Source organism: Ochotona curzoniae, unplaced genomic scaffold (genome assembly GCF_017591425.1).
Source record: "Ochotona curzoniae isolate NIBS_2020 unplaced genomic scaffold, NIBS_Ocur_1.0 contig_1071, whole genome shotgun sequence".
NCBI lineage: Eukaryota > Metazoa > Chordata > Mammalia > Lagomorpha > Ochotonidae > Ochotona > Ochotona curzoniae.
In genome coordinates this window covers 24,218,010-24,290,098 of record NW_024464939.1, presented here as the reverse complement: position 1 = coordinate 24,290,098, position 72,089 = coordinate 24,218,010, and positions in this window count along the sequence as shown.

The window sequence follows — 72,089 nt, the reverse complement described above, 5'->3', positions numbered from 1 at the left end:
TTTGGCTGTTTTGTTCTGGGAGCTAGGGAGAGCAGATGAATTTTGTTTTTCCTGAGGCCTGCATGGTGGCATATCAGGCTAGTTGTCTGCCTACCAAACAAGCATCCCATATGGGCACTGGTTTGTGTTTCAGACGTTTTATATTCAACCCAGCTCCTTCCTACTGGCCTGGAAGAGCAGCAGAGGGTGGTCTAAGGCCTTGGGCCCGTATAAACACCTGGAGGCATGGAAGATGCCCCTGGATTGCGAGCTTCAGCTCTGGCTGTTGTGGCCATTTGAGGCATGAACCTGCAGGTAGAAGATATGTCTCTCTCTCTCTCTCTCTCTCTCTCTCTCTTTCTCTCTGTAACATTGACTTTTAAGGAAAAATAATTATAATCTAAAAAAAATGCTTTTGTTCAGCATTCCAAAGATATTGTACTAAGAATATGCTCATTTCTCCAAGTGTGGGTTTAAGCACAATTTGCTTTTCTTGGACAAATGCAATTCCTAGTCCACTTGCATGCTGTCAGCCACCTCCCTCTCTGCAGGATATTTTATTGCTAAGCACATTCTAGTGATTTATTAGTTAGTCTTCCATTAAAGGTTGAAAACGTGTTCCTTTCTCCATGTTTATGAATGATAAAGACAGAGCTATAGATTTGTTAAGTATCTTCTCTAAGGTCACTCCACAAGTTTGAAGGACAGAGCTTGGATTAGCACAAGTGCTCCCTGACTCGCCCCACCTGGGAGGTGTGCTGGGCCTCACTGCTTCCCTGCAGGACAACATAACATGCCGTCAGGGGCAGATGTTGCCTGTCACCCTGACCATTCATCATGCCTAGAAGAAGGTACAAAGAGAGATTTTTAAAAATAGCTCCTATGCAGGTAGCTAACTTCGCTTTGCTGAACTAAAAGCTTAGAAATCAATATCGGGGTAGTGATCACGTTTCTATCCTTTTTGTTGTTGTTTTTAGTCACTCATCATTCCTCTGAGCCACAGTACCCTGCCAGGTACTCAAAGAATGAATATAAGGATTGTTTTGTTTGCCTAAGCAATTAGGAAAAAGAGACAGTGAGGAGGAAAAACCCACCTGCCGGGTTCTAGAAGCAGGGGATGGAACTGAGATTTACATGGCTCATGTCTTTCACCTTCTCAACCCTGTCTCTACTTCTCCACGCTTTCCCCTTTTAAAAGAGCAATTTATCATACGTGATTGGGAGATAACTTTAAATGTCACCAGAAAAAATATAGCATATAAGTAAACTAGAAGATATTAGCTATTCCAACTCCTTTATTATACAAGAGAGTCAACTGAAAAGTTGGGAGAATTCCTGAGGACAGGCAGCATCAGGCCTGTAGCAAAGGCCCAATACCTACAGCTTACACTTACCCCGTCCCCAGGTGCATTAACATTATTAGTAACTCGTTGAGTAAACTCTCCTTATGGTTTTGCCTTGAAAACACGCATGGTCAAAAGGATTGGCAGCGAAATTTAATCTAATTTAAAATAGTAACATGATTTTACTTGAATTTTAAAATGTTGATTTGAGGGAGAAAGAGTGAATGTATATCTGCTGGTTCACTCTCTGAAATATCTACAATGGCTAGACTGACAGGATGCAAGTCAGGAGCTGGGGATTCTAGCTAGGTCTCCCACAAGGGGGCAGGTGGGATCCATCCTGGTGTAACTTGAGCCATCCTAGCAAAGGCATTGCAGGAAGCTGGAATGAGGGGCCATAGCCTGGTCTAGAACCCAGGCAATCCTGAATGAGATATGGTCAGCTTAATTCACCTCTAACTACTAGTATAAATCACCACCGTGACAACTTCATTTAAAAATAGAGAATAACCTGAGAGAATGAAATAAACTGTATCTTGGCTTAAGATATCAGTCATATTTATGATGATTTCAAGATTAGGGGAAATGTCTTAATGAAATCCAGGGTAAAAGGGAACTTAGCATAATTTACAGGAAGCCTGGAATGCCTTAAACCCTTCCAGTTTGTCAAAGTACTCCACATCTAAGTATAAAGATTTTTCAATTATAAAAATTTACTGCACCTATATCAGAGAGATAAATTTAGGCATATTGCCATTCCATTGCATGCAGGTGCATGCTATCTCAAACTGAAATCAACAATGGAAGCAATGATTATCCACATAGCATTTTACACGTTCTTTAGAAACTAAAAGAGAAAACACATTTAGCTTTATCTCTTGGACAATTGGAGGACTACAGTGAGTTGGTAAGCACAGAAAGCTGTTGTAGTTAAACAGAGGGGACTGGGCCATGTGCCTGGGGACTAGAAGGATGGGATATGTCTGAAGTAGTAGAAAGGTTTTGCCTTGTGCCTCTGTTACTGTGGAGTCAAAGGGGGAGAAAATTAGGGAAGTTGAAGTGATGAAAGACTTGTAGAAATTAAAAACTAACAGATTTTTCCAAATTTAACTACTGAACGGAAGTTGAAATGCAGACTGACATCATCAGTTGCATCATGACACCCTCTTGAGAGAACAGGCTAGAGAGCATCGTCCAGCCCAGGGAGAAGAGCAACAGAACAAAACAATGAGTTTGTGAGCAGGCAGAAGACCAAAGGAGTCCTTTCTTCTTACAGAAAAGTATTAACAAAGTTGTGGGGGTACTATAAAACATACATAAGAGAAGGAATTAAGAGATACATTTATTTGGGTCCTTTTTAAATTTATACCTGGAAAGGATTTTACAAAAGTTCTTGAAATTCATGCTGGTTGAAAAACTATTTAGGTTTTTTTTTTCCTAAATATTTATTTATTTTTATTTCAAAGTCAGATATACAGAGAGAAGGAGAAACAGAGGAAGATCTTCCATTCAATGATTCACTTCCCAAGTGACTCAACAGCCAGAGCAGAGCCGATTCGAAGCCAGGAAGTTCTTCCAGATCTTCCATGTGGGTGCTGGGTCCCAAGGCTTTGGGCCGTCCTCCACTGCTTTCCCAGGCCAGAAGCAGGGAGCTGGATGGGAAGCAGGGCTGCCATGATTAGAACCAGTGCCCATATGGGATCCCGGTACATTCAAGGTGAGGACTTTAGCCATTAGGCCACCGTACTGGGCCTGTATTTAGGTTTTTAATCTTCAAAATATTACAAGAAATTAAGGAAGAAAAATACATTAAATGAATGTATAGCATTTCAGCAACACCAAAGACAATTTTTGTAGATAAGAGGAGAAAATAAAGGAAGGACGTAATATTTAAGAAAAAAATAATTGCAGATTCCTTTTATAACTGTTCTAAAATAAACAAAAACAAAACTTTGGAAATGCCACTTGCAATCAGCATCTGGGGCAGCCAAGGCCAGCTCTCTGCCACTAGCTCACCACCACCTCAAGTAGCAGACATTGTGCTGGGAACTGGAAAAGACAGCAGAACTGGAGTAAGAAGTGGGACTAGACCACTGCAACCACAGCACGATTGACACTGGCTGGTGTAGAATCACATGAACCACACTGACCTAGAATGAGGAGAGGGTTCTGGCAGGTCCCTGTGCTAGAGGACCACACTCCTCCCCACTTCCCCCCTTCTCCCATGAAGTACCTGGGCCAGTGGGGAGAAACAGCCATCTTGAAGGTGGCCCAGACCTGCCAGAAACAACTACTGGTGTGAGGTAAGTGAAGGTCACATGGATACAGCAGCTGTGGTGTGTGCCCGGTTTTCTGTGGGCACACATGATCAGACAGTCCTGTCAAAAGTATGAATCCATGTTTCCCATTCAATTTGAGTTGGGACTGGTGGCCTGGCATCTTGGACAGTGAGGCATGCACACACTCCCACCTTTCTACAGTCCCCGAGAGGAGGCCTGGCAGTACAAGCTGCTAAGCAAAGCACTCAGAACTAGCTGCTGCTGAGACTGTCACTGCTCTGCACAGATGGTGCATACTCGCAGGGCTGTCGGGAGTTTCAGCACCCTGTGACTGTGGCGATCTTGCACACAGATTGGGGATTCTGTGAGTGCTAAGTTAGTGTGTAGTGTGTTGCTGGATCTCTGGGCACAGTGAGAATCGCATAGGTATCTGTGTGGTGCATGTGCTGGCACTGGTCAGGGTTATACTCACCATGGGCTAATCTTGAGAAATGAGGCTGTTACTCCACTAACATTGCCTTCCCTATGCTGACAAAAGAGGAGATATAGCACATCCAATATGAGTGTTATGCTGAACTCTAACTACACACACTTGAGCATTGAACAGAGTATGTTATCCACACCCAAACTACCTTCAGAGATCCAATAATGAAGCAATTACTCAACCAAGCTACAGCAGCACAAGCCAAAGATAGAACCATCAGGAAAGAACCAAATTAATTATCTATAAAAACATCTCATAGACCAAGAAAAATAATAACAACCCAAAGTTATTACAAAGAAATAATTAAAATTATAGAATAGGCCAAATTGAAACAAAGAAAACACAAAATACAAAAGAGGGAAATTCATCTGGAATTACTACAAACAACTATATACCAACAAATTTGAAAATCTAGAAGAAATGTATAGATTTCTGGATAATTACCTTTTATTTAAATTGAGTTGTGATGACAGAGAAGAACCTAAATAGACCAATAACTATGATGGAGATTGAATCAGCAACAAAGACTGCTAGCAAAGAAAAGCATGAGACCAGATGGCTTCCATACAGAATTCTACAGAACTTTTCAAGAAAAACTGATTCCAATTCTTCTTAAACTATTCAAAGCAATTGAAAGAGATGGAATCTTTCCAAATTTCTTCTGAGACCAGTGTCACCTTAATTCCAAAATAAGCAAAGGACACAACAAAGAAAGAGAAGCACAGACCAATATCCCCTATTCACAACAAACAACTAGCTAATGGAATCAAATAACGTATCAGAAGGTCATTCTTCTGGACCAAGCAGGACTTATCTCTGGAATACAGGATGATTCAACACGTGCAAATCAATAAATGTGATACATCGTGTAAATGCTGAAGAATAAAGACCAAATGATTACCTCAATAGATACAAAGAAAGCATTTCACAAAATAGATTCTTTCATGAGAAAAACTTTAAGCAACTTGGGTATAGAAAAAACATTCCTAAGCACAATCACGGCATTATATGAAAAACTCATAGAATCGCATTGAATGAGGAAATGTTAGAAGTATTTCCACCAGAATCCAGAACTAGACAAATATGCCTACTCTCACCACTGTTATTTAGTATAGTCCTGGAAGTTTTAGCCATGGTCATTAGGGTAAGACAAATAAATACAAGGGTACAAATTAGAAAAGATTAACTCAAGCTATCCTTGGCCTAGGGAATGGTGCCAGTGGGGGCATGTGTGGACCTGGGGCTGTGCACCCAGGTAGGTGGATCAAGCCTGGGGATTCCCACACATCTTGGTCCTAGGTAGGATGTTGGGGGGCAGGGTGAGAACCCTAGGTTAACATGCTGGTGTGGTGTGCTGGTAGGTCAGGCTTGGGGAAAACTATGAATGTGCTTGAGTTTTGGTAGGGTGGAGAGGTAGGTAGCCCAGTCCAGCACATGGGCCAGCTTGCCACCCACCAGAAGACTGGATTTGGGAAGAGTAGGCAGGGGAACCCAGGCACAAGGACTATGGATTGCTCAGGGAAGGGGCTATGAGGATGTATGGGAAGAACGCGGAGGGAGTGTATTGCAAGTGAGGAAATCACTTCTGAGGGACTTCCATTGACAAGGCCACTGTACTTGCAGGTAAGCCAGGAGGCTGAGACCAAGCAGGTTGGAGCAGGGGCTAATGCATATGCCCATGTGGGAGACCTGAGCTAGGCTAGATAGCATTTAGCACTGTCAACCACCACACACCAGTGCACATTAAAGCTAGTTCTGGGGGCCTATCTGGTAGGACTAGATCACAGTACTTGCCAGTGAATGCCAAAAGAAGGGATGGGAAATGTTAGGCTGGAACATGAAACTAACCAGCAAATGAAAGAACCAAATCTGCGGACAGAGTTTGCAGGGGATATGTGGTCCCACCTCTGTGGAACTGCAATAACTGAAGGTTTGTTCAAGAGCTGGGGATGGTAACAGGCTGAGCTAGGCATGACTATGGAACCCCAAGACATCCATGGGTACTTGGGTTGGCGACAGGCTGGGCAGGTCCAGGTTGCAGCATCCATAGGTACAGCCAAGAATAGGATGTGGAGCAGGTTGGACTGCAACATCCACCAGCTCACACAAAGGCCAAGACAGAGGGGGCAGACTGTTTTGACACCTGTTGATACATGTGAGATCTGGGTCTGGGAGTGGACCTGTTGGGGGAACTTGGGGGACTTCCTCAGTGGGCATAACACCACTGGAGAGTATGTGATTCAGATCTTGGTATGGGTCAAGCTGGTCAAGGCACCTCCACTTGTCAGCAAGTGTGTTGGCTGGTTCTAGGGGGGTGAACCAGGTAGGACCAAGCCAAACCATAGCATACTGGCACATGCAAGAGCCAGACTGAGTACAGGCCATGCTGGGTTAGGCTATTTCATCTACATGCTTGCATGAGAGCCACAGATGGGGAAAGAAAGGATAGGGCCAGGCTGCAGCACCCATGCATGAGATAGGCCCCAAGGAAGGGGCCCAGGCAGGCCAGGCTGTAGCATCTGATGATAAAACACTAGAAGAGGGATGGGCTATGCCAAGCTGGGTCAGAGCAGCCACTGGCATGCACAGAATCTGTGGTTCACAGCAGGCCTGGTAAGGGAGATAAGGAGACACTTTGGCTGGGTGTGGTTCCTACTGGTGAATGCAAGAGTCCCGAATGGGAGCAGAGAACTGAGCAGGACATGACTGCAGCATACTTTGGGATGAGTGTGGACTGGGCCTGAAGTATGCCAGACTGGGCTAGACTGTAGCACCTGGTGGTGCTTGTGAGAGCCAGGGCAGTTTTTGGATGGGCTGAGATGAGTCTCAGCACATACTGAACTGTGACAAGAGCAGGGTCAGTGGGTGGAGCAGGCATGTCTGGGCTGTAGCACCCAACATTAAAAACAAGAATAAAGAGTATGAGCTGATCAGTCAAAATCGCTGTTCTTGCCAGGATAGAAGGTAGGCCAAGTCAGCCTAGGCAAAGCACCTTCAGGCATGTGGGGGAGATCTGCCACTGAGAGCTGAGCTGATAGAGTTGCTTAGGGAACTCCTCTGTCATAATGCATCCCTGCAAGTGAATTCAAGAAACAAGGCTGGGAGCAACCCAGACCAGGCCAGGGCACAGCAAATCCTACCGAGGCATTCTGATAGTGGCAAATCCTATCAAGATACACTGCAGAAATCACCTGAAAAGTGCAAGATCTGGGGTTGGGAGTGAGTTTAGTAGAGCCAACTGGGCACATGTCTGATGGGCTGCAATTCCCACTGGTGAGCATGAGAACCAGGGCAGGTGCTCAGGCCTGGCTGGACAGGCAGTAGCACCAGCTAACTTAAGTGTGGCCTGATAGTCGGATCAGTTGAGCTAGGCTGCAGCACCCATTGGTTTATACAAAACCGAATGGGATGCAGGACACACCAGACCAGTGTGCTGCACATACCATCATGTGCAGGAACCAGCACTGGGGCAGGGATGGTGAAAGTTTTGAGGGGTCGCTCTGACCGGGTTACAGTTCCCACTGGTATACATGAGGGCCAAGTATGTGGTGGGCAGGGTTGGGCTAGGCCACACCATCCACTGGTTTGTGTAAGAGATGGGATTAGAAACAGAACTGACCTAGTAACTGCAACCACCAGTGTGTGTGTACACTAATATGGGAGATGGACTGAGCCAAACTTTGTACTGACTAGCACACATGGAAGTCAGGTCTGGGGTCACCTCATATGATAGGGTCACCTGGGTACCCTCCTCCTCAATTGAATTTCTGGACTCAGAACTCCAGCCATGGGGAGAATTGCAGGATCTTTGGTCTGAGCATGGAGTGCATGTGTCAGAATGCACCTTCTCAGTTGCTGAAGACAGCACAGTGGACAGCATGCTGGGGACATTACAACCAGTACAATGATGTCTGCAGAGCATGTCTTGTACCATGGAGGGCAGAACAAATTGGACAATTCTCATGGTCAGTCTTGAAGAGTGAGTTTTTTTAGAGTGTAGAGACTCTTTAAGGTGGACTATGTCAGTCAATAGACCTTTGAAAGCTTTCCTCAACCTTGGAACAACGAAATCAACAAAGTATCAGAACTATCGAAATCACTTAAGCAGTACCCTCTCGGAACATGCTCCACATCGGGGACCCAGGATGACACTGGGTCTTCCATCCCTGCATATTGATCTAGTTAGGATTCTGGGCTAAGTTTCTACCCTTCTCTCCCGTCTCCCTTCCCCCAAACACAATAAGAAGAAAAAGAAAATTTTTTCTTCTCATCCACTTTCCCCCATTCTTCAACCCTTCTTAACCCCCTTCCCACCAGAATCAGTGTTCTACATGGGCGTGTATCTTTCTCAGCTATGTAAACGTCATCAAGAGCATTTTTTTAATGTCCACTGAAACTCCTAAGAGTTGTATAAAGTTGAAGCATATAAAATAAGCAGGAGGCTAAACCCTTGTGCCTTACAAGCACAGGAATCCCAGGCTGCTCCACTTCTCATCCAGCTTCCTGCTAGTGGCCTGTGAAAGCACTAGAGGATGGTCCAAAGTGTTGGGACTCTGCACCCACGTGGGAGACCTTTAAAAATTCCTGGCTTTGGATCCCTTACTTGGGGATTGAATCAGTGGATGGAAGACCTTTCTCTCTGTATCTTATTCTCTCTGTATATCTGCCTTTCCAGCAAATATAAATAAGTCTTAAAAAAAAAAAAAAAAAAGGAAGAAGCAGCAGCAGCACCAGGCTCAAGTCTGGCCATTGAACTGCTGGGGAATGAACCAGCAGGTGGAGAATTTTTCCCTCTGTCTCTCCTTGTCTCTGTAATCTGCCTTTCCAATAAAAATAAATATTTTTTAAAAGATATACTGTAGGACAGTTGTAATCAAAACAGCCTAGCATTGGCAGAAAGACAGAAAAGAACAGTGGAGCAAAACAGAAATCCTAGAAATGAACCCACACATCTACAGCCAAGTAACTTTTGATCAACAAACCAGTCAGTCCAGAGAGAAATGATTCTGAGTAAATTGGATCTGCATGTGTGAAAGTACGATACACAATCCCTATCTTACACCTTATATAAAAATGAATTCTAAATCTAAATCTGTGGCCTGTTACCATCAAATTACTGCAGAAAAACTTCAAAAACCTCTGCAAGACATAGGTGAGGCAATGGATGTACAGGAGCTGAAGAAACTCATCAACAAAATAAAAATTCCAGTTAAGAACTAGGTAAAGGACATGAACAGGGCATTAACAGACAAAATTCAAATGGCCAACAGACATTTGAAAAAATACTCAAGATCATTATTTATTAGGGAGATGCAAGTGAAAATCACAATGAAGTTTCACCTCATCCCAGTTAGAATTGCTATCATACAGAAATCAGAAAATAGTAAATGCTTAGTGAGAATGCAGGAAAAAAGATACCCTAATCCACTGTTGGTGGGAATGTACTTATTCACTTATTAAGGATGACAGTAGGGAGATTCCTCAGATATCTGGAAGTGCAGTTGAGCAGCCAGGGCTCAAACGAATGCCAGTAAGGGATGACAGTGCTGCAAGCAGTGGCCTTACCTGACACATCACAGCTCTGGCTCATCATTATGTGCACAAGCAGAGTATTTCCAGGAGCAGACATAAATAAAGAACTATACAACACTTAATAACAAGTATAACTATAGTTAGTTTTATTTTTGCTTATATGTATTTCCTGGTATTCTGCAATGCACATGAATTCAAACAAGAACAAATCTTTTTGTTTAATGAGGAAATATGAACGAAGACTCTGCCATATCGGAGTGAGAGACTTGATGAAGAGAACAAAGATTGATTACTGCCATGATGGCATTTGCTTCTTCTTACAAGAAAATAAATATGTTGTTGTTTTTTAAACTCAGGACACCAAAAATGTAAGTAGACTCTGTCCTCCTATAAGTCCATTTTTGCCCCCTAACCTCATCTTCCCCAGTCTCATGTAGGGGGGCCACTAGGACACTTTCTTTAAGCAACCAGGAAAAACACACAGTGACTCTGATATAGTTCCAATGCCATGTCCTGGTGCCATTTTGTTGCACAAGCTGACCTGTGAGACACCAGAGTGGAACTGGTGTGAGCCACTATGGAGAGGCCCGTTTCCTCAAATAATAAGTCAGTGCTGTGGAAAACGCACTGCCTACAACGCCTCAGCATTTTCTAGCCTGGAAGATGCCACAGTGACTATGTCTTAGGGGAGAACTCATGCAGAGGAGACTCACCTTCTGAATCTCCACAGGAGCTCCAATATCCTCCTCCTGTGACACTAAGAGCAGTCCTTTGCTCATTTGTGATTTCACCACCAGTATGTGTATGTGTGTGAGTGTCTGTGAGAGTGTGTGTGTGTGAGTGTGTGTGTGTGTGAGAGTATGTGTGAGAGTGTGTGTGAGTGTGAGAGTGTGTGTGAGTGTGTGAGTGTGTGAGAGTATGTGTGAGAGTGTGTGTGAGTGTGAGAGTGTGTGTGAGTGTGTGAGTGTGTGTATGTGAGTGTGTGTGTGAGTGTGTGTGTGTGCACATGAACATACTTGTTTTCTCAGGTTGGGGAGAACTGATGCAAGCAGAATATAAAAGCTTCAACATTGCATAGCCTCTCTACTGCTCAGAAGGTAGAAGAACTCACCTATAAACCTCAGTTACATGAGCTGGAGACATGTTCGCCAGCTGTTCAAGAGCTCACTAACCTATTTCTGACCCAGAAGAGGAACTGTGAGTGTTGCCAGTAACAATATATTCATCTCTCGCCACACTTTCAAAGCTGTTGTCCATTAAAAACAAAAAAGAAAGCATTCTCAAACACCTTTTTTTCTAACTCCTGTGAGTTGTTTTCTCACTTGAATGAAGTTGCATAAACATTTCTACAAGAGGCTTAAGGGAAGACTAAAAGCTGTCTGTAAGGTTAGCATCTACTGCAATGCCACCCAGAAAATGATTCTTTTCCCACAATCTAGACACCGCATCTGCACCTGCAGAAATGCAGAAAAGTACCCTGCTGATAGGCATTCATCTCTTCAAAGACGTTGCAGTATCATTTCCAAGAAGGAAGTAATCATTTACAACACAGAGAAGACTAAAGTATGTATTAATTAAAAGTGCCAGGTGCATGTTAAACTGTCTGTTGGATATTTAAACAGCTAGTGACAAAATATATAAGACAATGATTTAAGGATTCCTCTTGCCATAGCACACTATAAAAACACTAGCTACCAAGTCAACATTATAAGGAAATAACGCAAAGCATGCAGGGGTCTCTTTGCAACCTTCACTATTTCATTACTGTCTTCAAATTCTGCACCTCCCATTACAAAGAGAACAAGACCAAGTGATTCAGGTGTTGCTTGTGTGGGGTTTGTATGTGCGTGTGCTCACACTTATGTTGCCGCCTGACCTAAAAGACAATTTTATCTAAGTTATAGATCATTAAGCTGAAAAAAAAGTTTGCCTGTTACTGCTGTTTTACCATCTTGCTCCATCTTGTCTCATTAGCAGGAACTGATTGAGCATGAAGGTGTTCTCTGGCTGTCAGTAGATAAAGTAGGTGCTCTTGGCTTTCATCTGTTCTGAATTCTCCTTGTCTCATTATCTACCCAAGGTCGGCTTCTCTGACACGGCGGCTGCTTGCTTAGCACTCCAGCCTGGCAATTACTTGCCAGGCTACCTTAGCCACAAGATTTCTCATCTGTGCATTCAGTCAGGCATAAGTACCAAAGTCCTATATCAGGTTCCCAGCTCACCCTCTCTCTTAACTCCATTCTTCAATGCTATGGGATCAAAAATCAGTGTGGCCAGTTCAGAGTGGCATCCTATCACCTCTAAAGCCCCATCTACTATGGCATTCTAATCAAGCTTCAGTCCCATGTAAACATGAAGTAGTGCCCTATCTAATTTAATCTGGGACAAGTTGTTAAATCACAGACTAGAAACTTACAGATCCCATCCTTAAACTTCCCTGCCTCACTTCATTGTAAGGAATACATTTACTAAGCACTACAATCCCCAATTCTGAAATTCATCTTCCTTTCCTGCCAAACAGCCTGCACTTTGAGATACTGTCTGGGGCAGCTGAGTAAAGAGAAAATGGTCTAGACTCAGGCTCACAAGAGTGTAGTTCCAAGAACAGCTCTTGCAGGTGCGGTCACCTAGGGAGTTACTTCATTTAAAATCTATACAAGGAAAATAAGGAAACAGATCTCTGACACGATCCATTTAAGGGTAAGACTAGTTGGGGGATCACACTTTCACTTGAAAACTCAGCTGTTGGCACGGTATACAGAGGTCTGCTGGGCAGTCTTTTGTTTAAAATGTCAGGATTCCTCTCAAATTAGAAACAAATCCACTGGGAGAACTCACGTCCTTTTCCAGGTTGAAAAAGACAGTATGCAGGTGCACACACATCTTTGTGAGGGAGTAGTGGCCAAATCATCTAGGAAACTTGCAGATAACCAGTAAGAGCACAACTAGGTATGAGCTGTCTGCAGGTGGAATAGTCTGGTTACCAGAAAAAGTCCGTCCATCTGTCTTTTTTTCTAGCACAATTCACTAATCCTTATTTCCATATTTGATGTGTACTTACAGAATGTTTCTTGCCCAAGAAGAGATGCTTAACCACTGCACTTCTTGCACTCTATAAACTCCCAAATCCTAAACTCTGCTCAAAACTCAACTGGCTCCCACAGGGACATCTATTCTGTGTTCATCCAAAAACAACTAAAACAAGGGAATTTGAACTATTTCCTGATTTTCACTCAGCAATATCTGCAATGCTTTAGGCCAGAAAAACAGCTCTCAAGAACTCTTGTTCAATAAATATACATGGCAAGGAGAGTGAATATCCCCCCAAATTAGAATTTCTATATAGTAGTACAGGGGGTCAGGACCTTATGGGTTTCTAAAGTCCTGCAAGGATCTTAAGGCACATACCTTTATCCTTAGCCAATGTCTTTTGGATGTTCAACAGTTGATTCTATAAAAATGTGCAGGAATATTTGAACCAATATCCAATAAATTCAAAAATATAACTTTAAAATTGAGCCTTTTTAATATTGTGTTTCCTCAGAGTTTTCCTTTGTTAATCTAATAGGCATCCCAACTTATTTCATAAAGATTTTAAAACTTCCCAAAGATTTAAAATTCTTCTTTATGTCATAGGGATTATTTCACATGTTAGAAACAATGTCTGCTGGTTTATAGACACCAAGAGATGTAACCAATGATGTAGTGTAGTGTAGCGGTTAAGCCACCAGTAACAATTCGGGCATCCCATTTGGGTGAGGGTTAAAGCATTGGCTGCTGCACTGATGACCCAGCTCCCTGCTAACAGCCTGAGGAAGCAGTGGAAGAGAGCGAGGTACTTGAGCTCCAGCCACTGATGTGGGAGCCCTGATTGGAGTTCCAGGTTCCTGACTTCAGCCTGGCTGAGCCGAGGATGATGCAGTCATTTGAGGAGTGAACTAGTGGATGTAAGCTTCTCTCTATCTCTCTCTCCCTCTCTACCTAAGCCTGCATTTCAAATAAATATAGTCTTGAAAAGCAATGAAAAAAAGCTGAGAGAAAAATCCCTGTTTTTTTTTTTTTACATTGGTGCAATTGTTTTCTTGTTGTGCCCTTTGGTTTCTTAGGTAACTACCAGATATACAATGTATGAGGCAAGATCCACTGCCATCATACCCAGAAATGAGGAGCTTAACTGATGGGTAGAACCATTTATTACATCACCAAAGTGAAAAAAAGAAAAAGGATGCATTCCCACATCAAAAGCAAAAGCTAAGCAAAAGGGTCTTTGATGGGAGAGTAACTGAAACTCAATCTCTCTCATGCACATGTGCACAATTATTTTGGAGCATGACTGCCTTCTCAGAAACTGAGTTTTATCTGTAAATTGTGAACAGTTGTAGATAATACATAACAAGTGTTTATGCCAAGAAATATGTTAAATATTTGAAAGTATTAACTTTTACTTCTGCCAGTAATCTAGTGAAGCAGATGCCATTCTTATTCCCATTTTCCAGATTAAATAAGATTTGGTGATTTATAACACATGAAACAGATGATAAGAAACACAAAAGGGCCTAGTGTAAGGAATTTTTAGAAAGTCAAAGCCGACAAATATTTACCAGATTATATAAACTGTCCATCGCTAGAAGCTACTAAGATGAGACCAAAAATCTTTACACGGCCTACTTCGTATTTCTTCATTTTTCTTGTGTGCTGATTTCCTTTTTGTTTTCCTTTCACTGTTTCGTTTATTGTAAATAAAAGAAGCAAATGAAGAAATGTATATAGTGTAGAGTGTCTGGAATAAAGAAATTTAGATAAAGGCAATCATAGTAACTACATTCAGTCACCCGTGGAAAGGTTAGAAGAGTGGTGGGAGCATACTGTGATTCGTTTAAAGGCCACAGCACAATGGTGTTGTTGTGGCTGGTAGCTCAGCGTCCATGAGTTGAAGGCTCAGTCTCTGATGTGACAGAGCCATGAAGCAGTGGGAACTTTAGCAAGTGGGGCTTCCTGGAAGGGGTTAGCTCACCCGGGCCACTGCCTTCCTGGAACCCAGCTAGTTCTCACAGGGCAGGCTCTTGCAGAGTCCAGCACAAGCACTGTCTTTCTGCGTGTTGTCATCACCCTTCCTGTTTCTTCTGCTTCTCAGCCACCCGGCAAAGAACACCAGAGACCTTCAGCAAAACTGAAGAAAGGGGCTACCCAATCTGTCCTTTCATTCTCCAAAACTATGTGTTACTTACAACTATTTTCTTCATAAAGTTCCTAGACTTCAGTATTTTGTTAGAGCAACAGCAACTGGGCTAATACAGGACTCACATTACTGCTTTGAGACTCTTTTTCTCAAACATTTTTCCAGTGTTTATCTGAACGAAAGACTTTTTTTTCCCTCTTTCAAGCTGGAAATAAAGATACAGTGGACACACAATGTTCTCTAGATTTCTATGTGCTGTGGCTTCTACACTCTCAGTGTGCCCTTTAATGAGTGAGGCAGCACCTCATGGTCTTGGTTAGAAAGCCCAAAGAAAATCTATTATCATAAAACATCACCCAGCAGTCTTATCATATCAGTTGACAGTATCACTTTAGTTAACGTTGAGTTAGTGTTTCTATTATAAACCCCATTTACTGAAGGGTGGGAGGACAAGAAAAAAGAGATGGGCTCATATGTCAACTGTGAGAAATGACATGAGGCTGGACTCAGGTTGCAAAACAAGGTAAAATCCTTAAACCATAACACCTAATGGAAGAATTCATTTATGGTCCATATGTATATTATCAAAATGGGGTAACACAAACATAATCTAAAGTTAATACAGTGCTAATGAGCTTGCCTATTAATATGACCCTCTCTCTATTGTTGAGAAAAGACAGATAGGAATATAAGGTGTATTAGCATGTCACAGGGAAGACAATAAACTAGGAATGTGAACAGCTAAGTTCTACCCCTGTTTTTCACATTTATTAGCCACAGCATGACTAAGTTACTATAAAATGTACATGAAGTGATGTTATTTTCCTCATTCCATAGAGTGCTCCCTGATGGTGCCTAAACAGGTCCTCCGAGGACAACATACTGAAACAGGAAACCGTAGAACAAATGAAGAGCAATAGCAAAGCTCTCACAGTAAAAGTCACCCGAAATTGTTTGGATACAGCCATAGCTCGCCAGTGAGGGGATTTGTTACATATCCATCGGTTGTGTTTCACCACAGTGTTCTTGCTCAAACCTCTCCTGGCTCTGCTGTCAGTGCAGCAATGGGAGAATTACCCAGGCAAGGTCAGAAAGAAGACCAGAGATTGCACGAATTAACCCTTTGCCAATTAGCAAACCCTTAAAAGAGATCACAATGCTTCCAGATTACAAGGTACCTCAAGTTTCACTTAAAAAGTTGAATCACATCAATGATGAAAATATCGCTTGTGATCCTACATATATTTATCTGATACATATTATTTCTATTTGTATGTAACATAAACACATGCCATTTCATATATTTTACATCACTTTATAATATTTACATGTAAAACCATACATGTAAATTTACATGTGTGAGGTGCATCTTCCTTTTACTCACACTCACAGTCCTGTTGATACGGAATAGGCAGGGAGCTCGTAGTGAAGGAAGGAGCTGAGACGCACCCAGCCACCTCTGTGCTGCAACCCAGGGCCTCTGAAATACCAGCAGATTTCATGTACTTCTAGGACACTCACTTTCCCATGATGCACCTGAGCTCCCTACATGGCAAAAGATGCCGTGATGAACATATTTAGGCTGAGCTCCAAGTAGGGATATCATGAAATCTTCCCAGAGAACACCACATACATTTGGACCCACTCCGTGTGTCCCTTCAAGTAGAGTATCACCCTCTATCTGATAAAGGGGAGGGACAAATCAGGTGTTCTCCCTCTTGAAGTTGCCCACATTCACCTCTGAATGTGTCCTACCCCCTTTCCTGCACCCAGTGTCTCTGCTTTGAATTCTTCCCTTGAGCCAACACAAGAAATTGGAAAGAAGACAGCTGAGGCATTCACACTTACAGACCCCACAACATTGGCAGCTTGTCAATTCATACATGAGAAATGTCAATTCATACATGAGAAAAACATGTTGTCACAAAAATGTATTTACCCACTTATGATTTTATTATATATCCATCTTTGTGTGCCTAAAATTTGAAAAGTAATAGATAATAAAACATTTGATAGGTCCTGAATAGAGAATAGAAATCAAGATTAAAGTAATCCACATGTTACTGGACTAAGATATCTTGATGGCTACCTCATATATAATTTCATCATATCATTTAAAGATTTAAGAAAAAACTTAGCCTTCAGTTACATTTTCTGTGTGACCTTTTAAAGATAGTTTCAATAGGATTTTATATGAAAAATAAGAAAATTCATTCATGTAATATATAGCAATAGATTAGTGTTAGCTTGAAATGCAACTCTTGGAGAGAAGTTTTGTAATATTTGTTCTTCTTTATTTAAAAGTCAGAGTCATTGAGAGAAGGAGAGACAGAGGAAGAGATCTCCCATCCGCTGATTACTCTGCAAGTAGCTGCAATCACCATGGGGAGCCGATCCATACCAGGAACCAGGATCCTGGTACAGTTCTACCTCACGGGTGACAGGGACTACTCCGTGGGCCGTATTTGGTTGCCTTCCCCAAGCCATTCTCAGGGAAACAGGAAGGAAATGGAGCAGCTAGGTCATGAACTTGTGCCCATATGGGGTACTGCTATTGCAGGCAGTAGCCTTACAGTTATGCTACAATGTCATCCACTCAGAGAGAAAGTTTATGTGTGAATTTTCATGGGAAAATAGGTAAGTGATACAGGCAAGGAAAAATTAAGTTCAGAATGAAATGTGACTAGGAGCACTTAGAGGACAGTAGCAAAGGTAAGATAAGGTAATTGCCTAAGGAGGGAAAAAGCACTGATGAATAAACATAGACATTTGTCAAGAAATGCCTTCTTGACTAATGCCAACAGAATTGACAGACACGGAATGTGGGCATTCACAGTGATTACCATGGCACTCCTGCAGCTGATCAAGAAAGGCACTCGGGAGGGGGGGGGACAGAATTGTTCAGGTCTACCACCTGGTTCTGCTGCTAATTTACTTTGTAACTTAGTGACTTAGATTCTCTGGGCTCCAGGCCTATCAAGGATAACATGAGACAATTTTATACATATAAAGTCCTTGGCAGTCTGTGGGCCTATGACACAGCTGTGACATCATCCTTACAGGAAGATGCGAACGTTTGGAGTATGGGAGATGCCTAGAAGGTGCACAGACGGGGGTACTAAATATATATATACATATGGAATTTTAGCTGTGCTGAAAGCTTGAGTGGTGTATTGTAAACACAACAAAATTGTTCTGTGTCCTTGACTTCTAAGGTATTGAACAGCAAGGTTCTGGATTGCAATTAAATACCTGTAAAACAATTTTAAAGGGGGAAAGGAGCCTAAGAGTGGGTGACTAAGTCATTATACTTCTTTATACTTTTTCTGTTGTAACAGCATATGCTATACCCTCCAGCCCACATCAGTTCTGGCTTTCAAAGATGCAATGCATTCAGGGGAAAGAGCCATGGCCTTCCACTGAAAATTACTGAATACAATCTGTTTATCAGTCATTTAAACTGCTTGGCACTAAAACTCCTCACCCGTAAAATGGAAATAATAATCATAAAATAACAAGAAAATGATGCATGAGTAAAATCAAAAGATAAATCCTATGTGAAATCTGCGTCGCCAGCTTTTAATTCTACAGAAATTTCAAATGTGAAATATACTACCCTCAAATACCTACCCATACAGTTTTATTACAAATCCAGGTCTCTTATCCTAATAAAAATATTGTTTCTTTAAATGTTTATCTTCTACTATGGTTTGAAAATGACTTGTGTCCCTGAACTCATGCAGCATCTTATGCCCAAAGTTTTATATTAATGATGTTAAGAGAATACAAACTTAATGAAACCATGATGAGGTCCCAAATTGGACCAAAAATGGGTGGCTTGGAGGCTCTTGCGTCCCTGCAGAAACGCCAGTGTAGACAGCCAAGCTCAAATCAAGTCACCTTTACAGGAGTAGGAGTTGCAAAACCCAGGTGAGAGCCCACAGTGCTTCATTTCATAATTATAAGAAAAGCAGCTCTCTATAAGCATAAAGTAAATATCAGTATCTAAAGGAAGACATAGACTCCAGTATGTTAGCAGGGAACTTAATCACCCCATTTTCAAAACTGGGCAGATCACCTGGATAAAAATTAAGAAAGAAATAGAGTAGTTAAATTGCACCGTAGATGAATCCAACCTAGCAAATACCTACAGAGCTTTCCAGCTAACAGCTGTTGAATATACATTCTTTCCTATAGCACACTGAACATTTTTCAGGATAAACTCCATTGCAGATCACAAAGCATGTCTCAATAATGTCACATGATAGAAATAATGCTGAGTGTATTTTCTAATCATAAGAAAAACCTTCGAAACTACACAAACACATGAAAACAAAACAGCTTATTCCTGAACAATCAAGTAAGCAAGAAGAAATTAAGCAGGATATTTTAAAACTTCTTGAAATGAATAAAAATATGTGTACAGCATATTAAAATTTATGGAACACAGAAAAAAGGTATTACTGACATTTTTATAAGTCAATGCCTATGCCAAAACAGCAGAAAAGAAGCATCTCAAATAAAACACATCACTGCACCTCAAAGAACTAGAAAAGCGAGAACAAATCAAATCCAAAATTGGTAAAAGGAAAGAAACAATAAAATTTAAAGCACAAATAAATGACCCTGAAACTAAAAATTATACAAAAAGTAATTCAGGGAAATGAAGAGATGGTCATCTAAAAAGATTTTTAAAAACTGCATTCTTCTGAGCTAGATTAGCTGAGAAGATAAGAGAGATAATACAAATTCATAGAATTGGAAATGAAAATGCAAACCCTACAATTGACACCACAGAAATAACAAAGGATGGTAAGAGATTATTAGGAACAATCATATGACAATGAATTCAATAACCTAGAAAGAACTGACAAATTCTTACACACATATACTTCAAAATGAGTCACTAAGAAATAAAATGAATAACAATATTAAACCCAAATCTAACCTAGCAGCACATTAAAAACATAAATCATATAATCAATTGGGATTTATCCCAAGGACGAAAACAGATTCAAAATATAAAAATTAATAAATATGATACAACACATCAACAAGATGAAAGACAAAAATCCCATGACCATCTCAACAAATTCCAAAAAAGGATGTGATACCGCTCCAATATCCCTTCATGATTAAAATTTTTCACCAATTGAAGTGTAAAATCAAGTATGAAAAGGAGCATACCTTAACATGATAGAAGCCACATATATAATAATTCAACAGCTAATACCATGTTGAATAAGGAAAAGCTGAAGATTTTCTACAATCAGAAATAAGAGGAGAATCTTCAGTTTCACCACTTTTATGCAACAAAGTACAGCAAGTCCTATCTAGAAAAATTAAGGGAAAGACATAAAGGATATCCAGATCAAAAACAAGATGAGAATGCTCAGTTTCACTGTATGCAGCACAGTATTACAAGTTTTATCTAAAAAGTTAACTAGAGAAAAATATAAAGAATATCTAAATTAAAAGGAGGAAATCAAATTGTCACCACCTACAGATATGATGAACTTGCATACAGAAAACTCCCACAGACCCACCAAGAGCTGTTCAAACTAACAAACTCCAGATACAAATTCAAATAAGCAAAACACAGTAGTATTGTTACAAACCACTAGTGATTCACCTTAAAAAGAAATCAGACAGGTTGGTCGACCCAAATAGCCTAGTGGCTAGATCTATGCCTTGCATGCCCCAGAATCCCACATAGGCTCCTGTTTGTGTCCTGCTTGCTGTACTTTCCATGCAGCTTCCTGATCATGGCCTGAGAAAAACAGTAGAGGACGGCCCAAATCCTTGGGATCCTGCACCCACGTGGGAGATCTGGAAGAGGCTCTAGGCTCCTGGCTTTGGATCAGCTCAGCTCTAGCCACTGTGGCCACTTGAGGAGTGAACCAGCGGATGGGAGATCTTTCTCTTTGTTTCTTTTTCTTTTTGTAAATCTGTCTTTCCAATAAACATTAATAAATGTTAAAAAAAAAGAAAAAGAAATCAGTAAATGCTCTTATTTCTAATAGCAACAAAAATAATTTAAATACCTGGAAACAAAGTCAATGAAAGAGGTGAACTATCTTTACAATGAGAACTAAAAATCTGATGAAAAATTCACCGGGGACACAGATAGGAGGAATGGAATCTGTGATCACAGGCAGGAAAAGTGAGGATCATTCAAATGTCCATACTACACCAACTTTTGAATATATATCCAAAGGGAGTGAAATCTGTGTGTTGAAAAGACAGATACACTCCTATGTTTACTATGCAGCACTATTCACAACAGCCAATCAATTGAAACAAAATAACCATTCAAACACAAATGAGTGGATTAAACACAGTATGGCACAACGACACAATGAGATATTACTCATCCATATAAAAAACGGATTCTTGTCATCTGCAATGATATGAATAGAGCTAGAAGTAATCACACTAGATGAAATAAATCAAACACAAAAACAAAAACATCAAGCGATGTCTCCCATATGTGGATTCTAAAGTAGGCGATCTCATATTTGTTAAAACAACAGTGATATTTGCCAGCAATTAGGAAGGATGTATGCAGCAGTACATGAGCGAAGGTTGACTGGTTGGCACTAGTTTACTCCTACACAGGAGTTTGAAATTCCAGAGTATTACTGATGACTTATGATAATTTTAGCTAATGTAAATATTTTTTTAAATCCTAGAAGATAAAATTTTGCATGCTTTCACTAAAATTAATGTTAAATTCTTGAAATAATGGCTATATTTGCCTTAACTGGATATTTTTATGATATATATATATATATATTCACATAATACTCCATATATATACATGATCCTTATGTCTGCTAAAATTTTTAAAGGTTTGGTTATTTATTTGAAAGGTAAAGTTACAGAGAAATAACTTCCATCCACTGGTTCATTCCTCAAATGGCCACAAGTTCTAAAACTGAACCAGTCCGAAGCCTGGAACCATAAACTGTTTCTGGGTCTCCCAGGAGGGTGCTGGAGCTGAAGGACTTGGACCATTTTCCACTGCTTTCCCAGGCACATTGATAGGGAGCTGAATCAGCAGCAGAGCAGCTGCGACTTCAACTGGTCCTCATATGAGAATGAGATACTGGCATCACAGTCCACTTGCTATACCACAGTACTGGCACATGTTTGCTAAACTCTTAGAAAAATGTAAAAATACAATCAAAATAATTACCATCCTCCAAAAAGAATCCCAACAACAAAGGTGGAGTTTTCCCAATCTTTTTAAGTCTATTTTGGTATCAGGATTAAGCACTGGGCAATGGTACAAGAGAGAAAATTATACAGGCAAGTTATTAGCTGTGTAGTTAAGTGGGAAACACCTGCCTTTCTCACTTACCAGAAGCTAGAATATAGTCCAAGTGTTACAAAGAGCATACATCCGTTTGAGAAGCATAGTTCTTTATGGAAAGAAGAAACCACCTGGACTTGTGAGTTCTCAGCCTACCGGCTTGAATTTCTACCTCTCTCTCTCTCTCTCTCTCTCTCTCTCTCTCTCTCTCTCTCTCTCTTTCAATAGCTTATAAATATCTTCACCATAGAGATATTTAAGATATTTAGAGTAATATCTTGTATACTCACCTGGCAGGGAAAATACCATGATCATAAAAGTAAATGTCACTAAGAAGCTACTGCTGTGTTGGTTCTCACATAAAACAAATCCATGCTTTTCAATATCATTTCTCCTCTGTGCAACAAGGTCAAAACTACTGTATTTGTGTTGACAATCATGCCAGAATTAAGAACATAAATGATGTAAAATGTTGCATATATTATTACAAATATAAATGTGACAAATCAGAATTGCTCCTGGGGACACTGGTGAAGTCCCTTACCCACAAGTTCACCAGAACCTGTAGCAAGCAGTGGCCAGAACGTTACTCATGCTTTGTTTGCTGCTAGAACCACATCTTTTTTTCATCTCTATCTGGAGATGTTCTCACTGCCAGGGAGCTTACTTCCTCTACCTGAGGTGCAAGCAAAAAGAGAAAAACAAATGCTATGCTGAAAAGCTGCTCCCCATCAAAGAAAATGGAGCAAGCGGGAAAATGTGCTGTCTCTGGTGCCTTCATCATAGAATGCAAGGGAGGATTCCCACACTGCTTTTCAGAGATGTCCCAGGCCTCATCTACACTAGTTTCATCCAGCTGTCATGAACAAGGAACACATGTTTTACTCCATGTTTTCTTTTGCTGGTCACACTTGCTACTATTTTTTTCTTCTGTATCTTCTGTAAACTGCTCCAGAATAAAACATGTAGCTTCATCTTTTTTTCAGGTTTGCTTTTAATGAAGTCTAAACCAAGTGACCTCAATTCTCCTCTCACCACAAAGATTTCTGGACATGGAAAAGAGAGAAGAAAAAAATCTACAGATGAACACATCATAAAAATTAGTTACATAGATTTACTTTCAGGTTATTCATATGGAAAAAAAGAAATCTCAATGTTTCCTAAATCAGAGATCTCACTGAAATTTCCTAACCTGCAAGAATTCCAAGCAAAAGCTTGCTCATACTATCAAGGATTTTCACAAAAGTCTGTGTTGTAGGGAGGGAAAATCTTTAACTCATACTTACTTACTTAACAAATGTTTTAGTGCCAACAAATCAACCAACATGCAACGTTTCTTCAAGGTTGTCATACTCTCACCCAATGTAATTGTAAATCATCACATGAGGTTATTTCTCTTTAACTCCCCTTCCAGCCAAGAAAGAATCAAGAAACCTTTTTCTCTTGTTTATCTGAAATCAATGTGAAAATATATTTTAGAAAAATCGAAACCTGACTTTGAGTTTACTGCATTTATATGATTGCTTGAATAAGCGCTTGAGAGTTTTGCATTGCAATGATTTTTTTCATTTCTTTTTAGTAGAAATATAGTCCTTACTTGTATGGGAATTCAGTGAGTAACAAAAATGTAATATCGTCTTAAACATCTTGCCTGGTGGCAACTCTGCTTCTAATTGTAGAATTACATGATCCTCTTCTGGGAAATTTCCCTGAACAAAAAACTCCCAAGTTTTCCAACACAGACCACAAAATTCTTGTTTATTTTTAATCTTCCATTAATATAAAAACCCAGACCTGGAACTCGCTAGAGGGAGTGGCACAAGTAGCTGCAAGAAAAAGTTGTGTACCAACTGCAATAAGTAAAATCGCATTGTAGACCTGTGGGTGACAGAGCTTTGAAACCTGTCCCAAGGAGAAGACTCTGCTAACCAGAAGTGCAATGACCAAGAGCAAAAGAAGAGACAAATGCACAATGAATATTACTGAAAACTCCCCTGCAAAGGACCAAAAATCCTATGCCGATCTTGGAGTTAACTGAGGAAGACATCGAGAAAATGGGGGACACAGAATTCAGAAAACTCATTTTAAAGATTCTGATCAAAAATGAGAAGCACATACAAGAGTTCAAAGAATTTAAGGAAGCAAAAAAGCAAAATAGGCTGATATATCAGAAATTAAGAACACAATAGAACAAATTAAAAGTACAATGGAGAGTCTCCAAAATAGAGTGAAGCAAGCAGAAGAAAGAATCTCAGAATTGGAAGATATTTCCTGTCACCAGGGGGAAGCAAACAAAAAGCTGGAAACAGCTGGATCAGGCCAAAAAAAAATATTCAAGAATACTATTGAGAGGCCAAATATAAGAGTTATGGGAGTCCCAGAAGGTGCAGAAAGAGAAACTGGTTTTACAAATATATTTAATGAAATAATAAAGGAAAATTTCCCTAATCTGGAGAAAGAATTGGGAAACAACATCAAGGAGAGGCACAGAACTCCCACAGGCCTGATCAAAAGTGATCTTCACCAAGACATATGATCATCAAGCTCTCTTCAATTGAACATAAGGAAAAGATCCTGAAATGTGCATGTGAAAAAAATCAGTTGACATATAAAGGAATGCCAATTAAACTCACAGGAGAGCTCTCACAGCAAACTCTATAGGCAAGAAGAGAATGGAATGACATATTCCAGATTCTAAAAGAAACAAGCAAAAATTGTCAGCCCAGGATAACATATCCAGCAAAGCTTTCTTTTGTTTTTGAAAACGAAATCAAAATCTTCCACGATAAAGAAAAAATAAAAGAATATGACTCTTCCCAAACTGCCCTACCAATGAGACTTCAAGATATTCTCTTGATAGAGAAGAGGAATAGCACCAAACAAAATCAAAGGCAAACGGGAAAAACATCTCAGGAAAATGACAACAGAAGAGTAAACCAATGAACAACCCATTCCTAAAATGACAGGACCAAAGTACCAGCCTTACATATTAACCCTGAACGTAAATATCTTAAGCTCAATCAAATGTTACAGATTTGTAGACTGCATTGAAAAACAAAACCTATCTAATTGTTGTCTAGAAGAGACACATTTCACAAAAAAAAAAATCAGTGGAAACTGTATCTCATGGATTTTGATGCTTTTCTTTTTGTTAGTTTCATCTCTTCAAAACACTTTCTTCTGATTAAATTCTTCAGTGACTCATAGATCATACAGTAGCATCATTTTCTTCAAGAAGGTTCTTGATTTTCGTTTCTTCAGCTACATGTTAATCATTTAGTAGCATGATATTTAACTTCATGGTATTGTTAATTTCTTTTTTCTTTCTGTTGTTGCTTTTGTTTTGTGGCTTTTCATTTAAAGGGAAGTATAGTAGTTGTGTAATGGAGACTGTCATATCTAGTAACATGTTATTTAACTTCATGGCATTGTAAATTTCTATTTTTCTTCCTATTGTTGATTTTGTATTGTGATTTTTCATTTAAGGGGATGTACAGTAATTGTGAAATGGAGACTAACATATCCAGATGTGAGGATACAATGTAGTCTGCATCTCCACTTCCAGACAAAGATGGACTTACAATGAAACTGTTCACTATATCTTGACAATAGGATACTGGACTCTCTGTCATTGTCCATGCCCGCAATGATGGACATGTGATTGTGTATGAAGAATTGTACTTTAGTAATGATGAGTGGGAGATGGGTAATTGGGGAAGGGATATGGGATATCCCAGGAGCCTATGGAACTGTATCATAAAATGACAATAATAATAAATAAAAAGATTAATAAATAATATCATCAAACTACTTTTTAATAAATTGGCACAATTGCTTTAGTGCCAAAAATATGAGTACCAAGTACATTACATTCTTTGATCACTTTCAGTTGTTTCCCTGCTTCCAATCAAAATGGAGCAATAAGACAGTAAAGCCTAAATATAGTTTTCTCAACTAAAACACTCAGGCAAAATCAATGAACCATGGCAATGGACCACAAGCAGTGAAGTATAGTGTTTTTTCAAAGATGGAGAACAAATGAGATGAAAATTATTCTTCCAAATACTGGGAGAAGCATCTGGGGACAGAAAGAAATAAATTTCAGGCAGAGATCAAAAGTCCCGTGATCTGAGGCAGAGCTGGGTGTCCAGAGTTGTCAAAGAAGTTAGAGTTCACATGGCAGATGACCAGAAAGTTAATGATTCTACAAAGAGAAAGTGCCAGATCTGCCTACAATGAGTGCAAGTCAGAGAACGCATGTGAGGAAAGCCTTAAGGGAATAGGGGCAACAATGCTTGGAGCAAACCCAGGCTGGGAAATAGTGCCTATTCCCAACAGCCAGTATGAGACACCTCATATTTTGGGAGCCATCTGTTACAACACTAAGAAGGGTCATGGATCAGTAGTGTGGAAAATTAACCCTAGACTAAATACAGTTCTGGTCTCATCTCACTCAACAGAGCTTAAATGCATGACTGAATGTTTCAAATGTTCCAAGTATCTAGTTACATACTAAACAAAGTTCAATAATAATCACAGAAATACAAAAATATCTAACATTCAACCAGACAAAATTCAGAATGTCTGGTAACCAATCAAAAGTCACCAAACAAGTAAAAAATAGAAAAATACACACATAATGAAGAGAAAAATCAGTTAATTAAAACTGACCAACAATTGGCACAAATTGCTGTATTAGTAAATAAATAAGATGTTAAAGACAATTATGACGGCACTCCATGTGTTCAAGTGACTAGAGGAATATTTAATATATTAAAAAGAGATATGAAAGAAACAAGGAAGATCCAACTAATTTTTCAGAGATGAAATTGGAAGTAATTGAGCGAATAGACATGCTGGTTGGCGTGATTTGCAGATACTATGAAAGAAGAGATTGTTGAACTCACAATCGTAGCAGTTCCTACCTGAAACAAGAAATAGAGAAAAAAATGAATAAAAAGAATATTGGTGAACTACTGGATAATTTTAAGCAGCAAATACATGTGCCATTAGGGGCAGGCATTTGTTCCAGCAGTGATTAAATTGCCACTCAGATTGCCTAAATTCTGTGTCATCTGGTTTGAGTCCCAGCTATTCTGTTTCCAATCCATCTTCCTGCTAATAGGCATCTGGGGAAAGCAGTAGATAATGACTCAAGTCTTTGGATCCCTGCATCCCATGTGACAGATTTGAATGAGTAAGTTCTGTGATTCTAGCTTTGGCCTGGTGCGGCCTCAGCTATTTGGGAATTTAGGAATTGAACTAGCAGATAACTTTTTCTTTGGCTCTTTCTCCCGAATATTTCTCTGCCTTTTATGTAAAATGAAAATAAATCTAAAAATTTTAAAAGCAATACACATGCAAATGGAGCCACAGAAAGAAAAGTGAAAGGTGGAAATAAAAAAAAAAAATCTTAAAGAAGGATCCGGTGTGGTGGTTAAATCCTTGCCTCACACATGTTGGCATCTCGTACATGCTCCAGTTGGGTCCTGGGTAATTCACCTCCCATCCAGCTCTTTGCTTGTGGCCTGGGGAAGCAGTAAGGTATGTCCCAAAGCCTTAGGACCCTGCACCCGCATAGCAGACTTGGAAGAAGCTCCTGACTGCTGGTTTCAGATCAACTCAGCTCCAGCCTTTGATGCCACTTGGGTAGTGAACTAGCAGACTAATCTCTCCTTCTCTCTGTAAATCTGCCTTTCCAAGAAAAATAAATAAATCTTGATGTAATAAAATGACCAATTTTTTCAAGTTTTCTGACTGTAATCTTATAGATCTAAGACACTCAAATACTCCAAGCACAAAAAGCCTGAAGAAAATTATGCCATGACATATAATAACCAAATAAATGTATGAATTCAATGTGACTCCTACTCATTTCACAATTTTTATTTATACTTACTAGAGTTGCAGGAAGAGAGTCCTTTCTGCTAGTTCTCTCCACCAAATATATCCAGTGAGGAAATCCAGAACCAAGAACTCAATCCATACAGGGGTTCAATTACAGAAACCATCATGCATTGCTTCCCAGGGTGATATGGGCAGAAATAGAGCTAGAACTGGAACTCAGGTACTCTGATACAAGGTAAAGGTCTCCAAAGCAGATTGTTTTTTTAAAGATTTACATATTTTATTTGAAAGGCAGAGTGACAAGAAGGGAGAGCCAGAGGGAGGGAAACAGAGATCTTCCATTCCCAGGTTCACTCGTGGTTAAAGCCAGGAGACAGGAACTCCATTTACATCACACCAATGGGTACCAGAGGCCAATGCCCATTAGCTGTCATCCACTGCCTCCCACGTGCATTGGTAGAAAGCTAGATTAGAAGTGTGAGTAGCTCAGACTCGAACTAACACTCAGTATGGAATATAGGGATCCCAGGGTGGGGTTTAATTTGCTCTACCACAATAGCCATCCTTTAGCTTTTAAAGATGACATCAAACACCTACTCCACAAGAGGTTTTTTTGGTAAAATTTCACAACCTAAATTTGAAACTTGTAGGAAATGCAACTGATCTGCAATGGTTAACAGGAAAACATAAAAAAGAAACAATGTTTGAAGATTTACCACTTAATTTCAAGTGTTATTCTAATGCTGTAAGAATCAATACAGCCCAATGTTGATGTAAGAGTGTGTGTGTGTGTGTGTGTGTGTGTGTAAACGACCTTCAAAATTATCTTGGAAATGCGTATTTTTATACCAAAATAAGCTTAGTTTTTAACTATATTTCTAAAAGAAGATTTATTTAATTATTGAAAGGCAAGAGGGAGAGAGAGACAGCGATATTTTCCAACCCAAAATGACCACAACAACTGGAGTTGTACTGTTCAAAAGCCAGGGGCCAGAAGCCTCTGCTGGGCTTCCTGTGTGTGTGCAGGGGCCCAAGACCTTGGACCATCCTCCACTGGTTTTCTAGGTATGTAGGCAGGGAGCTAGAATGCAAGTAGAGCAGTTGGGACTCAAATGAACACCTATAAGGAATGATGACATAATGGACAGCGGCTTGATCCACTAAGCCCCAATGCTACTTCCTTAATTCTGCTTCCTAATGAACTTTTGAAAGTATGCTTATACATTATTAAAGCACAATAAAGATAACAAATAGACTCAAATTAATTCTCGAAAAAATAATGACATTATTAAATGGCAAAACACTTCCTTTAATGTATCTATTCCATGATACAGTTCCATAGGCTCTAGTATTTCCCATATCCCCTTCACAACCCCCCCAAATTGTTTCTCCCACAGTATTACAATAGTATAGTTCTTCACAATCAGTCATAAGTCCATCATTCTACTATTTAGGTATAACTTGATCTTATAGGCATGGACAATGGCAGAGTCTGGCATCCTATTGTGACAATAAATTCAACAGTTTCATTGGGAGTCCATCTTTAATCTGGGAGTAGAGATGCATACTGCATTGTATTTTCACATCTGGATATGTTAGTCTCCATTATACACTTACTATACATCCCCTTAAATGAAAAGCCATAGAGCCCAGCGCAGTAGCCTAGTGGCTAAAGTCCTTACCTTGAACACACTGGGATCCCTTACGGGCACCAGTTCTAATTCCAGAGGCCCCACTTCTCATCCAGCTTCATGCTTGTGGCCTGGGAAAGCAGTCAAGGACGGCCCCAAGCCTTGGGACCCTGTACCTCTGTGGAAGACATGGAGGACGCTCCAGGCTCCTGACTTCAGATGGGCTCAGCTCCAGCCAGTGTGGACACTTGGGAATTATTGGATCGAAGCTCTTCCTATCTGATTCTCCTCCTCTCTGTATATCTGACTTTTCAATAAAAAATAAGTAAATAAATAGCCATAAAACAAAATCAACAACAGAAAGAAAAAACAGAAAATACATAACAGCATGAAGTTAAATAACATGTTACTAAATGACCATGTGTCAGTGAAAAAATTAAAAAGAAAATCAGAGCCCTTCCAGAAGCAAATGATGTTACTATATGACCTAGGAATCAGTGAAAATATTAATAAGAAAAACAGAAGCTTTTTTTTGAATGAGTAAAACTAAAAATATCAAACCTGTTAAAGATGTAGCAAAAATAGTATTGAAAGGCATAAAGGTCTCTACTTGGCCTCTAATTATTCTTAACAAACATATTTTTCTAAAAATTATACTTGTTATTTCAGAGTTAGAGAGGGGGAGTTATCCTACAGAGAGAGAGAGATTTTTCCATCTACTGTTCACTCCCAAAATGGCTCCCAGGACCAGGAAAGCCAAGAGCCAGAAGTTTCTGGGTCTCCCACTTGCATGCAGGGGCCCGTGCAATTGGAACATTCCCACTGCTTTCCCAGGCACACCAGCCAGAAGCTGGATCAGAAGTGGAACAGGTGGGACTTGAAACCATGTAGGATGCTGTCAACTCAGCTGGTCTCTTAACCTATTATGCTGGCTCCTAACAAATAACTTTGAAATAATCATATATCTGTATTTTAAAACTAAGGAAAAACAATAAATAAATAAATAAAAACTGAAGAACTTTTGCCCTTACCTCACCTCATATAAGGGAATGTACAGTAATTCTGTAATGGAGACTATCATATCCAAAAGCATGTTATTTAACTTGATGGCATCATAAATTTCTATTTTTCTTCCTCTTATTGATTTTGTATTGTGGCTTTTCATTTAAGGGGATGTATAGTAACTGTATAACGGAAACTGTCATGTCCAGATGTGAGGATACAATGCAGTATGCATTTCTACTTCCAGACCAAGGTGGACTCCCAATGAAACTGTTTACTATATCTTGATGCTAGGATGCTGGACTCTCTGCCATTGTCCACGCCTGCAATGATGGACATATGACTGTTTATGATGAACCATGCTATAGTAATAATACAAAGGAACTCAGTGCAAGGGAGGGAAATTGGGGAGGTGGAATGGGAAGTCCCACGGCGTATTAAACTATCATAAAATGATAATAATAATAATAATAATAATAAGTAAAAAATAAATAAATAAAATGAATTATCATTAAAAATGAATACAAATTCTTTTTAAATGAACCAAGGGGCAAAATTCAAAGATTTAAGTTATCAAATGTCTAGAAGAAAACACTTGAGAAATTGGGGCAAATACTTCCTAGTATACAAAAAGAAACCCAGTATTCTTAACAAAAAAATTGATATATTGGGCTCCATTAAAACTAAAATCTATTACTTAAAACACCGCAAAGAAAAATGAAACTGTTAAATATATCTTGACACTAAAATACTCGACTTTCTACTAATCTCTATACCTACAATGTCATGATACACTTAAATAGTACAATGATGGACTTGTGGTTTGCAGAGCGACTAAACTACTGTTACAGTATAGGGGAAAACGGAGGAAGGTAAGGGGGTGAGTAGAAGGGAAATCCCTGAGCCTCAGGAACTGTACCATGAAAAATAAAGAATTAAAAAAAAAAGATAGTTTACATTACATTGAAGACTTGGAAGATACTCCTGGCTTCTGGCTTCAGTCTGGCCCAGCCCTGAGTGTTACAGCCGTTTGGGGAGTGTACCAGCAAATAAAAGATATTTCCTTATCTCTATTTCTCTCTCTGACTCTCTCTGTCTCTTCTCTTTCTGACACTTGCTTTTCAAATAAATAAATAAAATCTAAAAGAAAAGAAAAAGAAAGATAAGTAATAAAAAGAAATCAAGAAGGACATTTAGAAAATGAAAAGATAATCCTTGCTCACGTATTTGAAGAAAAATGATGTCATCATAATGTATATACTACCTGAGGCAATCTGCAGATTCAATGCAATGGCATTCTTTATAAAACAGAAAAAAAATTCCTAAAACTCATATGGACTCACACAGGACCCAGAATAGCCAAGGCAATGTTCAGCAAAGAAATATCTAAAAGTCAGCCCTGGTTGCTGTGGCCATCTGGGGAATGAATTAGCCAAAGGAAGGCCTTTTTCTCTGTCTCTCCCTCTGTCTCTCCTTGCTTCTCTGTTTGTCTCTTCTTCGCCTTCTATCTCTGACTTATGCATACACAAATATTTTTTAAATGTTTTGTATTTATGTTATATCTAATACTAGACAGATTTGCAGCAATTGGCATAGACATGCAGCAATTACCTAGATTATTCCTCTCTCTCACTTTTTCCCCTCTTAAATTCTTAATAGTGTTCTTCTGTAAATATCATTTACATTTAAGATGTAACACAAGGCTGTGAAATGTTGTCATGGCAACCATGACAGTAGAAAAAAAAGATCAGCAAGATTTGAAGATTTAGAAAGTGGTTTGTATTTTTGGTTTTTGGTTTTATTTTAATTTTATTTTTTTTCAAATACAATAGCTTTCTTAGCAGTCGATTATGCCATATGGTAAACTATGTGATAATATTCTAAGCTTACACGTAGAATTCTGCAACATGTGATCAACTGCTAGTTCATGCACTTCAAGTGAGTACAAATTCCACACACTATTCCCAGGGATGGTTTGATGTCAACACTTTACCCCCTGCAAAGAAACAAACAATACTCATTTACAGGGTAAGAACTCACAAACAAAAATTCACAGGATAGGACAGACTTTCACCAAGTCATTGAACTTAAACAATGGAGAAACATGTTTTGTAGGCCGCAGTCCTCTCTGTGAAGCCTTTGGCTGATTGTCTATCTGAAACTTAACTAGCTTGAAATTCGCATGTTGCACTTACTCCATCATTCCAAACCCAGTAAGTCTTCCCAAAGCAAGCAGTTTCTCTGTCCTACTTCGTCAAACGCTCAAGCAGTTTTTGTGGCAAAGGAAAAAAAAAAAAAAGCAGTATCTGATTTGCATCAGAAAGAGCATTATTACTTTTTCATGTACCTGCAAGCTGCCCAGGGTAACTGTGCTTCAGGCCTGGAACACTGGAGCCCAGGCTGGGACATTGTACTACCTCAACAAGTCCTTCTGTGGCAACGGCAAGAGGGTGAACCCAACTACCTAAACGCAGTTCAGGCTTCTGCTTCTGTTACATTTTCTTGCCTCTGCTTGGACATCGTATGTTACAGAATTGGCTAAGCATCAAAGGAAAGTAGCTTGCTCCTCCCATTACAGGCTGATGGAATCAACATTTGGTTAACAACAGTTTATTACAGCAGCCACTTTGGTTCTCAGTAATCTCCATCCTGGCGTATACATAATGCACTCACCCTGCTGTACCCCCACAGGTCACGTCAGACTCAAAATCCAAGCCCTCAAGACCTGTCTGCACCCAGATAGGATACAGATCCTTTCAATTTAGTGATCTATGAACTAAAGATAAACTTTTGTGTTCCCTTCACACACACACAGTTGTACAACTTGGATGAGAAATACACAATAAATATTCCTTTATAAAATAGAAAGTAAATAACAATCAGTGATCTAAAAGTGACAGGAATTTTAAAACACATTTAGAAAAAAAAAGTCAAATCTTCAAATACTAGGAAACCTGAAGCATAATGTACTAGTTTATTCTTGTAGTGATAACTATATAAGATATGACCTGTAGTGCGTATGGTCAGATAACAATACTGAATAACACCTCTGCGCTCACTGCAGAAGGGACGTGAGCCTTTTTTCCCAGAACGCTCAATACTTCACACTTATCATCTAAGCTAAGACAAGGTGACTGACTTCCAGTAATGTAGAACCTAAGAGACAACAGAATCACGACCACTGCTGTTATTAAGACCTGCACTCCACTCCTTAAAAATCACTCTCATTTCTATGTTTACAGATTTTGTTGCTTCCCAGAGTTCCTGACTCAACCACCACCATTGGACTATATCACATGAGGGCAATTGAAAATAAGCCCTGGGCCCAGTGCCATGGCCTAGTGGCTAAAGTCCTCATCTTGCACACACCAAGATCCCATATGGGCACCTGTTGTAATCCCAGCTGCCCCACTTCCCATTCAGCTCCCTGCTTGTGGCCTGGGAAAGCAGTAGAGAATGGCCCAAGATTTGGGTTTGTGCACTCGCGTGGGAGACTCAGAGGAGGCTTTGGGCTCCTGGCTTTGGATGGGCTCAGCTCCGGCTGTTGTGGCTACTTGGGGAGTGAATCATCAGATGGAAGATCTTCCTCTCTATCTCTCCTCCTCTCTGTATATCTAACTTTGTAATAAAAATAAATAATTCTTAAAAAAAAAGAAAAAAGAAAGGCAAAGTGATATTCAAGGCAAATCCCTTGGTGGAAAACCACCCACATTACATTAATCTGGTTTGTGTCCTCATTGAAAATCATCAACAATTAACACCAGAAGAAATAGCTAACACCCATTGATACTTCAATTGTTAGAGCCAAAAATGAAAATAGAACAAACTAAAGAATTAAAGCAGAACAAACTGCATTCCGTGGATATTAAAACTCTTACACACAGTTCTGCTGTAAACAAGGGCAGAGCTTTCATTTTCTAAAAATATTTGTTTATTCATTTTAAAAGCACAGTGAGAGAGACAGAGATCTGCCATCCACTGCTTCATTCCCAAATGCCACAACACATGGGCTGGGGGTGGGGTAATCCAGTCCAAAATCTTCAGGTCTCCTCTGTGGTTATGAGGACCCAAATACTTGACCCATCACTTGTGGACTCCCAGAGGGAGCGCCAATGGAAAACTGGAATTGGAAGCAGAATAACTCAAATCCAGGCATTCCAAAGCAGAACACAGGCATGCCAAACAGCGCCTTCACCACTGCACCAATATACACTCTAAGCAGATTTTCGAAGGAAATTTTAAACAAGTGGGGTCTGGATGAGTACAGTTTTCCAAGCATGATCCTGTATACAAAGCACAATCAATGAATACCAACAGAACGTGCACTCATGAGGCGCCACCTTCACAGCAACTGTTTTCCAGCTTTGCCCAAAGCATTTTCTCATTGACATACAGAAGAGCCAAAGAATAATCGCATCTGCCTTTTCTGCTTGAGAACAGTGGTGTAAGATTTAGTGGAAACTTTCCCAGGGAAACTTTCCCCAGAGAATTGTTTTCAACCACAGCAAACGCTCCTGAAATGTTATAAACAAGAGAATGCTTATGGCAGCTCCAAGAGGAAGTCCTGGGACAGCGTTTCAGTGTTGCGATTTGGTTCCTTCGAACTTCTTTGTTTCTTCTATGTTTCTTAATATTAAAAAGTAGTGGAAGGGCACCCATCTTCCCTCATTCATGGCTGATACATCAAACTCTTCGTTCTCTGAATCATTTGGAGATGGAGTACTTGGTGCATAGTCAGTGCTTACCAGACTAGGCTGCGCACAATCGGGGTGGTATGATCATAGATTTTCACTGCTTACAAAAGCATCCTAAACTTCTTAGAACTAATATAGAGAAGCAAGGCTTCTATATTTTCTTTTTCTCTCTTAATTTCACTTTTCCCACAAATATTTTGAAGTCACCTGGTAAAAATCTAGACTGTATGGTCTTTGGATGCCTGTTTGACAAGTTTAAGTTATTTCAAAAAGAGTAACAAAAATCATATTATTTGCATTTCAGGAAGATTTCCACTGGACACAAAGGAAGGGACCTGAAAAGATCCCCCAAATCAGAAGAACTAGAGAGCATTCAGTGAGCTTTTAAAGCATTTTTTAAAAGCAGCATAAAATATCTCATAAATTATAAAAAATATTTAAAGATAACAAGGCATCAGCAATCAGCCAATCACTGACACATTTACTTTAATGGAATATGAAAATATGGAAGAAAATAATTCATTCCCTCGCCATCCAATTTAAGGAGAAAAAGACTACAAGTATAAATGAATCCCGATTTGTAATTTTCTCAAACTTCAATGCCTTCATGCTCAAAAGCTACCTCTATTTACTAGTTATCCGCATTTGATTTTTTTTTTTAGAGATAAATAAAGCAGTTCCCAAGGCTTGGGACAGCATGTGTCTCAAATAACTAGGTTGTTGGTGGTGCTGATCTTGCCAAAACCTGCTGGCTGTTAAGTCTGAGGGTGACATGAACCTATTTTGAATTGTAAGCTGCCAAAGTAGGTATTATTTTTTTAAAAGATTTATTTATTTTTATTGCAAAATAGATATACAGAGAGAAGCAGAGACAGAAACGAAGATCTTCTGTCCAATGATCACTCCCCAAGTGACCATGATGGTCGGTGCTTGCGCCCATCTAAAGCAAGGAAGCCTCCTCCAGGTCTCCCACACTTGTGCAGGGTCCCAAAGCTTTGGGCTGTCCTTGACTGCTTCCCAGGCCACAGGCAGGGAGCTGGATGGAAAGTGGAGCGGCCGGGATTAGAGCCGGTGCCCATATGGGATCTTGGCATGTTCAAGGTGAGGACTTTAGTCACTAGGCTACGGCACCAGGCCCAGTAGGTAGTATTGTTGATGTGGGACCAGTGAAATGCACTGAGCTGGAATGAGTTCATATTCAGCTCAGTGCATGCATAGCTCAGTGTTGTTGCTCCATTCTTACAGCCTCTGACACACTATACAAAATGGCACCTGATGCACCATTGCTATAGTTTTGGATCTGCTAGCCATTAGGTCTGGGGATTACCCAGAATATTTTGGGTGAAACCTCTAGGATGCCATGCCAGTACAGTGTGCTAAGCCAGAAATAAGTTCACTCCTAGCTTAGTGCATGCACAGTCCCATCCCAAAGCCTTTGCCTACCTACACAAAATGGTACTCAATGTGGCTCTGGTGAGGGGTCTGGGCTGTGAAATCCGCCCTGTTCCTGCACTGCCTGTTTGGTGTACATTGCTCTGTCTCTGCTTCCGGTAGAATCAAAGACATCAGCAGAATGGGTAGTTCTTTGCCTGAGTTCACCTCCTGAACTCCTGGTGAACTCTCCTCTCCCCCTGCAGCTGCCAGTGGAGCTTCGATCACTTCTCACTGACTGCCACTGGGATAAGCGGTCACTGCAATACTGCACTGTTGTCTCCACTGCTTCCCTATGCCCGTCAGTCTCCATGTGTCCCTCTGCCATCAGCCTTTCTTCTATTTCCCAGAATGTGCTTTCTCTGCCTCACCCTGGCTGGTGATTCTCCACCAACTGAAATGTGTCCTTAGCCTATTCTTCCATCTTGATTCTCTTTGAGATTGTCAGATCTTTAATTTGCTCTTTCTCCTCATAAATAACCACAAAACTGGGATAGGCAAAGAGCCAAAAGCCAGAAGCTTCTTCTGAGTCGCCCACATGGGTCCAGGAGCCCAATCACTTGGGCCGTTTTCACTGCTTTCTCAAGTGCTTTGGCCAGGAGCTAGATCTGAAGTAAAGTTTCTGGATCTCAGCTAAGTGTCCATAAAAGATACTTGTATCTTTGCCTACCACAAATGCAGCCCCATGGAACATTTCTTTAGTAAGGCACCAAAGCTCAACATAGAAAAAGAAAAATTAATATGTTAAATTTCTGAACTATGAAGGCACTCTTAAGTAATAATAATAGCAACCAAGTCTAGGAGATAATGCCTATAAAATACACATCGGATAAACAACTATATCCAGGTTATTCAGAGAACTCTCATGCCTCAATAAAAGAAAAACAAAAAGTCAAATTTTAAAGAATTAATAAGTGTTTGGAGACTAGGGCATGGTACAGTAACCTAGTGGCTAAAGTTCTCACGTTAATGCACCGGATCCCATATAGGTAGCAGTTCTAATCCAGGCTGCTCCACTTCCCATCCAACGCCCTGATTTTAGCCTGGGAAAAGCAATAGAGGATAGCCCAAAGCGTTGGGATACTTGACCTATGTGGGAGACCTGACCTATGTGGGAGTCCTGGAAGAAGCTCCTGGTTTCTGGCTTTGGATTGGCTCAGCTTTAGCCATTGCAGCCATTTAGAAAGTAAATCAGTGGATGGAACATTTCCACCCCCCCCTTCTCTATGTATTTCTGCCTTTCCTAAATAAATAAATAAATAAAATTTTTCAAAAATGGAAACAAAAAAAAAAACAAATGAATGACAAATAAAAACATTTTAAAAATATGCTCAGCATTAGGAAAAGACTGCCACGAAGGAGCAGGAGATGGTTCACTTAGCAGGTCTGGGCCTCTCAAGCCCTGTACATCTCTCTCTCTCTCTCTCTCTCTCTCTCTCTCACACACACACACACACACACACACACACTTCTGTCTTTAGAATTGGCCCTTGTAATATTTTGCCTGATAAGTATGTTGTCGCATGCCTGAGGCCTTTGTTAATGCTACCATCGTTCTGTCCAGATAAATGTATCCTAAATTTTTTGCTTGGTAATCAGCTGCTGTTCAGCTGATGATGGATTCAGACAGACTATAAGAGGGCTACATGACTGATCCCCAGCACTCCTTGAGGTGAGCATCTCACATTAGAAACCCTTCACATGACTTATACATCATTACTGGGAAAATCTTACATTTCACACATGACCTCGCTGGAAGGTGACACCTGTAAGCTGTACCTGGTTTCTTCTCGACTTTACGTCATAGCCTTTTCCCTTAATCTGTTTCCTTTCATTGGTATAAATCATAGTCTTACATGTAATAGCTTTGATGAGTCCTGCAAGTCCTTGCAGTAAATCATTGAGCCTGAGGACAAAACTGTGTGGCTCTCTAATGCGATAAGATAATACTGCACTCTAATTTGAATGTCCGGAATGAAAAAGGTTGGTAACAAAATTTGACCAGGATTGAAAGCACGGCACCTGCAATTTTCACATAATTTTAGCAAAATACAAAAGGGTCTGCAGAGCTTTTTAGAAAAGAATTTGCCAGTTTCTTGCAAAGTTATATAAAATTATCATATGACCACTACCCCTACCCCTAGGGTAGAACACATGTACATTTGAACACATGTATGCCAATATTTCTATCAGATTTATGCATAATTGACAAACAATTCAAATAGTCAACACCTGATAAAACTAATTATATCCATCCGCAGAGTATGATTTAGCAATTTAAAAATAGCAAACTAAAAATACATGCAACAGCATGGAGGAGTTTCAAATGCATTATACCATGTGAAAGGAACAAGACACGGGAAACATGATTCCATTCATATGACACTTGGGAGAAGGCAGAACTATCAAGAGAGAAATCAGACCCAAATTCACTGAGGCTAGCGCCGAGAGCAGGAAACCGCAAAGGAAAACAGCAAATGTGGAATGACTGTTGGGACTGCACATACGTGCCCAAAACAAAAACCACTGAGTCTAAAAACTATGCAATAGGAAACAGATGTGACAAAAGAGGTTTCCTGATTTTAATCCACTAAACAATCTTGCCAAGGGAGCTGAGGTATTATTTAAGTATGATGTTCAAGGGTTGAAGTCATTGTCTAAATTCTGGATGTCTAACACAATTCAAAACACATTTAATGAATGCCAAAAGTCTGCCCTAAAACATGGACACTGTTCTGTCAAAAAACAATCATTGATTAATATAACCCCTGCACCCTTATTGGGCATGTCAGTGGTTCTTAGTATTGCACCATTATAAATAATGTTAGGATAATATCCTTAAGTGTTTTCCCCACTTTTCTTAAATTAATTTGCATAGCCTTTATTTTGTGATCTTTATACTTTAATGTTTTTATTGGAGAATGTCTTACATTTCTCCTTTTTTCTAGTTTTCTACTTAATCAGATAAGAAATGAACTCTTCAATTTCAGTGGAATTCATTAAATACATATCTAAATATGTTTGCCCTCTATTTAAAATCTTTTAATTTGAAATTATCTCTCTATCCAGATCTGTGAGTTAGACAGTGGCTGTCACTCAGTAAGGGCCTATACAGGATATCTAGGCTAAATTAATGGATATCAGACCCAGAAGAGCTGGGCCCTCTTCCTACCATCTCACTTCCTTCCTCGCAGAAATGGGAAAAAGAAACAGAAAACTTAGAAATAATGATCACTTCCACTTCTCCCTAATCCTAGATTCTTCCCACCCTGATTGACTGTGCAACATTATCTAAAATTAAAATAAAAGAAAAGCTAATGGAAAGCAGAGTTGAAAATCACTTTATTCTAGTGCACAAAATTTAAAATCCATGTAGAAAATTTTTAGCAGTCATGTTTTCTATGAACTTTCTAAAGACTCCTTGGATGCTTCAAATTAAAATATTTTTGTCCTAAATAAACTTATCTTTTAAATCCGTTTTTCCAAAAACCTTTCAAAAATGTTGTGTTTATTCATTCATTTGAAGGAGGGAGAGAGAGAAAGAGAGGAACACTGCCATCTAATTAGCTCCCTAAATGCTTCTTATAGCTGGACCTGTGCCATGACTGAATTTGAGAGCCAGGAATCTATCCCAGGTCTCCTAGAAGGATGCTAAGGACCCAGATACATTACCCATTATTGAAATCACCTTCAGAGGAAGCTAGACTCAAAAGCACAGCTAGGACCAAACCGAGGAATCTGATGTGGGAAGGTAGGTAAGCAACCCAATTGACCTCTTAGCTACTAGGCCAAATGCTTGACCCCCACAAACTTTTTGAAGTACTCTCTGCATGAAAAAACTCTGAAATCTTTTCCGTCACCCTTATTCCAGCCTTGTTTATGCTGTGATTTCTCACCTATTAAAAACTGCTGCATTTGGCTGTTGTTCTAGCAGCTGGCTTCCTCCTGCTCTTTTTATTCTCTTGTTTGCTTTATAAATTAGCAACAAAAATGCATTCCTCATTTTTTATTTCTGTCATGAGGCAGGGAGCTGGGCAGAAGCTGGTTTACAAATGAATCTTTCTAGATGCCCCAAACACAGGAACTTGAAAGGAACTGTAGAATCTGCTTTTAAGATGAAGCACCTGCTGGGATTGAACCTGCTGGGTTCCTACGCTGTAAATAAATACAAAACTAGTAGTTATTTCACCAGGATTTTAACTACAGGCTCATTTACTTCAGTGGAATTCTAAGTGAGACTCATTTTTGAAATGGCTGGTGAAGAGAGACTTCAAACTTTGTATTGTGAGCAAATGGAATAGCCTCCCAAGGCCATCCGCCATCTGCCAGCTATGTGTCTAAATTGCTACAGTCAAATCCCACTCGAGTGAACAACATTAACCAAAAGACTCACTTTGCTGAATCACTTTCAAGTCCTGAAAAGTGGTCCTTGTTGACATTCAGTGCAGTATATGAGAGAAAGCCATCATTTTAGAGAAACGATGACCTACTTTGAGTAATTTGAAAAAAATGATAAAATCATTGTTAATAATTCTTGTTAACAATTTCAGTTTATTATTCATAGCATCTTGTTGAATCTCAACACAATCCTTTGAGTGAAGTGCGTGCATGGCCTAGTTTTGCAGATGGCAACAGTAAAATAACTCAATTTACCTAAACTCCCACAGGTAGAAAATGGCAGAAGTAGAACATAAAACCTATTCTTCCCAAAACCCCAAACAATCCTCAGAATCAGTTGTTCCCCAGATCAGAAGTGGATAATGTGCTATGCGGGCATTCTCTGGGGAACTGGTTAAAAATAGAAACCCTGGGGCTGGCCATGGTGTAAGAAGACTAAGCTTCCACCTGTGGTACTAGCCTCTATTATGGGTATCGGTTGGCATTTTGACTGTTCCGCTTCTGATCCAGAGCTCTGCTTACAACCTGGGAAAACAGTAGAAGGTGGCTCAAGTCTTTGGGCCCTTGCATCCACGTGAAAAACCTGGAAGAAGATCCTGGCTCCTGGCTTTAGATCTGCCTTGTTCTAGCTGTTACAGCCATTTGGGGAGTGAACCAGAGGATGGAAGACCTGTCTCTTCTCTAAACCTCTCTCTCTCTCCCTTTTCTGTATCCTTGCCTTTCCAGTAAGAATAAAATAAACCTTTAAAAATTAAACACACATATGAATAAAATGTATAACATAGACTCTCAAACTTACTTAGCACATCTTTTCTTGCTGCACATGGAACAGTTACATGCTCAAAATAGCTATCAGAAGCTGTTGTAGATATTGTACTGACACAGTGGCCCAGAATTAATGTTACCAACTGCTTCATATCATATATTTAGACAGAATCTGTTGCCTTACTGTTATATTGTTTCTGCTGTTCTTACGGTTTAAGCATTTTTAATATCAAGAATCCTTATGTTTGTAAATGTCACTATTGGTCCAGGATTTAAATCCTTAGTCACTAAAACTGAGACCACACAATTATTTTCGTGACAACAGCAGAGGCGATGATGAGGGCATCACAGACAATGAGGGAAGCCACTCACAGCCTCAACTTCCTTTGGTCTGTGTGATCCGCAAGAGATTGAAATTCAAGCATTACAACTCTCTCCACTGTTTCAGTTACACATCAACAAGTAGGCTTATTGTCTTTCACTTCTGGTTAACACAGTTATAGCTTTTTAAAAATTTTTCATTTGATTTAAAAAACAGAGGTATAGGGAGAGAAAGATATTCCATCCACTGATTCACTACCCAAATTATTTTTTTATTTTAATTTTTGTTTTTATTTATTTTTTAAGATTTATTTTATTTTTATTGAGAAGTCAGATATACAGAGAAGAGGAGAGACAGAGATAAAGAACTTCTGTTCATTGATTCACTCCCCAAGCAGCCTCAAGGGTTGGAGCTGCACCAGTCTGAAGCCAGAAGTCAGGTGCCTCCTCCAGGTCTCCCACATGGGTGCAGGATCCCAAGGCTTTGGGCATCCTCAACTGCTTTCCAAGACACAAGCTGGATGGGAAGCAGGGATGCCGGGATACAAACCAGTGCCCATATGGGATGCTGGCACATGCAAGGTGAGGACTTGAGCTGCTAGGCTATTGCATACCCCCCCCCCCGCCCAAATGGTTACAACAGGGCTAGTCTAGACCTCAACTAAGAGCCAAGAACTCAATCCATGCTTCCTATGTGGATGGCTGTGACTCAAGCAGTTGAACTATCATCACTGCTTACCATGGCAGGAAGCTGAAAGGGGAAGGAGAACAAGATTTGCATTGAGGCGCAGAGGTCCTGGACATAGGAATAGATAGTGGCATCCAAACCACTGAGCTGAATGCTCATCCCCCAAGGGAACTGTGAACTAATGATGGAAACAATCGTACTTATGAAAAATAAATTTGTAACTGAGATGACACAGGAAGAAATGCTGATATAAGAAAAGAATTGATCTCTAATAAACTTGGGAAAATATGGCTAAAAGACACTATGATTAATGCTCACTCAAGACTGATCATAATAAAGCACTTACTGGAATGGTAAAAGCATAAGGCTTAGCAATGAGGACAACAGACCAATGCTTTCAGGGTATGGGGTCACTAAGTCTGATTTCCACTTTAAATCTTAGTATAAATCTGAATGAAGATTACAAACAGATTTCACTAACCTAAAAGGAATGACTATTACCATATAATATAAAATACGTGTAAAAATGGCATAAAAATTTCATGCACTCAAAGAATGCAAGCTGGTGTTAGGATACATTCAAAAACTCAAACCATACTGTCAGGTTTCTTCCTCCATCACATTGCAAAGGACTCTAGAAAGACCACAGGTTGAGAGCCTTGAATCTGGACAACTACCACGAAAGGAGCTGATCTCAGCAGGCATCAATCCGACTCCTCAAAACGAGGGAATTCAAAGGAAGCTGCCTTGGTTTGGAAGATGGCACACAGACCAAAGTCACTTATGTCCATGTACATGGGAAAGTTATCTGTGCTTTGCTCTGCAAGCAGATGAGAGAAAGTGGAGAAGGAAGTTTTTAAGAAAGACAAACCACTCCCGCAGGAAAGCTCAAGTTCTAATTAATTAGATACCCAAAGGTACAAGTATAGTGAAAATGAGAGGAAAGGGAGCTACATCTCCTGGAAAACAAGTTTACCTTTCTGCTTTCTCCTCTGCCTCCTCCATGAAACACCAGTTATAGATCATAAAGGAGGCTTTGTTAGTTTGCACATAGCAGGTACTCTCAGAAATAACTGGGGGTAAAAATAAAATTGTAAAAGACAGAACCCAGAACTGCAGAACCCAGTTGGGAGAAATACTTATAACTAACAATGAAAACTTTTGAGGATTTTAATGTTGAAATGTAAGCACTTTATATCTAGTCTCTGGGCATTACTCTCATTCCTCTAACACAGTTTCACTTATTAATATCAAAGGAGTCACTGGAGATGGGAAAGGCGGGTATCATGCATTTGGCATGTCTGAAACTAGAAAGGGAGATGAGTGAGTGGCAGTGACCATTCAAACTGGGCAGCAAACTGTGCCTTCTTCTTGCTGGGCTAAACAGCATACATCCCCTAAGGTCAAGCAACCGCAGTCACAAGCTTGAATGATTAATAAGGATGTACAAGATGTCAGAACTACAGTCCCCGAACTGCCCAAGATACAGATAAATTGGAATCTGACAAAAACAAATTGTGTTTAATAATCCTTAAAAACGTGATCCCTGAGGCGTTCTGCACTGCTTCGATTGCCTCTTGTCCGACTTCTTTTATCTTAATTTACAGTTGACAAAGACTAGCAAGAAAAAAAATGTTTGAACTTAAGTAACAAAATCAGTTACAAAACCACTTCTTTTATCACATATTTAATGTGCTTCCCCACCACTTTTTTATATATAGCTTTCTAATCTCTCTATTTGGGGGAAGACACATAAAATATCATTTAACTTTCAGCTGAGAAAGCGTCTTACAGAGCCAACTCTGGCCTCTGTGACATGGAGTAAATTTTCTTGTGGATTTTCTTGCTTAAGTGAAAGACATGGGATGTAGAAATCAGCCTCACATAGATCAGGGAAATAAAATGCCTTCTGATACCTCAAAACAAAAACCTCCCAAGACTAGCCAAGGCAAATTATAAAGCAAGAGAGAAATTACATTGCTGCACAATTTTATATTCTTCCAAATTTTTATTTGCCATTTCTCCTTGAAAAGATCTTCAAAGCTTTCCATCAATTCACATTCAATGATATTCACATTAAATGATAATCCTTTCTTGGATTATCCAAATGTTTTCTTCCCTCAGGAATCGATGTGGAACGGGATAGAGCTGTAGCACAGTAGGTTAAGCCCAGGGTTTCCAGTTTGAGTTCTGACTGCTCCACTTCCAATTCTACTCTGCTAATATCTGAGAGAGCAACAGAAGATGGCATGAGTGCTTGGGCCCCTGCCACCCATATGGGAAAACTCCAAATAGCTCTGTGTTTCTTGCTCCAACCTGATCCAACAACTATCTATTGTGGACATTTGAGGAGTGAATCAGCCCATGGAAGATCTCTCTGTCTCTCAGTATTGGAGGATTAGCACTGTGGTACAGGGATGAAAGCAGTTATCCACCTGGGATGTTGCAACCCGTCTTGGAGTGCTGATTTGAATCCCAGCTGCTCTGTTTCTGACCAGCTGCCTACTCTCGCACTTGGGAAGACACTGGAAGACAACTCACATGCTTGGAGCACTGCCACCCCATAGGACACGTAGGTGGAGTTCCTAGCTCCTGAAGCTGACCGCTGACCTAGCCCTGGCTGTTGTGGACATATGGGAATGAAATGGCAGGTGACAGTACTCTGTCTCTCTTTGTCACTCTACTTTTCAAATAAGTAAATAAGTCTTAAAAAACAAATGTGTCCAAGTAGGTCTTCACTGTGCATATCTGTCAAAAAAAGGGAAAATGTCATACCCTACAATACTCCTGACGAATGTAATACAAATAGCACACCCACACCTATGTACACACAACTAAAATAAAATGCTGTCAGTACTCTAGTTAATGTTGAAGGTAAAGCAGCTCCATGTTTCTCAATCTAGTCTGCAATCTTATCCATAGTTGGATTATCCCTTTAGTATGTATCTTTCTTGATGCTGTGTGTATCTGTGACAAAACAACATACATCATGCTTTTCTTCAGTGCTTTAACACATCATCAAAAAATAAATTACTATTCTTTTTCAATCTTAAGTTGTTTTCTTAAATAATAAGCAAACTTAATAGACTGAAAGAAATGTTGGGGAGACAGGAAAAACACATTCTATAAGTTATCAATCACTCAGTATAAATTCTACAATAAAAAATAACACTTACTGATAAAGTTGTAACTTCCAATCACTGAGGAAATTATACATTATTTACTAAATGGTATTGGAACAAATTACTAGTCATTTGTGTGACATTGGGACAGCTTATATTTTATTTAGCACCAAAATAAAATTCAAATTATAAATTTATAAAAAATAAAATCATAAAATATTAACACAAAGTAGGAATGAAAATTTATGTAGTCATGTAAAGACTATGCCAAAACAGAAAAAAAATTTTTAATATATTCTTAACTTTGATCATATGCAAATTATAAAATACCCACTGTGGAAAAAATAGAAATAGAGAAATATTTATAAAGAGTGACATGTTTACAATAGAGATATTGCAAGTCTCTCAAACACAAACTGGAAAAATAAAACACCAATGGAAAAAAATACAAATGAGATGAAAAACTTGCCAAAGATGAAATCAACTAGGCAGAATGCATAACAAGGGCAGGCATGTGGCCCTGAATATTAAACAGTCACTTGGGTTACCCCTAGCTCATGTCAAACTGTTGATTTGGATTTCAGATGCTGATCCAGCTTCCTGCTAACACTTTTGAGAGGACAGCAGATCAGGGTCCGAGTCTTTGCAACTCACATGATAGTCCCAGGTTCCAAGTTTTGTCCTGGCCCAGCTCAAACTTGCAAGCATTTGCGGAGTGAAGCAGCAGATGCAATTTCTGTCTCTCTCTGTGTGTGTGTGTGTGTGTGTGTGTGTGTGTGTGTGTGTGTGTGTGTTGCCCTCTCTTTCTCTCTCTGTTGCTCTCCCCTTTAAATAAATCTATCCTTTTATAGTACTATATGAAAAAGTATACAAAGCACTAATCAAGAAACTACTCTATAAGCCATAATGAGATGCTATTTTCACTCAAGAAATTGCCTAAGGATTTTTAAAGCTAAATTTCTGGAGATTGAAAAGTGTTCAGAAAAAAAAAATAGAGAAAAATAAATTGTTAGACAATTCATTAGACCTACAATTGTTCTTATGCTTTTTCCCAAGTCTCTTAATCTCAGAAATTACCCTAAAATAGTAAGCACAAATGGCACACATACTTGGGTCCCTGTTACATTGTCATCGTACTGCTAGCTGTTGTGACCATTTAGAAAGGAAATCATCAGATGGGTGATAGCTCCTCTCTCTCTCTCTGTCTTCATCTCTCTCATTGTCTCTCTGATCTTCAAGAAATTTTTTTAAAGATTTTTTTTTTAAAATTACAGTAAGATTGTGGAAGACAATAAGAGAAAAAAAAAAGGGAACCAAAGAGCTACAACCTAGAACAAAACAAACAAAATGTCAATAAATCTTTATCAATAAATACTTTAAATGTAAATGGATTAAACTCCAGGATTAGAAAGTGTAAGATTCTTTAGTAGATTATAGAAATAAGATTTAATTGCATGTTGATTGTAAAACACTCAAGATTTTTAGAACACATCTAGCCTTAGACTGAAAAGATGAAAGAAGAAATAAATTCTGGGCAAATAGTAACAAAACATTAACCAAAGTGGAGCAGAGAAACTGTATGAATATCAAATAAAACAGACATTAAGCCAAAACCTGTCACAAAGGGTAGGAAGCAATACATAATAATAAAAAGATCCATTGGCCATAAAGATTTAACAATTACAAATATACCAAATGCTAACATTAGAGTACCTAACTACATGAAGCACACTCTGACAGAATTGAAGGAGTAATAGAAAATATTCAGTTTGAGATTAGTACTCCATTCATGATGAATAGACCATCCAGACAGAAAATAGATAAGAAAACAGAGATTGGGGCACAACTGTTGTCCAGGAGACCACAGGTAGGCATTCTACCAACAATAACAGAACATACATTCATCTTTCATGCATATGGAACAATCTTCAGGAAGGATCAGATTTGAGGACACAAAACAGGTCCTAACAAATTTAAAAAGAATGAAATCATGTGAAATATCTGTTATAGTCATAACATAATAGAGCTATACATTAACAGTAGCAAGAAAAGTAGAAATGCATAAATATAAATGCACAGGAATTTATAAATATATAGGAATTAAGGAGCCCACAAATGAATAATCAATGGAACAAATAGATATTCCAGTTATAGAAAATGATGGGATAAAGTCAAAGCAGTATTTAGAGACGTGTGTAACAATAGACACCTATGTGTGATAAAGATCTCAAATAAACAACTTACTAACATCTCAAGGATCTAAAAAAATTAAGCCCAAATATAGCAGAATGGGGGAGACACTGAAAAGCACAGCAGAAACACATGAAATCAAGATCAGAGGGGTTGGTGCTTCAGCCACCTCCTCTGGTGCCACCAGAATTCACCATGGGTGCTGGCAGAAGACCTGACTTCCAATTCTGATCCAGCTCCCTAGGCATTAGCCTGAGAAAGTGGCAGAAGACGGCCCAAGTGCTTGGACCCCTGCACTCACATGGACCAAAAGAAATTCCTAGAACCTGGCTTTAGACTCACCACAGCTCCGGTTCCTGCAGCCATTTTGGAAGTGAAACATTAGATGAAAATTTTCTCTCTCTCTCTCTCTCTCTCCTTCCTTCTCATTTTCTCCTTTCATTCTCTGTCTCTCAGTGTCCTTTTCTCTCTTTCTCCCGAACTCTGTTTTTCAAATAAATAAATATATCTTTTTAAAAAGTCAGGGTCAAGGGGGCTGGGTGTGAATGAGAGAGAGAGAGAGGATTCTAAAATAAGTCAGAAATGAAAGAGGTGATGTTACAATAAATACCATAGGAAGAAAAATTATAAAAGGCTAATATGAAGTAATTATATGCCAACAAGTCAGAAAATCCAGAGACAAAAAAGATAGAATCCTAGAAATTGAAAAATAATAATAAAGCTAAATCATATAAAAGAATAAAAAAATTAAATTGATGACTAGTTGGTAAAGATTAAGTCTGATGACACAGCATCCACATCAATTTATGAGAAAAAAAATAAATTTCATTCATAACTTAATGAAAAAGGACAATTAACAGCAGAAAAAATAACCAACAACATAAAACATCTTGACTGATTTAATCTACAGAGTGCTGTGTGAAAAAAACTGAAGTAGAACATTTTACTAAATGCATGCCTAAACTTTTGTGCCTAGTTCAAATGTAGGCAAAAATAGAACTGTCAATGGAATTAAACAAATGGGTTAAACAACAGCAAACAAGTAATTATAACACATGTCTCTATTCCTGAAGAATAGTGGCCTTTCTGCTTTTAAAAAAAAAGTGACATCAGTTGTAGGCAACTACGTAGGTTGCCACATACCTATGCAAGTGTTACACTGATGGGAGCAGTCAATAGCTGGCAGGCATTCTATGCCTGGTTAATGCCAAGTTTGTATTAACTATACTAGTGTGCCAACATAGCTACCTATTCTTTTTTTTTTTTAAGATAATGTAGGGAAAGCAGGCAAACACTGAGCCAGGACATATCTACCACCCTGGCGCCCAGGATGGGCGGCTAAAGATTGCCCAGGGAAGGGAATAGGGGGGCCTGTTGGTGTGGGAGCAGCTGAGAACATATTTGACAAAGGAGGAAAGACTTTTCGGTCTTTCACAGCCAGGGCGACTACACTTGCAAGCAAGGAAGCTGAAATAGAGTGGTTTGGGGGTGGGGTATGAGATGGGCATGTCTAGGTCAAGCCAAGGCACTTGTGCATATGGGATACCTAGACTGGGCTAAATAACACTGCCCACCACCCACTGATGAATGCAAAAGCTGTGGCTAGAGGGCATAGGCCACAGCACTAAGTTGCACATGTCAGGACAGAGGGTGTGCACATCAGGCGGGGCCACAGCACCCAATAAATGAAAGAAAGAGAGCCAGATCTGGAGGCAAATTGTGCAGGGAATGTATAAGCTCATCTCTATGGGATTGCAGCATCGACTGATTTGTGCAGCGAACTGGGGGTGGTGACAGAGAGAGACTGGACTGGCTCACTACAGAATTCAACTAACATTCACAGGAGACAAGGCTAGGAGGGGGCTGCGCTGGGCCAGGATGCAGCCATCAACACATGCAAAGGCCACGACTGAGGGAAGACCATGCCAAGCAGAGCCAAGGTGCCCATCAGCACATAAGAGATCTATGGTTGAGGGCTGGCCTGGTAGGAGAACTTGGAGAACTACCCTGTTAGCTGCAACTCCCACTGGGAAGCACAATATTTGGGTCTGGGAACAGGCTGGTTTGAGTCAGACTGTATTACCCATTGGCACATGCAAAAGCCAGGACAGAGTGGGCCATGCCCAGCAGGACTAGGCTGTCAGAGAGAATTAAGAGTATAGATGAGCCATGCCAGTCTGTGTTGAAGCACCAACCAGCATGTGTAAGATTTGGGGCCTGAGGGCCCGGCACAGTGGCGCAAGTGGTTAAGGTCCTCGCCTTGCACGCCTGGGATCCCATATGGGCGCTGGTTCTAATCCAGGCAGCCCCGCTTCCCTTCCAGCTCCCTGCCTGTGGCCCGGGAAAGCAGTCAAGGACGGCCCAAAGCTTTGGGACCCTGCACCCACGTGGGAGACCCGGAAGAGGCTCCTGGCTTTGGATCGGCATAGTATCGGCCGTTGTGCTCACTTGGGGAGTGAATTATCGGACGGAAGATCTTCTTCTCTGTCTCTCCCCTCTGTATATCCGCCTTTCCAATAAAAAAATAATAAAAATAAATCTTAAAAAAAAAAAAAGATTTGGGGCCAGGAACTGGCCTGGTAGAACTCTTGGGATTCTCCTGCTAGCCTTCAGCTCCCACTTCAGAGCTAGGTGGAGCAAGCAGGTGAGAGCAAGAGCTAGGTCTAGTGGCAGACCAGGTGGGGTAGGGTAACAGCACAGTGTGGCATGCATGAGAGCTAGGTCTGGGGGTTGGGGGGGTCAGACTGGGACAGGCTGTAGCATCCACCAGCCAGAGTCAGAATAGGTTCAGGCTAGCTGGGCTATGCCATATTCCTCACCAGTGAATGAAAGGAGTTGGGGCAGACAATGTCAGGCTAGGCCACAGCACCTACCAGCACATGTGAGATCCAGGGCTAGAAGCAGACCTGGTTAGGGGACTTGCAGAACTCTCCTGTTAGGCTACAGCTCATGCTGATGAGCATGAGAACAAGCACTGGAAGCATGCCAGGGCAGGCTGAGCTATAGCGCCCATTGACATATATGTGAGCTAGGCATGGGGCAGGCTGGGCTGGGCCAGTCCACAGCACACACTGGCATGACCATGAGCCAGGACTAAGCACAGGTCAGGCCAGGTTGTACAATACCAGCTGCCAGTTCACATGAGGACTGGGAATGGGCCAGGCTAAGCTAGGCTGCTCCACTCATCAGCGAGAGCTGGAGCTGGGGATAGCTGGGTTGAGCCAGGCTGAAGCACCTGCTGCTGATTGCTGATTGATGGCAGGTCATCTTAGACTGAGCCAAAGCACCCAAGGGAAGTCACAAGACCCAGGGTTGTAAGCAGGTCTGGCAGAAGGACTTTGAGGATTCCCTTGCCCTGCCACTGTTTCCATAGCTAAGCATGAGAACCAGGACTGGAAATAGGCCAGGATAAACCAGGCCACCACATCTCTTGACAAGTGCCAGGACTGGGTTCAAGTCATGTCAGGCTTGACCACCTCCCCCATAGCAAGCACAAGATCTGGTGCTGAAGTGGGCTTAGTAAGAGAGTTGTAGGCGCTCCCATGCTGGACCACAGCTCCTGCTGGAGAGCATGGGAGCCAAGGCTAGCGGCAGATCAGACTGGTAAGGTAGCAATACCCATTGACATATGTGGTAGTGTATATGAAGACTGAGTCTGGGTGGACTGGGCTAGGCTAGATCACAGCACCCATCAGTTTACATGAGAGATGGGGCTGGAGGCACAAATGACCAAGCATCTGTACCCACCAGTTTATGTGTTAGTTGATGTGGGTGATGGACCCAAACTGACGCTATACTTGTTGGTACACGCAAGAGTCAGGTTAGGGATTCCCCCAGGCTAGGTTTTTTGGGGAACTCACCAACTAGATGGCTGGAGTCAAATCCCAATCCATAGGGAAAATCACAGTGTATGTAGTCTGACCTTGAAATGCAAGTGTCAGGATTGTTGATGTTTGAGCAGTAAGCAGCAAGTGCAGAAGCACAACAGGGGACATGACAACCAGCTCATCCAGAGCAGCAGAGGATGCGGAGTGCCTCTTCAGAGGATGGAAAGCAGAACAGGTTGTACAACTCTCCTGGCCAAACTTTACAATTGCTCCTGGATCTGGGTTGCACTAAGGTGAACCTGGTCAGTCAAGCTTGGAACGATTTTCTCAACCCTGGTGCAATGAAGCCAGTACCATCTCTAAACTATCACACTGAAGTCTAAGGCTTCATCAAATGGCTGCCCCATCCTAGGGAGCTGATGTGGTTTTACAGCATAAAATAGTTTTCTCCTCTTCCCTCACAGTGAACACAGGAGAAAGAAAAAAACAAAACCTCTGTCCCACCCACTTGCATCCATATGTCAATCTTAGCCACCTTAATTGGAGACCTACATGTGTGTTCACTCCTGTCAACTTGTAAACAATATTAAAAATAAAATATAATAAAAGTGCGTTACGATACTTAGCATGTCTTCCAAGAATTGTAACAGAAAAGGAAACATGGGTTTACAAAAACAAACAAACAACAAAAAACACAACAAACAACACTCAAAGGGATGGCAACCAAATGTTGAAATAGTCCATTCAAAGCAAAAATAGATTGCTTGGGGCCTGGCGGCGTGGCCTAGCCACTAAAGTCCTTGCCTTGAACATCCCAGGATCCCATATGGGCACTGGTTCTAATCCAGGAGCTCCACTTCCCATCCAGCTCTCTGCTTGTGGCCTGGGAAAGCAGTCGAGGACGGCCGCAAGCTTTGGGACCCTGCACAAGTGTGAGAGACCCAGAAGATGATCCTGGATCCTGGCTTCGGATCAGCATAGCATTGGCCATTGCTGCCACCTGGGGAGTGAATCATCAGAGGGAAGATCTTCCTCTCTGTCTCTCCTCCTCTCTGTATATCTGACTTTCCAATAAATAAATAAATATTTTTTAAAAATAGATTGTTCAACAGCACAGGCCATCAAGACAATATTTTGGCATACTCAAGGCATTTACGTCTTGAGCTTCTGAAGTAGCTCTGTGTGTGTGTGTGTGCGCAAATGTGTGTAGTAACTGTCTACTTTGAGCATGTTTTGAGAACATTTATTGAAGCTTTAGCAGAAAAAAAAGGCTAGGAGAGGCAGCTAAGACCCTTGTAGGGCCTACATCCCATATTGAAATGTCACAAGCTGAGTCCTGGCTCCACTGCTATCCAAATTTCCTCTTATCACCTTTTATGGTAAGTGATATGTCAATTACTTAACTTCCATGTGGGAGCCCTGGGCTGGGTTTCTTTCTCTGGTTCTCTCTCTTTCTCTGTCACTCTCTCAAATAAATACAATAAGAGAGAGAGAGAGAGAAAAGGAAGGAAGGAAGGAAGGAAGGAAGGAAGGAAGGAAGGAAGGAAGGAAGGAAGGAAGGAAGGGGAAAAAAAAGAAAATGTTTGCCATGGTGTCATTGTAAGGCTTTAGGAAGTAACTGCGTGGTAGTTCTGTTTTTAAAGTTTATCTATTCGGGCCCAGCGCGGTGGCGCAAGTGGTTAAAGGTCCTCGCCTTGCACGGCCGGGATCCCATATGGGCACTGGTTCTAATCCCGGCAGCCCTGCTTCCCTTCCAGCTCCCTGCCTGTGGCCCGGGAAAGCAGTCAAGGACAGCCCAAAGCCTTGGGACCCTGCACCCGCGTGGGAGACCCGGAAGAGGCTCCTGGCTTCGGATCGGCTTCGGATCGGCATAGTATCGGCCCGTTGTGCTCACTTGGAGAGTGAATCATCGGACGGAAGATCTTCCTCTCTGTCTCTCCCCTCTGTATATCCGCCTTTCCAATAAAAATAAATAAATAAATAAATCTTTAAAAAAAATAAATAAAGTTTATCTATTCATATGTTTAAGTGCTGCAAGGCAGAAAGATAAGTGGAAGAAGGCGAGAGTGATCGTCCATCTGGTTAGTTTACTCTCTGGATGCCTTGGATAGACAGGGCTGGGCCAGGTTGAATCCAGCAGCCAGGAATTTCCTTTGGTCTACTCCATGAGTGGCAGAAACCCAAGCACTTGGGTCATTTTCTGCTGCCTCCCAAATGTGTTAGTAGGAAGCTGGACTGGAAGCAGAGTATCAAGGACTTAAATTTTGATACGGGATACATGCATCCCACACAGTTGCTAGGCCACAGTGTCAGTTCCAATGTAGGTGTTTCTATCATTAGAAAGTTCCAGTTGTATCAGACCAGTGGAAAGGAATTTATTACAGATGAATTTCTGAAGCAATTTATATACCCCCTTTTGTCCTTCACTTAGATGGGCTGTTTATGAAAAAAAAAAATACCACAAAGCTGTAATTAATTTAGCTTGCTAGAATGCTCTGGTAATTCACTAATGAATCCTGTAAAGTGTTCTGGAAACAGCAAGTTAGTGAAAGTGCTAAATATTGTATAACAACTTCCTTGGAACAGCATTTTCACTACACAATAATATAACCTGATTTAATTAAGCAATACAGAGTTAAATAATAAAGAGCAGAGGAAGAAATAAAATAACAGGCACAGTCCAGGGAGAAGGGCAAGTTTTCAGATGAGATTTGAAAAAAGATGGTGAATCAATGAGGCAGAAAAACACTAAAAAGCTGTTTTACTTGAGAGAAGATAGAGATAAGGTCTCCCAGACAATCTGCTGCATTCCCTGGTACCTAATTATAACATTAAATTCATCAGCATCTCAAATAACATGCATGTTTAATGATGATCATTGCTGAATCACAAAAGAGCACTTAATCACCCTTTAGGGTAGTAAATGCCATCACTGCTGAGAATTGTTGAAGTCATACGAAAGTTGAAAAATGTAACAAGTTGTGGCTGGCTGACATGGAAGAAATGTGCTCCCCTGTAGTTCACTGAAAGTACCTGCTCAATCCTGACCACTTAGTACTGACCACGGGAGGCGAGCGGCTATGCTAGCTGATAGAATGTGAGCAAAAGTGATATATGTCATTTCCAGACTGATGTGGGTAATTAGCAATCGTGCTTTTAGCATAATCATTTCCTTCCCGCCATGACCTTGGAGCCTGTATGTTGGAGATAGTGCTATCTTTTTTTTTAATGAAAGGAGCTTGAGTCACAGTCTGCATTGAAAGAAACCCAGAAAAGCTACACAGGTAACATCAACTACAATGAGGGAGAAGTAAAATTTTGGTTGCTCAACCACTGATAATTTAGCGTCATTTGCTGGCATTTCTAGTAATATACTATCACATATATCCTGCACTTTTTATTTTTAAAATCAGACTTTTGAGGTAAGCACATTACTACTAGAACAGAAATTAGCAACTATGCAAAGAATTAAATGAGGGCACAGAAACAAAAGCAAAGCAGAAGCTAGAATAATATACCGTATGCAAAACGGAGAAGGGGTTGGTATGCTTGGTACCACAAGCATCTATTCTAAAGCACACACTGAGGTAATACAGACAAGAAAAACATGCAAGAGTTAGGATGTCTTCAGTGACATCCATTTCCTGCAAGCATTGGAAGGAGTCAGACTGAAAAGGAAGTGAGATGGAGAAGAGAAATACAAGGTAGTGTGTCAAGACACTTGACCTTACAGGACAAAAAAAAAAAAAAGTCATAGTAACCAGAGAAAGACATTAAGAGGAGAAGCATTCCTGTTTCGTGTTGCCTCACATTAGCATTGGAGTGATTGGTGGATGTTTCGATGCTACTGGAAATGGTATAAGGGAGTGGTGTGGAATGTAGCCGGAGATGAGAAAGGCAGCTACAGAGATCTGTGGGGAGCCGCCCTGAGTGGCAGCGGAGGCTCTGCCTCCTCTCCAACAAACAATAAAGACCAGGTGCTACTGCGAACTGTGGGAGGAGTGGCTGCAAGGAACTTAGAAACCATAGGCAATAATGCTGCAGTAAAAAAAGAGATTGGAAATAGTATCAAGACAATGTGAAAATACATAAAACCAACTCAGGGATACCACTAAGACTAGAGATAGAGAAATGTGCACACATAAAGATACAGATGCAAACTGTAGTAAAACAATACATAGGAGAAAATTACTTTTTCATAGGTACAGGCAGTAGCAATTTTGCAAATATTTTTAAATGAGGAGGAAGTATATCAGATATTATATTAAGGAAATATCATATGCCAGATTGTAGCCTCACTTTTATAAGTATTCATTTATTCCACTTCACGATATCCTGAGATATAATTTCCATTTTAAACTGATAAACAAGAGTTCAACTCACAGTTATTAGATAACAAACATTCAGACTCACTTTTGTCTCATTTAAAAACTCATGATCACATTACATTCCATAACTGTTACTGTTTTTGGGCAATGAAAGTGCATTAATTTGGAGACAACTAAATCAAAATCGGTTCCCAGAATATTTCCACACCTAACTTTCTAAGAATCATGTGTCTTTTGCACCTTTGTATCATGTATGAATAGCACAATATTCAAAAAATGTCAAGGTGCCCGGTAAAGGAGAACAGCACTAAAGTTAACTTCAATTTCCTTATAACTATTTCAATATTTGCATTTGAATAAAATGGAAATATTGTGATAAACAAATGAGAGAAGATAGTTTAAAAATTAAACATGAAATGGCTGAAATTGGAGAATAATGCCAAGTATTGATTATATAAAGAAGTATGATCGTTTCAAGGGTTATTTGAAATGATCGCATCGTGGTGACAGTGGAGCTCACATCCCTGTCAATGGGCAAGGACAGCATTATTTCAGCTCTATACCAGATTCCGATCATTTTAACTGCATTCAGTAAAAGTCTAAACAAGTAATGCTGTCAGTTAGTCTCAATCAAATATTCTAAAAATACTATTTTCCCAAAAACCTGCGTTAAGTTTTAAAATTCCATTTCAATGTTCACACTGAAAAGAATAATTTTAACTTGAGTTGATTTTAACTCCTTTTCATGCTTCATTCGGGAAGCTCAAAGAACTCAAACATTAACATATACAATGTTAACAATATGGAGTTAAAAGTTTAGAAGCAAAATAATGCATATTCTAACAAAAGTTCACAGTTTTAGGTATCAAAGGAAATCACAATATGCATAATGCACAATAAGCAACATTTGCAAACTAACGTGTGGTATGGGTGCATCTGGTATAATATTTAATTTGAGTACTAACTTTGTGTTATGCACTCAGCATGTCAAACAGTACAGCTTTTTTATACCCCAAAATAGCAAAGTACTTAAGTTATTTCGCTCCAAATTTATGCTTAACAAAATTTTGAAACCAAAAATCATAAAAGCAGCATATAGCAAGAACTAAAGTTAATGTACAAGATAATATTTTTTTCATTAAAACACTGTTTTTATGAAATGATCCACATCTCTTTATGAAAATCAAATCGCAGGAAAACAGAGAAACAGTTATTCCAAATCCAAGCAGTGAAAAATCATTCTGATTAATCAACCATAAGAGAACAACGGTCTAATTATGTTAGTATGCACAAATATAGGCATATAAAATAAAGGTAAAAATGATTAGTAATGAAATACAGATTCTTACGTGTTTGTTAAATCTTTGTTAAATGTATTTGCACTTAATAAGATATACATGAAATATAAAACATCTGTCTTAGGCAAATGTTTCTCAACTGCCAAATTTAATACCATCACAAAATATAGTGTCTGAAATTATTATGGCTACTTTCAAAATCACATTCCACTTCTGAATCTTACTGATTGATAATATTGAAACATAAGAAAACCATGATGCTTGTTGCTCCTGTTCTACTTTATTTCTGTTTTAAACAACTCTTAGGTTGTTGAGGTTCATCACATTTACCAGCTGTCCTATTACAGTGATTCTCACAGATGTTTAGCCTGTGTGTGTGGGTTTTTTTTTTTTCATTTTTAAGGCTTATTATTATTATTATTATTTGAAAGGCAAAGAGAAAGAGAAAGGAAAGATGAGAGAGGAGAGGGAAAGAGAGAGAAGAAAAAAGAGAGAGAATCTTCCCTTGGCTGGTTCATGCCCAAACAACCACACCAGCCAGAGCTGAGCTGGTCTGAAACTACCAGGATCCTCCTGTAGGAGAGGCCTCTTCCAGGTCTCCCAGGAAGCTGCAGGGCCATCCTCCACTGGGTTATCCTCCACTGTTTTCCCAGGCACATTAGTATGGTGCTGGATCAGAGCCAGAGCAGCCAGGATTTGAATTGGTACCTACATAGGATGCTGGCATTGCAGCCCCATTAGTCTTAGTTGAATACCAGGCAGATATTACCCCCACCAAATGAAATGAGGTGACACCTCCTTCTCCTTACCAAGTGCTTTCCACTTTCTAGTCTAACTCATTTGCTGGGCAGCTAATTTCAGCATTGATAAAGATTTGCAGGAAGGATTTGATAGAGCTGAATATGTTCATCTTTGAATCAACTGCCTTTCTTTCATATGAAATGGACAGATTTGGTAAGTGTAATTCTCTTTGTTCACACTGTCAGAATTGAGCTAACTTCACTCCAGTATTTTTGGACAGTGAGCACTTGGGAAACACTAACTCTTAAGTAAAACAGCAAGCAGGCAGCCTGAGGCAGAAAATTCCAGGAGTTCCAGAGAAGTATTAAGGACCAATTATAACCATGGTCAGGAATGTCCACCTCTGATTGGCCAGGGCAGGTGACCGTAATGGCCCTGGCCAATCAGTCTTCCTTTAAAACAACTTGACCTCCACCTGGTTCACGCCCAGGGACCTTCCACTGGCCATTGGCCGCCATCTTGTTCACCACGTGTAACTCAGTGACCTTGACCGTTTGTCGCAATCTTGTTGGATCAGTGACCTATTTGCCCTTGAGCCCTGCAAAAAACATGAATTATGGTTATCCTGTAACATCTAATTTTTTTCCTTAATCTTGTTTTCTCCTAGCTACAAACAAAAGCTTTTTTATTCCAAATTTGAATATTTTACCTTAAATATTAATTTAATTTTCTGCTATATGTGTAGTCTGTGGTACTACTGAGATCTTTAATATTTGCACAAATGGAAATCGTGTGTGTGCATCCAGCATAACTTAGAGAAGAGGTCAGGACACGAGTAACAGATACCAGGCAGATACTACGCTGTCGCAAAGACGCTACTGCTCTTCTTAGCAGCTTTGCTTCCAAAACTATACTATTCTATCAGGAAAAACACAAAGCTTTAAAGACGGAAAAACGTGTATTCAGGTTGGAGGTGGAGGTTGGAAGACAAATGCAGTATACTAAGGATTTTTGTAAAATATGCAATTTGGTGTCCATCCACTCCCAGATTCTGATGTTCCCAGAGAAGAAATAATAGTAGTAATGCGACCCAAAATGGATCTACTCTCCCCCTCAAGTTGCCAATATTAATTATTAAAAGTTATTTTTATTTGAGAGGCAACTGGAGAGGAATAAAGAGATCTTCCATCCACTGGTTCACCCCAAAATGACTGCAACAGTCAAGGATTGGGTTAAGGTGAAGCCAGGAGCCAGGAACTCTATCTGGATATTTCTACAGCTGCAAAAGTTCAAAGAATTGGGTCATTCTCTGCTGCTTTGTCAGGGATATCAGCAAGCATCTGGATAGGAAGTAAAACAGCCAAGACGTGAAATCCTGGTGTCACAGGCTGTGGCTCAAACTGCTTTCCTGCAATGCTAGCCATACATACGTGTATATATATATATGTATATACACATGCACATATTTCCCTCTCCCCTTCTCTCGAATGCATATATTTTTAATATATATTAAATATATGTGAGCATAAGATATATATTTTTAATATATATTATATACAAGCATTAGAGAGAAGGGGAGAGGGAAATAGAGGGAGAGAGAGCTTTCATTTGCTGTATCACTCTCTAAATAGCCACTAAAGCCAGGACTGGGCCAGGCTGGTACCAGGAGCCAAGAACTCCAAGAGCAAGGGTCAAAGTATTTAGGCCATCCTCCACTGCCTTACAGGCTCATTTGCAGAAATGTTGTCTCAGAAGCAGAACAGATTGGACTCAAGCCAGAATTCTGAATTGGGATGCCGATGTGTCAAGGAGTGGCCCAACCCACTCCACCACAACCAGTTATGCCAGAATGCCAACAACTTTAATATTGAGTCCATAGGGAGAGGAGCACCTTGCTCATTTTAAAGGTAGTGAAACCAAAGATAAAGGGCTTTTATTTTCTCTTTTCTTGAAAAGATTTGCCAATTTAGTTAATGAGAAAAATGAAACCCAAATTCAGGTCCTGTTTTGGGAAATAGCCATCCCTAATTATTTCACCTGGTTGTCTAGAACATGAGGGAAGAAGCATTGCAACAATCCCCACTCCTGGAAACAGTGCACAGAATATAACTAAAAGTACTTTTTTCTTTCTCTCTTTAAGGCATAAGGTACAAATTCTGATCAATTTTGCTGCTAATTTGCCTCGGAAAGCAACAGAGGATGGCTTAAGTGCTTGGGTCCTTGCACCTACATGGGAGACCAAAAAGACTCTCCTGGCTTCAGCCTGGCCACCTCTGCTGGTTGGGCTAATCTGGGGAGTGAACCTCTCTTGTTCACTCTTTCTCCCTAACTCTCTGTAACCCTGTCTTTTAAAAATAAATAAATCTTCTGAAAAATCAGATTCTGATAGTTTCAAATATGTATTATAGATGCGTTAAAAACAAAGAAAATAACGAAAGAGAGCTGAAGCATATGAAGGCATTCAACAGCCACACATTAAAATCTTAAATAATTATAAGGATATGAAGTGGTAAAATTACATTATGTGTTTGAACAACTGAAAAAAATTCAGTAGATATGCTTTCAGATTATAAAATTGCAATTTAAGGCGTATTCATCTATTTAATAGCACATGTTATAATAAGTGCACACACACAAGCTTATCAGTTTCTGGTGATTTTCTGTATTTTTCTGAAGTAAACACTATGTGTGTTATAAAGACAACAGGATATACAGGAATATGAAAAGTGAGAGATTGTGATAATAAAAGCTTTTAAAAACTGATTCTCAATAATTGATAATTTCTTCTTTTAAGATTTACTCTTTTTTTTTTTTATTTGAAGGCAAATTTACAGAGAGAAGAAAAGATAGAGAGAGAGAGATCTTCCATCTGTTGGTTCACTCCCCAAATGGCTGCAACATCAAGAGCTGAGCTGATCTGAAGTCAGGAGTCAGTGGCTTCTTCCTTGCCTGCCACATGGGTATAAGGGTGCCAAGGATTCAAGCCATCTGCTGCTTTGCTAGGCCATAAGCAGAGAGCTGGATTGGAAATGCAGTGGTCAGGACTCATATATAATTGGTACACATATAGGATGCCAGCTCCCCAGGCAGAATATTACTGTGTGTACCACTGTGTTGGCCCCAATAGCAGGCAATTTATTTTATAAGTAATATCATGATTGCTACTATTGAAATTCAATTGGGCCCAGCACTGTATCCTGATGATTGAGGTCCTTGCCTTATGAGTACCAGGATCCCATGTGGGCACGGGTTCGTGTCCTGGCTGCCCTACTTCCCAGGCAGCTTCCTGCCTGTGTCCTGGGAGAGCAGTCATGAATGGCCCAGGGCCTAGGGATCCTGCACTGCTGTGGAAAACCGGGAAGAGGCTCCTGGTTCCTGCTTCAGATTGGCTTGTGTCTGGCCATTGTGGCCGCCTGGGGAATGAACCAATGGACAGAAAATCTTCCTGTCTCTCCTTCTCTTTGTGAATCTGATATCCCAATAACGATAAATAAATTATAAATAAATAAATAAATAAATAAATAAATTGACTGTATTAGACGCTTTGTATTTACCTGTTGCTAGAACCATGTCTGCAATCCCAGGTACTCACTTAGGGGCCAGTGAGACTATCAAAAATGGAATCAACATCCTGCAAGCGTTCCATCAACCTCTATAATTCTAACATTCTATAACCTTTGGAACTTGTACACAACAATAGATGTCATTCCACATTTCTGTGCTTATTGTTAAAGTACAAGTGAATTTAAAAAAAAATGTCGTTAGATTCTGCTTCCAAAATAAATAATGTTGACATTGAGATGGCTTCATGGATTACTCAAATAGTTCCTGTCCTGCTCTTTATAGAGTTGTATAGAGCTATCCTGCAGTGAGCTGCATCAAATTAGCACAGGTAATGCACTGCAGGCTTTGTCACCACTTACCCTAATTTAGGTTACGCAGCTACCAGGACATGCTTCACAGCATCTGAAACCTTGCTCATTCCGTTACTTCAGGTGCATTTTTAAACTCCTGCTTACTTTTATCACAGTGAAACATCACATTTTATTCTGAGAATGAGCTCTGAAGCCATTTCACTTTGCAGAACTGTTATTCTTCCAAAATAAACTGAAGGAATTCTTGCCAAAGCCCTCTGTGTTTTTTTTTTTTTACATCCTAAACCTACCCACAGCTCAAAATTGCCCCCTCTGCTAGCAATCATACTCACCAAGAATCAATGGTTGCATGAATTTGTTGACATCTGTCTGTCCCTTAAATATTTTCTCTTTTGACACATATTTTAATACAGAAGGTTCTCTGGTCTGCATAGTTGTGGAAGACATCCTATTATTTAAGTGAGCAGTTCAGCCTCTTGAATTCTCTCCTTATAAGAAGTTTCACTCTCATTATTATCTTTTGATGCATGCAGAAAAAAATTGATTTTGATTCCGTTAGAGGCAACAATAATGTTTTCACGCAAGAACTGGCACCAGGTTCTGCAAAATGCACCCATATTCATTAAATACGAAGAAAAAAGTTTCCTTTTCACTGTAATCTGTGATTTAATAATATCGTTCATAAACTAAAAAATAAGACCATGCACATGAAAGGAGAGCAATGCTCTAACAACAGCGTTGGTGATCAGAAAATACAGAGAGTTTGAGAGAACCAAAAAGCAAAAACCAAAAACAAACAAAACAGAGCCAGCAAAGAGCTGTTCTGAGTTTAAGTAGTATGCAAATTGCTTTCTTTCAAATGGTAGCATGATCAACACAAGTGATATTTCTGGCTCTTGGCACATCAAACTACCCACAGATGAAAGATGACTTAATTGCTTTGACCACAGTCCGAGTCAGAATAGCTCAGTTGGCAAAAATAAAAATAGCTTGGTGCTATTTACATTTGCATTTGAGCAAGAAATGATTTCACTTTAATGTCCAAAGTCGAGGTAACAAAGCAGCACGCAGGTAGTGAAACGCCCTGCTAGGGAGAGATGCAATTCCTGACCGCAGAGCCTCGGGGTTGCAGGGGCACATTGATCTTGTCAGCTACACCCGTGTGCATAGGAAATAACACTGTCAGTGCCGCTCCTTCAAATTCAGATCACAATATATGGAGACTTTATGTCTTTAGAGGTTAAGCAGTTAACCATTCACTGAGATTTGTTGCCCGTGCCATCACTTTTAAATAACCTCTTAAAAATCTCTTAATAATTCATTGTTATTCTGAATGTCTAACATTACTGTTAATAGCTCAAATTGCTTCTCCTAATTTCATCTAACAAAGTATTTCTAATAAATGATCATAGTACAGGAGGCTTACAGTATTTTAGACTTTACTCTGTAGCAATAACGATAAAGGAAAAATACATAGGAGAAGAAAAATACGACACAAAGAATAGGAAATGTCTCCAGGTCTTGTATTCAATGTGACTCTAATGCAAGCAATGGCAAAACGTGGACTCTGGATCCTCCATTTTCTCCTAACCCCTGATCTTTCAGATGATGTTACGTTTATATTTCCTAAACTTTCTAATATAGAAAGCAAACTTAATTCAGAGAAAAAAAAATCTTCCATATCTGATTACCATACCCAGAATCATAGACATTTAAATCAAAAATCACTTGAGTTGGAAAAGCTTTAAGTTTTTTCAATAAATTATTTTTTATAATGACTATAAAAGTTATATAGTACACAGAGGCTAGCAGGAGCTAGATGCTTTACTGTACCTGAATTGCAAGGAATACTTTCTAAGACATAAAGCTGACAGACATCTGAGTGAGACTGCACAAGAGCAGTCCTTGAAAGATTAAAGTGTGACTGCTAGTAACCTCGAAGACGAGCACCATTGTTTTTTCACTGTTGAGCCAAAAGATGAAATGAGTGACTCATACCAAAGCAAATATAATGGGATCAAAGGAGCGAAAGAATCACACCCCAAAATCATTTGTCAAAGCAGAAAATGAGAATTCTTGATTCACAAAAATCTGTCTCTCTTATTCAAAAAGCAATTCTATGACCTCACAAAAATGTAGTCATAACATAGCCTAATTTACAAGGCAAAATTGAGTTTACACTGTACTGAAACTCGATGAAAGTCCCTAATTTAAAAAAAAAATGATCACATTTTGCTTTTGCTATCTGAGTCTTCAAAAATGTAATGATTGGTAGAGAACGGTAGACATCTAAGTGAAGGATAAAACTAGCTCTGTGTGTGTGCATTATATATGTGTATAGAATATTACTACTTTAAAATTAGTTCTTCACCCAATCAACATGAAAGAAAATGGTTTTAGGTAAATATAAGAGGTAGAACTATAAGACTGAAATATTTAAAATTAAGAAACTTACAAGATTTTTAAATGGAGAATGAATAATCATGTGAATGGAAGATACAGTAGAAATATTAACATTTTGATTTATCGAATATTTTATTCTTAAGCTTTAAAATATTAACTTTAGAAATACACAGTGATAGAGGAAGGGACAGAGCTTTCATCTGTTGGTTGACATTTCAAAGGGAACCAGCAGCTGAGAACTGAGCCTGATTCCCAACACAGGTACGAGAACTCGGTGGGCTGAGCCGTCAGCAGCGCCTCCCAGGGTCTGCTCTGGCAGGAAGAGAACACTGGAGCCAGAAGTCACAGCTGCAAGTCCAACCTCCATCCTCCGATATGGGATGTGGAATCTCAACTCCAAAGTCACTTCCCATATTCTTGAACTTTTTTTTCATTATATCATAACACAGAAAAACTGCACACAAGGCACACGATAAATATTTATTGCTTATAAGAAAAATTTAAAATAATTATGAAAAATACCAAGACTGGCCCTCCATTCCTAGTTCCTAGAAGAAATCAAAGTTAATGTTCAGATTTATAGCATCAATAATGGGGGCAAATGAAAATTTTTTTGTACATTTTGTTTTTATGTATTTATAAGGCAGAACAGCAAAGATAGATGAAAGAAAGATCTTCCATGCTCTGGTTCATTTCCCAAATGCTTACGCTAGCCACGGCTGGCAAGGCTGAAGCCAGGAACTTAGAGTACCACCCACATCTCCCATGGGAGTGGCAAGAATCCAAGTACCCGAGCCATTAATTGCTGCCTCCCAGAAAGCATTAGCAGGAAGTGGGACTGAAAGGGTGAGGAGGGATGGTGTCTTGAGTGTTGGCTTTACCCTCTGTGCCACCACACGTACCCCTGTAATAATTCTTAATTCTTTCATTTTCTTTTTACAGCTGATTCTGTGATGACAGAAGCTTTTAACCGGCCTTTACTGTTCTTTATGGCACATATATCACCTTCAAATTTGAGAAGCATGCCATCTTTCTTTTATAAATTTTTATTGCAGAATCATCACTGCTGGATGTACTCATTTTTCTAAACACTTATTTGCCTTCCTTGACTGTGGCCATCACCATGTGCCCTGCAGCAGCAGCCACTGAGAAGTATAATCAGCCATTCCCCCAGTCCTCATAATGTGAAGGAGATATTGATTTTTGACTCCATGTGGCCAACACAATTTATCACAACTTGCTGGAAAAGCCAGAGAAATTGAGGAATTTGCATGGGAGTACCTAGTTGCATCTTCATCGCAACAACTCCATCAGGGAGAGAAACTTTATTTATAAGGCAGAGATTGGAAAGAGAGAGAGAGAGAGATCATCACACCTCACTCTCTCAAATACCAGCAACATCCAAGGCTGGTCCAGACCAAAGCCAGGAGCCCAGAATTTAGTCCAGTTCTCTCATGTTGGAGATAGAAATCCAAGTATGTGAGCCATCACTTGCCAAACTGAACTGGAAAGTGCCCCATGCACCGGAGGAAATGGTAACAGCACTCATGTATCCAACCAGAGGAAGGAAGACGCAAACAGCACAGTAAGATCTAGACCGACAAAGCCAGCACTTTCATGATATACAATGAAGAAGGTAAAATGATATAGTTATTAATTTAACTAAGGCCACAAAACTGAGACACGTGCTCCTTACATCTGCAGGCTTTGTAATAGCAGATTGTTATAAAGGAAAGAAACAGCCAGCCGAGTGGAAATTAACTTTGAGCCAACTCTAGGGCCACTTCTCTACCCTTCATCAGCTAATTCTTTCAAATTACACCGTGACGGCCACCTTACAACAGATTAGAAAATTCTGAATTTAGTTTAAGATGGCAGGGTGAGAGTATGAATTTCCCAAGAAGGCAGGAAGGGTGATTACGGCAGCCCAAGTGAGAGAAAGCAGTGGTGGGTAGGAGCACCTACGTGTGGCAGCGTGAAAATTTCATGGTGGTTCCTGCTCTTACGATCCTCACACATGGACACTCTTTAGCCTGCCAGGGACCAAGAAGTAGTGATGGGAACAGAAAGTAAAATGCAAAGTGACAGAGATAATGAAACATGAGAAAGCATTAGTATCAAGTCCAGTGCTGGTTGAAGTGTTTACCAGACGCTTGACTAACACCCTGAGACAGTTAGTGAAGATATGATGGATGCATAGATCCATTTTCTCACCACGCTTAACAGGTTCAAGCAAAGTGGCTAAGATTGGGGTTACTCTCCTGAGCGTCTGTTATTTCTAATCTTTCTCCTTGCACCATTTGCAGAGAAGTATCATCAAATTCATGTGCACACAAAAAGCATAGTGCAAAAACTTCTTTTTAAAACAAGCTGTATATTTAAGAGACAAGCACTTCTCATATACAAAGAATATACTAAAGGTATTATTTGGCATCAGTTCTTGTCCTGTGTCTTCTTACCATCTTTCTTTCCCGGCCCCCTCCGTTTCTCCCCATAAATTTTGTTCCTGAAAATATGAGAAGTAACTCAAAGGAGTAAGAATGTTTAAGTATATGGAAAATCTCAGCTTCGCATTCATGGAAGTGGTAGGTGATTTCTTTGTTCAGAAGTAAGTCCTTGAAGAGGCAAGGTTTAACATCTCCATGCCTACACAGGTGGCACTGCACTAGGCTCTCTGCCAACCCCATTGAAGCAAATGATAGCCTCTTTCAGGGAGTGAGGCTAGAGGATTTCATCGTGGGGATGGTATTTATATGTGAAGACACCGTGTAATGATACTGTTGATTTCCTTCCTGTATTGCTGGCCTACCACCATGGAAATGGAGCACGCATGTACACACATAGATGTATGTATAAATGACTTTTTCCAAATGAAAACTCAATCACTGTAGTTTTCAGACAAACTAAGCTGTTTCTTAAACATGAGCTAAAATGATTATATGCAACAATGTTGCATTGCTAGAATCGATCAAGTGACCTCATCAAAAATGTTGGAGGTGTCAAATTTATCCATGTTAAATTTCAAAATTTAGCTGTGAAAAGCTTTCTAGCTAGCCATCTGTTTATCTAGTTTCTCCTATATTTAATCAAATTCCTTTCAAGCAGGATCTCTTACATTGAGCAAATGAGTCCAAATATTTGGCTTAATAAATCTTTATTTTAATTAATTAAAAAAGTTAAACCTTTCAACTGAAGTGAAATTTACATTTGTTTCATTTACAATATTTTTGAGAGATTCATAATACTTTGTACACTACAAAAAGCATGTCTACTTATATTTGCTTCTACAAGCATCTTGTCTGTGAAATAACTTTTAATAGAGAAATCATCTCAAGTTTATTGCATCTCAATCATTAATAAAAGGGACAAAGTTTGTGAAAATACTGATATTTCAGAAATATTTTCATGCACAATGGTATTAGATTTTCATAAGTGAACTATGTGTGCTGAATTTTTGGAAAGTAATTTAACCTCTGATCGTGTTTCTGAATTAGTAGTCCTGAATGACATTGTGTGAAAACTGTGTGATAAGAAGCTGTTAAAGAAAATAAAACGTTATTAGAGAAGATCTGCTAAGAATTTTTACTGATGTTGGAGCCAGTGCGGTGGCATAGCAAGCAAACCCTCCACCTGCAGCAGCTATCCACCATGCCACACAGGGGCTGGTGTGAGTCCCAGCTGCTCCATTTCTGATTCAGCTCCCCTCTCTTGGCCTGGGAAAATAGTGCAGGACCCTGTGCCACCTAAAAGATCTGGAGGAAACTCCTGGCTCCTGGTTTTGGTTTTTTTGTTTGTTTGTTTGTTTGTTTTTAAGAGTCTTTACTAATCTAGATTAGTAAAATGCAACGAGGAGCTGGAGTGTTTTGGCTCATCATCATTTCACATTATTCTCCTTTCTAGAGTCACAAAAGGCCAGAGAGAGAATTGCTTCTAGTAAAACATCCACACTTGAGATAGAAATATTTTGGTGATTAATGATCTGAATGGAGATTGAGCACTTGGCTTTCCACTAGTTAGTTCCTGAGAGCACTGGAATTACAATTCTTTCATATACAATGAGCAGCTTGAATCTGAACTTGAAGGCTAATCTGTAACAGTTTCTTTCATTGACTTCGGTACTTCTGATCAATCATGTTCAGCCTAATAACTATATCTGAAGGTATAAAAATGTAAATATGTCACAAACTTCAACTTATACATGTTACTTTCCAGGACTTTGTGTGACAACTTTTAATGATAATAAGTGTCAAGATCATGTTTTGTAATCATAATCAACTTATAATTAGGATAACATCTGAGGCATAAAAAATAAGTCATCTTGCAGTATTTCGTACTCAGCATTTAAGCATTGTTATCCACCATGATATTTTCTTCTTTGCCAGGAGATGGCGCTGTGGGTTTTAAATCGCAGATCCGAAAACCCAGCTGAATTTTATTCTTTGCTTAATCGGTGCACAGTGGGTAGGTCCTAAAAATGTTCACCCTTTTTGTTCGAACAATTTTTTAATTAATTCTTTTCTAATGTTTTTCAGCGTCCTATGAAGATTCCGGGGGAGGAAAGGGCACCCGTCACACAAACTAATCTGTTACATAAGTCAACCCCTAGGGCTGGCAACTGAAGAGTTCGCCCAAGTAAGCCAGTTAGAAGTGAAATCTTTCGTTAGTTTTGCTTTCTCGCTGTGTACGTCCTTCATTGTCCTCTGGGATTTCAGCACGCAAAGCAGAGTCCCAGTTATTCTCTCTTCCTATGCCCTCCCGCCCTCCCTCGCCTTGAGAGTAGCAAGATCGCAAATCTGAGCCAGGAGCGCTCTGCGGTGAGCTTCAAGACTGGCTGGTAAGCTGCACGCTGGAAAAAAAAAAAAAAATGCAAAGCGTACACAACACGAACTGTTCTCGGAGCCTGATGGCTTCCCATTCGTGTCTGTTCCAACCGAGGTTAACTGGCAGCCAAACAGTACTGGGTACCCACCTTTGTCCTTTAAAACAAAGCGAAATCTCAAAGGAATTTCCCATCAACAAGTTCCAACTTTTCCAGAGTCTGAGCAGTTTGCTGGCCGCCTGGGCGCTACAGCGAGGCTGGCGTGCAGGACTGCCCCCTTGGGGGCTTATCTCCTGACCCAGATCCGGGCTGTGCTCTGGAGACCAGCCACGCCCTGGACACAAGCGGACCCAGGGTCTCTCTCCCCGGAGAACTGTGCAAGACCGGCGAGGGGCGTTAGACAACACTGGTGAGAAAGCAACACCAAAAGGCTTGGCCTCTGGGCTTTAGTCTTTGCTACCAAGTTGGTCCCGGCCTCCCAAACCCAGCAGGGCCTCGGGATGGCGAACCCTACTCTGCCCTGTCCACTCGTAAGCCTATCCTGGTGCCGCCAGACAATGCGGGGCTCGCGAGGCAAACTCAGCGTCAAAGTCAACGAGCCGGCCCGGGGGCAGTGCGACCAGAGTGCGTGGGCCTCGCGCGCTGCTTCCAAGGCTTGGAGGACACCAGATCAGCCGCCGACCCGCACCTGCTGGTGGGGAGGGTCCCGACTTAAGGGAGGCTTTCCATGGCTTCCTGAGAATTCGCCTTTCCAGAGCTGCTCCCAAGAGAAAGTTGTCATTTTTCCTAAACTTTGTGTTCACTTGTTAGAATGTTCTGAAATAGATAAAACGCACAGAGATCCAATTCTTCCTCCAAAAAAAAAAAAAAAAGGTGCAAACTAAATGAGAGCTTCCCAACTTTCCCAGCTAGTTTAGGAATAAACGATCTATCAGAGTAATAGACAAAACCGACAGCAGCAGTTCCTGGCTGCGCATCTGAGAGAAAGATTGTGTTCCATTTTTATTTGGGCTCCTATGTCCGATTTGAAGCCACTCAGAAAAAAAAAATGATTGTGAAGGAAGTTAAATTCGACCTAGAGTTACTCTGGTCTTTTTCAAAGCAGGACTGGCAGCTTGCCCGACGTCTCAGAATTTCCCTCCAAGCCCCAAAGTATGCTCGCTCCCCCTCGGCCAGCGCGCCCTGGCCTGTGAGGGTTTGATTTAGGACCCTGGGCGGAGAGCGCTTCCAGCCCACCGGGTCTCGGAACCAGCGCCCCCGGTCTCGGAACCAGCGCCCCGGCGACCCGGGCGCCCACCGTCCGGCCTTTGCTGTGGACAGAAGGGACAGTCCCGGCGTCTGCTGCCCCAGCCGCGCACTCCAGAAGTAGTTAGAATCATGCAGGCGGCTCACGGGTGGGCCGGGAGATTCACCCCGGGTTGATTTACCAACCCTGGACCCCCGAGCTCCTGTCCTGACTACCTCTTCGCAACCGTCCCGGGGCCCTGCCTCTCTCACGGACAGAACCGACTTGGAGAGCGCAGGTTTCCCCAGCTCCTGGGACCGGGCGCACTTAGTGAGCGCCTGACGTCGCCTTCCCACCCCCGGGAAACCGAGATGCGGTCGGGACCCACCCGCGAGGGGGAGTGGGCGCCCCGGCCGTGACTTAGGGCTGGCGAAGATCAAACCCGGTAACGAGACACGGGGCAGATGTGTTTTCATTGCCCTCTAAGATAAACGCGTGTTAAGTGCCTGACAACTTCCCAGAAGCAATCAGCAAAACTTTACGAGTGCATAAACCTCAAAGACCATGCCCCGACGATTGTTACAAGGCCTACATTTAGAGCTTCTATAAATCCTCCGGCCATTTCCCACCACCAAGGCTTCCCTCTGTTGAGCCGCCACCTCCTCCGGGGAGACTAGGGGGATTTTCTTGAACCCATCAAAATAATAATAATAATAATAATAATAATAATAATAATAAAGGTTTTTATCCTCTGAGTGAAAGGAAGTGTGGTAAAAGTTTGTTCTTTAAGTTTGGGTGGCCCAGGAGGAGAGGCCTGGTAGGGAGTCGTGGGGGTGGGGTCAAGTTGTCTGACACCAACTAAACCCGAGGTCCTGGAAGACCCTGGGCTCTCACCGAGGCCGGGGCCGCCGGGTCGTCCGGACACACCGGGCCAAACCCGGCGTGGTGCCTGCGGCTGCGCCCGCGCCCCCCAGACCTGGCCGTAGGGCGGTCCGTGGCACTTCAGGTGCACAGCGCGGCACCGGCAGGAAGTGCGCGCCTGCAGCGAAGGCTGGCTGGGTGGAAAATGAAGTCAGACGCAGCAGACCAGACGCCACCCGGCCCGCAGCCAGGATACCCGCAGCTTCCATGCTGCTGGGAGTGGCCGGAAGGTTCTGAAGTTAGGTCGGGCACTCTCACTCGCAACCCACCTCACCTCTGTTTGTGGAAAACCTTGGTTTCTCCTCACGGTGCAAACAAGCTGCTAACTGAAGGGTGGTGGGGATTAACAGCTGGCAGCGCCTGGAGAGGGAAAGGAGGAAGAGGGCGCGGAGCACCGGGAAGTCTTCTCACTAGGAAGACAAACCCTAGGGTCCCCAGGGAGACGCGAGGGT